Source organism: Rhododendron vialii, chromosome 5a (genome assembly GCF_030253575.1).
Source record: "Rhododendron vialii isolate Sample 1 chromosome 5a, ASM3025357v1".
Classification (NCBI taxonomy): Eukaryota; Viridiplantae; Streptophyta; class Magnoliopsida; order Ericales; family Ericaceae; genus Rhododendron; species Rhododendron vialii.
Window position 1 is genome coordinate 27,414,647 of NC_080561.1, and position 71,156 is coordinate 27,485,802.

The 71,156-nt window shown below is 37.8% G+C and overlaps 5 protein-coding genes across 14 annotated transcripts in view; 2 read left to right on the forward strand and 3 right to left on the reverse strand.

The window, feature by feature from the left end:
* The window catches only part of LOC131326625 (probable protein phosphatase 2C 5), a 5,476-nt gene extending 1,555 nt beyond the window's left edge, over positions 1-3,921 (forward strand). Inside the window, exons 2-7 of the mRNA XM_058359475.1 lie at positions 354-525; positions 620-837; positions 917-1,024; positions 1,111-1,236; positions 1,329-1,561; positions 3,340-3,921. Of these exons, the coding sequence (XP_058215458.1) occupies positions 354-525; positions 620-837; positions 917-1,024; positions 1,111-1,236; positions 1,329-1,561; positions 3,340-3,604 (1,122 nt within the window). The 3' untranslated portion in view covers positions 3,605-3,921. The remainder of the gene's footprint in view (positions 1-353; positions 526-619; positions 838-916; positions 1,025-1,110; positions 1,237-1,328; positions 1,562-3,339) is intronic.
* A 6,650-nt stretch (positions 3,922-10,571) lies between these two features.
* On the reverse strand, positions 10,572-19,653 carry LOC131326957 (single-stranded DNA-binding protein, mitochondrial-like). 4 transcript variants are annotated; one of them, XR_009200139.1, is made up of 7 exons: positions 19,422-19,653; positions 18,607-18,785; positions 17,778-17,986; positions 17,601-17,701; positions 11,154-11,213; positions 10,771-10,890; positions 10,572-10,688 (listed from the first exon to the last, which is right to left on the reverse strand). XR_009200139.1 is itself a non-coding variant. In XM_058359881.1 (7 exons), exons 1-6 carry the CDS (start codon positions 19,492-19,494, stop codon positions 10,874-10,876), a joined length of 639 nt encoding a protein of 212 aa, XP_058215864.1. In that variant the 5' UTR covers positions 19,495-19,653; the 3' UTR covers positions 10,572-10,688; positions 10,852-10,873. The 4 variants fall into 4 exon arrangements, 3 of the variants coding, with proteins under 3 accessions (XP_058215864.1, XP_058215863.1, XP_058215862.1); XM_058359881.1 differs by having other exon boundaries at positions 10,852-10,890; XM_058359880.1 differs by having other exon boundaries at positions 10,572-10,890.
* A 9,174-nt stretch (positions 19,654-28,827) lies between these two features.
* On the reverse strand, positions 28,828-29,890 carry LOC131327761 (putative B3 domain-containing protein At5g58280). The gene is made up of 3 exons (XM_058360895.1): positions 29,886-29,890; positions 29,199-29,347; positions 28,828-29,054 (listed from the first exon to the last, which is right to left on the reverse strand). The coding sequence occupies exons 1-3, from the start codon at positions 29,888-29,890 to the stop codon at positions 28,828-28,830; spliced, it is 381 nt and encodes a 126-aa protein (XP_058216878.1).
* A 96-nt stretch (positions 29,891-29,986) lies between these two features.
* On the forward strand, positions 29,987-32,686 carry LOC131326532 (bifunctional nuclease 1-like). 6 transcript variants are annotated; one of them, XM_058359352.1, is made up of 7 exons: positions 29,987-30,105; positions 30,890-30,959; positions 31,108-31,194; positions 31,275-31,331; positions 31,433-31,498; positions 31,640-31,714; positions 32,527-32,686. In XM_058359352.1, exons 4-7 carry the CDS (start codon positions 31,287-31,289, stop codon positions 32,683-32,685), a joined length of 345 nt encoding a protein of 114 aa, XP_058215335.1. In that variant the 5' UTR covers positions 29,987-30,105; positions 30,890-30,959; positions 31,108-31,194; positions 31,275-31,286; the 3' UTR covers position 32,686. The 6 variants fall into 6 exon arrangements, 5 of the variants coding, with proteins under 5 accessions (XP_058215335.1, XP_058215332.1, XP_058215331.1 ...); XM_058359349.1 differs by lacking the exon at positions 31,108-31,194; XM_058359351.1 differs by lacking the exon at positions 29,987-30,105 and having other exon boundaries at positions 30,449-30,959.
* Positions 32,687-36,904: 4,218 nt separating this feature from the next.
* On the reverse strand, positions 36,905-47,535 carry LOC131325208 (eukaryotic translation initiation factor 3 subunit A). Of its 2 annotated transcripts, none has more exons than XM_058357326.1 (14): positions 47,396-47,535; positions 47,144-47,237; positions 45,490-45,971; positions 45,093-45,308; positions 44,636-45,004; positions 44,521-44,550; positions 42,273-42,500; positions 42,012-42,173; positions 40,513-40,734; positions 40,210-40,416; positions 39,916-40,122; positions 39,648-39,728; positions 38,823-39,024; positions 36,905-37,835 (listed from the first exon to the last, which is right to left on the reverse strand). In XM_058357326.1, the coding sequence occupies exons 2-14, from the start codon at positions 47,187-47,189 to the stop codon at positions 37,420-37,422; spliced, it is 2,868 nt and encodes a 955-aa protein (XP_058213309.1). In that variant the 5' UTR covers positions 47,190-47,237; positions 47,396-47,535; the 3' UTR covers positions 36,905-37,419. The 2 variants fall into 2 exon arrangements, with proteins under 2 accessions (XP_058213309.1, XP_058213310.1); XM_058357327.1 differs by having other exon boundaries at positions 47,144-47,242; positions 47,396-47,531.
* Positions 47,536-71,156: the final 23,621 nt, after the last annotated feature.

The window sequence follows — 71,156 nt, forward strand, 5'->3', positions numbered from 1 at the left end:
AATCAAAAGGCTTACGCCTCAATGCCTCGGGGCGTACGCCTCGCCCCATGGAGGGTCAAGCATCTCGCCTTGCGCTTTCGCCTCTAAAAACTGTGCTTTTCATTATCACATTATTAGTTTGAATATGAGTTTTTGTTGTGCTTTCCAAGAGACGTTACGGTTTAGTTATTTTATCAGTTATTAGTTTGTGTTTTTGTCTTTTGTGGCCTCTGAGTAAATTCTAGCTAATACTTCAAACTTCTACTTTGGTACTTGCTTCTCAGATATTAAATTTGGAGTGAGTGAATTTTTTGGAGCATCCTGTGGAGATGCCCTTAGAAGACAGAATTCTAACTTGGGTTATCGTGTTTTAGATTTTTGATGGTCATAATGGAATATCAGCTGCTATATTTGCAAAGGAGAATCTATTGAACAACGTTCTAAGTGCAATTCCTCAAGGCATCTGTAGGGATGAGTGGCTTCAAGCCCTTCCTCGGGCATTAGTGGCAGGGTTTGTGAGAACTGACATAGAGTTTCAGCAGAAAGGCACGTACCCCCTTCCATTATATGAAATTCTATGCTCTGTTTTTAGGATTCTTATTTGTGCGTTCTTATCCTTGGTGTTTAATATTGATGATAGGGGAGACATCTGGGACTACAGTTACCTTTGTTGTGATTGATGGGTGGACTGTGACTGTTGCATCTGTCGGGGATTCACGATGCATATTGGACACCCAGGGGGGTGTGGTTTCTCTGTTGACTGTTGACCATAGGCTGGAGGAGAATGTGGAAGAGAGAGAACGTGTCACTGCAAGTGGGGGTGAAGTAGGAAGGCTCAATGTTTTTGGTGGCAATGCGGTGAAAACGACATTCTGTTTTTCACTAGTGATATTCATATCTCAAAAAGTTTGAACCCTAACTCTTCTTTTTTCCATAGGTTGGTCCACTCCGATGTTGGCCTGGAGGATTGTGCCTTTCTAGGTCAATAGGTGACACGGACGTGGGGGAGTTCATTGTTCCTATACCTCATGTTAAGCAAGTCAAGGTGTGTAAATCTGGTCCTTCTGCTGACGGCTTTTCAACTTTTATGGCAGTATAATCTGAAGTTAATAGTTTTTATTGGATGTTCAGCTTTCAAACGCTGGAGGAAGACTTATAATTGCATCAGATGGTATTTGGGATGCACTATCATCTGATATGGCAGCACAGTCTTGCCGAGGTTTACCTGCTGAACTTGCTGCAAAGCTGGTTGTTAAGGTGATTTTTATGATGAGCTTTCTTGTTGTCGACCTTTGTGCTTCCAGTTTTTTCTACCTCAGTACTATGTAAATGTCTGCTCCATTATGTAGGAGGCTCTCAGGTCAAGAGGCCTGAAGGATGATACAACTTGCCTCGTTGTTGATATAATTCCCTTTGACCATCCTATCTTGCCTCCAACTCCCAAGAAGAAACAAAATCTTTTCAGTTCTCTTATATTTGGAAAGAGGTCTCGAACTTGTTTGAGCAAATCAACGAATAAGCTTTCTACTGTCGGAGTTGTGGAGGAATTATTCGAGGAGGGTTCTGCGATGCTTACGGAAAGGTACGTCCCAATCACCATAACTTTACCTTTAAAAAAGAGAGAAGCACCAATACACTGCTATGGGACATTTTCAAGAAATTTATTTTTTTGTCTTGATTGCCTGGTGGCTTGGTGTCTTACATCACATACCTTTGTGTTAATGTTTAGGTCTGCTTGTTTGATCTGTTGGTGTTAATTCTGATGGTCAATATTAGTTTAATAGACCTAATCGGATAAAATTCTACTGCCATAATGGCTACAAGTGAAGATAATGGTTTGTCTTCTTTAAACGTGCCTTACCATTCTAGTCAATGTTCTAAAAGTCGCTAGGCGCTAGTCGGGCGGTCAACCACCTTCGTGCTATTAATCGGATTAATCAGCGATTAATCAGTGCATATTAATTAGTAATCGGCAATTAATCATTAGTCAGACCTAATCAGATAGGCCCCGCCAGCGATTAATCGGCGATTAATCACCAATTAATTCCTTGTTTTAGAACACTGATTCTAGTGTATTAAACCAAACCAAATCAGTAGCGGATTCACATCTAATTGATCTAATATTGGAAATGTAAAAAAAGGGGGATTGATTGAACTTCGCTTCACCGCATCTCTCTCTCATTCTCCATCTCCACTTGTTAAAAAATTATCGTTCTAATGTCAGAAGAGAAGGAACATGTATGTATATGTTTGGTTGTGGTTAGTTTCCTTATGGAAGTAGATTGAAATTAGGGTTTTGATTCTTTTGAATTACCTTAGGCTGATTTGGGATTGGATATACTTGCGATGCAAAAGTTTAAGCTGATGTTAAACGTGCATTCTGTGAATATATGTAAGATTTGTCCTCCATTTTTGGACTGGTTCAGGAATCTGTCGGAGTAACATGTTTTCTAAGATAGTTAAAGCTTGCTTTCTAAAGAAAAAAGAGAGAACTTTCATGGGTTTCTTGCCTTACTTCCCCACCATAGATATTCTTTCTCAGAAATCAGAACCCAATTTTTGCTGTAAACAACCTCGTAAGTCTATTGAGATCCCTACCTTTCCCCCTGGTTGTGGTGTGCTAGGATTTTTTCATCATGGCATGCGGATTATTGTCAGTCCTAGATGGAGGACTCCGTGCATGAGAAAATGATCTTATAAGGGTTAAGTGAACGATTGACCTGGCAGGATCCTATTTTATGCTATGTTGCAGGACACCCAACAAAAGCAATTTTGGAGTAGATATTATCTTTTAGGTTTTCCTCTGGTTAAGTTGTTATGGGTTGTTGGTATTCTGACTTACTGAATCCTCTTGCTCTTGGAATTCTCATACATACGCATGTGACAAACGGGCACCCACCTTCAATTGAAGTGTAGGTGACAGGATGCTCTTCTGCTTTATGCATATTGACAGTTTGGGCACCCATTGCTTTTTTGAGAAGAATACATGTTTAGCTAAACTATAGTGGCAATATCCAAGAGAAATCACTTTGTCTATCCAAGGTAATTGTGGGATAATAGTATTTAATGGCATTATTTTGCATTTGAATAGGCATTAGAAGTTCAAATGGTTGTGGTTGCATTGACCCTTCCTATATACGCTAACTCTTTAACTAGTATTTAGCTTGTATAGAACAAATATATTTTCGATTTACTTCTTGCTGTAAAATGAAAGCTGATTCTGTTGGATGTTGAAATTTTCTGGTAGCTGCAATATGCTTAACTTTGATGTCCCAATGTCGGATCTTCTAAAAGAAAGACGTTTCCGAAGTTATGTCACCTAGCTTTTCTTAGTTTATGACAACCTCTATGGAACTGCAGGTTGGGTAAGGATTTTCCTTTGAACTCGAACTCTAGGCTTCTCAGGTGTGCAGTTTGCCAAGCAGATCAAACACCGAGCGATGGTTTATCTCTTAACTCCGGGCCCTACTTCTCACCTGCATCGAAGCCATGGGAAGGCCCTTTTCTCTGCTCAAACTGTCGTAAAAAGAAAGATGCCATGGAAGGAAAGAGGCCTAGTAGACCCGAGAGCGAAACAACTTACGAGATAGAAACCCTTATCAAAGGCCTAATAGACCCACAGTAACTGCACTATCTGGCAAACCAGTAAATATTATATATATATTCTTTTTATGTGGCAATGTGAGCATTCTTGTTTCCGTTTGCGGTGGTAATTGTCATAGATGTGTGTATGAAGTGTAGCAGAGATACATAAGATTAGGTGTTTTGCAGATTGGTCAAAGTTTGTGTTGATTTTGGCTTGTGCTCTCGGCTGTTTGACTGACAGACAGATAACAAACATGCTATCTGGTGCGTGTTATTGTGGTAGTTTAATTGCTAACAGTTTGAATATGTAATTAAAGTGATTGTTCTATGATATCATCTGCGATATCAACATGTTCAGTTAAAGGTCTCTACGAGTTGCCTTCACATTTAATACCCGCTATTGTGAAATGTTAAGTTTATTGGTGACAACATTTGTCATTTTGTTTTCGAGGCAATAACATTCCCTTAATATGTTTCCATGTTTGGAGATACTGTTTCTTGTTGCGAAATGCATGGGTTGTATGCTAAGAGTTTCATTGGTAAGAAGTATTATTCATTTGCGTAGTCAAGTGTGTGGATGCTGCTATTTGATTGCTGTGTCAAGTGAATGGATCTTTAGCTAAATGATGGATTCATGTAATTCAAGGAGCCGGTATTGCACTTGTAGCTCAGGTTTAGTATGTGGATATGGCAGTGCTAAAAGGGTAGATTTTCCTAGGATTAGTGTAAATATATGGGTAGGATTTCTTGAGCCTTTCAGAAGCCGTGGAAAGGGGAAGGAGAAGGAAAATAAATAAGAGGAACATTGGGTAGAAAGTTGAACAAGTCTAGAACATATATTTTTGTTTTATTCTTTCTTTAGATTCTCTCAGACCCGGGATCTTGTAGTATAGGCACTGAAAGATCAAGAAAGATGACCGGGTCCGAGGGAAAATATCCTTTCCTTAACATTGCTTTCCGCGGGTTTCAAACACAGCCTTGTGCTCCAGCTGTATTGTGAATTTCAGATTCCCATTTTCCTGTCTCACTCACTCACTCACTCTCTCTCTCTCTCTCTCTCTCTCTGATATTGTGTTTGGTGGGGGATGTTATTAGCATATAGTAGTACTTATTTCTCAGATGGTTTGGTTAGAATTTTGACCAATTTGCTTTAATTTCTACGTTCTCTCTCAAAATGTCAAAGGGTAAATTATTGTTTACCCCCTCTAACTATGGGTTGGGGATACTTTACCCCCTCTAATTATTATTTTTAGCACTTAACCCCCTCTAAGTAATGAAAACCCTTATCAGTCTGACTTCCGTAACAAAGAGGCATTAAGTTACAAATTTGCCCTTCGTGAAAATAGGCCTCTGCAAAGTGGGGAAAATGGTGTTCAAAGGCAAAGTTCTTCTCATCGAAGAAATCAGACCCCGCGAGCCCACAATAGGATCAAATAGCCCTCAAAGAAATCAGACCTCTCGAGCCCAGAAGAATCGAATAACCCTTGATCGCTGGGCTTCAACTCCCACAGTACCCGATCTGAGAAGAAGAAGGTCAAATCCACCAAAACTGATCCGTCGTCGATCATTGACGTTAGGTTGAGTACCAAACAACAACAGCAGCAACAATCATCATCAGTAAAGAAGAAGGATTATCCTAAGGATGTGAAGAACAAAGAGTCGTTTGAGCAGACTATTAGCTAATTAAGGTCAAGCTCCTCATTCCGGTTTGAAAGTGTCATCAATTGCAGCATCGTTGCTGGGACTAAATCGCATCAAGACGAGGTCGGGGCCTCTTGCCTCAGGAGAGCTTTTTTGTGTTTAGTAAGGGCCAGGGTGGGTCTAGTAATCTTTCCAAGCCTCATGTTGCTTCTGATGCCGGTGATGCTGCCGCCACCACGTGTTCTTCTTCGTCTTTGGGTTTTGGTTCGTGGGTTAATCAAAAAAATAAGATGGTTCTGAAGAAGAGAGAGACCTCATGTTGCTTCTGCTGCCCGCAATGACGCCGCCGCCGCCACCGTGTGCTCTTTGTCTTTGCCTCTGGGTTTTGGTTCGTGGGTTAGTCAAAAAAAGATGGGTTCTGAAGAGGAGAAAGACCTCATGTTGCTTCTACTGCCAGCTATGAAACTGCCATCACCGCCGCGTGTTCTTCGTCTTCGTCTCTGGGTTCTGGTTCGGAAAAAGATAGTTTAGAAACTGTTGGGAAAGATAAGGGTAATAATGTCTATAATAGGGGCATGTGACTTGCACATGCCACTTACCATCCAATGTCTAACAGAGGTCAGACGGAATAAGAGTTTTCATTACTTATAGGGGGTTAAGTGCTAAAAAAATAGTTAGAGGGGGTAAAGTGTCCCCAACTCATAGTTAGAGCGGGTAAACAGTAATTTCCCCAATGTCAAAAAGTTGGAGAATTTCTGAGTACCTTTACGGCTGGACTGTTTGCAAGTTTGTTCCTCTGGGGTGATCCTTTCGGCAAGGTAATTTGTTTAGGCGTCCGGCTATGATGCTCCCATCAAAAACCGCTGGTTTTGGGAGCATGGTACTCCCATCAAATTTGAACCGTAGGATGTGATTCTTTTAATCCTGGCCATTCATCAAATCCCCTGAATGTAATTTTTCTCTCTCCTCTCATTCTCTCACTACCTTCTGTTCCAGTTGCATCACGACCGGGTAAAAGAAAAAAAAAAGTTGCATCACAGGTAAAAATTTTGAGCCCTAATTCACAGTCGCCGCTCTCTCCTCGCCTCCTCCTCTCGTCAATCGTCCTCCACCTCCACAGCCGGACGCCTCCACCTTCGCAGCTCTAAACGCCTCTATCTCTCTCCCCTCTGCTGCTGTCCAGGTGTTGTGCTGCTGGCTGCTATGCTCCTAAGGCTGCCTTCTGTTCTGTTATGACTGTTGTTTGCTATTGAACTGCTGCTGGCTGCTTTGTATAAGCTTTGGTTTAAGCTATGTATTCGATTATGTCTGGTACCCACGTCACTTTTGTACCAGATTGTTTTGTGTGTCATGAACAGATTGTTAAGCTCTTAAAAATCGAACTTACAAAAATCTGGGCGTGCTTATCATTTTCACTGCATTACTTACCATTTATACAGGGTGTGCTTACTAAAATCTGAAAATTCTTACCATTTCAATTTCAATAACCGTACTTACAAAAATCTAGGCGTGCTTCTCATTTTCAGAGCATTACTTACCATTTATACAGGGTGTTCTTACTAAAATCTGGAAATTCTTACCATTTCAATTTCAATTTCAATTTCAATAACCGTACTTACAAAAATCTGGGCGTGCTTCTCATTTTCAGAGCATTACTTACCATTTATACAGGGTGTGCTTACTAAAATCTAGAAATTCTTACCATTTCAACTTCAATAACCGTACTTACAAAAATATGGGCGTGCTTCTCATTTTCAGTGCATTATTTACCATTTATACAGGGTGTGCTTACTGAAATCTGGAAATTCTTACCATTTCAATTTCAATAACCGTACTTACAAAAATCTGGACGTGTTTCTCATTTTCAGAGCATTACTTACCATTTATACAGGGTTTGCTTACTAAAATCTGGAAATTCTTACCATTTCAATTTCAATAACCGTACTTACAAAAATCTGGGCGTGCTTCAAATTTTCAGGGCATTACTTACCATTTATACAGGGTGTGCTTACTAAAACCTGGAAGTTCTTACCATTTCAATTTCAATAACCGTACTTACAAAAATCTGGGCATGCTTCTCATTTTCAGGGCATTACTTATCATTTATACAGGTTGTGGTTACTAAAATCAGGAAGTTCTTACCATTTCAATTTCAATAACCGTACTTACAAAAATGTGGGCATTATTTACCATTTATACAGGGTACGCTTACTAAAATCTGTGGATTCTTACCAACTCAATAACTTACAGAAATCTGGACATTTTTCTCATTGTCAAAGCAATACTTACCATATAGGCTGGGTATGCTTGCTAAAATCTTGGCATTGTTACTATTTAAATAATCGTACTCACTGCCTTACATAACTACAGATAAGTTCTTGTCCAGATCATTGCCTTAATTTTACTAAATTAAAATATTACAATAAACTTCTTGTCCCTACTCAATGCCTTACTACAAATTAATGTTACATTTATCCTTCACAAATCTTGTCCGAAATCATCTTCCCATCCTCCAACGTTGCTGCCATGGAACTGAGCTTGCACACTCTCGGAATTTCTTGACCAGTTAGCAGTCTACAAAATTCAAGTTTGAAAATTAGTAAATGGACAAATAAATAATAGTCTATCAACTAACTAGATAATAAGAGACTTACCAAATTAATGTCATAATTGGTGGTAGGTAAACAAGGCAATTGGCAAAACGTGGTCAGTTTGTGTGGTAAAAATGGTTTAAGCATATAGTCATTTTTTCCTTATTTCGTGGTAAGTATTGCCAACCATGTAGTAAGTATTATCAATGAATATTAGTCCATCGTAAAAATTCAGTTTTTGTGGTATCTCTGGCCTTGTACTTTGGTAAGTAAGTTTTTATTCTATAGTAAGTATGGCATTAATGACGTGTAGGTATACATTTATGTACATCATCATTAATGTCATATTACCTACTACATTAAATTTTATTTGGATCTATTTTATTACTTTTATGATAAATGAAATAAAAGCATTTATATTAATAAAATTACTTTTAAAAAAGGATCAAATAAATGAGATATTTCAATTTACTGGTTCACTGGTGGTTACTCCTACATTAGATAAGTGATCAATGTTAACCTCAAAGACTATTACTCATTCATTTGCTAAGTGGTCAATGTTAACCATCAATAAGCATTTTTGAAATTTGCTAATTGTGTAACTTGAAGGATTGAAATAGATAAGTCTGTAGTTGAGCAATTAAACAAATTAGTCAGCTTACTTTAGCCAATTATATTAATTTTCACTAATCACTATTAATCAACATCATTGTTAACTACCATATCTGCCAATTATAATCTTAATCGATTCAAATCGTTTGATCAATTGGTTGAACATATAACCAGATCAATTAATTACAAATGAATCAATATTCGTTGATTGATTGCTGCCAAGTATATTAGTATCAACATTATTAGTTGTTAGATTTGCAAAATATATCATATTGATCACTATAAACTATATTAATGAAATTGAATAGCCTAATTTCATTAAATACTACCATAAATTTAATTAAGAATCCTACAAAATTATTCAATAGCTATTAAACAAAATATATTTATTGTTCAATTTTGTTGTAACAATCAACTTGTAGCATTATTTTATAATATATATTCATTAAATTTGTAAGCTATCAAATTATTAAATAAATATATTATTTTTTCCATAATATTTAAAACTAAGTTACTTAAATATATCTACAATAAATGACTATTTGAAAATTAATTAATTAAATACATTTATAATGTCCTTCGGAAATTATGAAAAATATTTTTTAATTTATTTTAGATAATTCTTCTAATTGTATTTTTATAACCAATTAAAATTTTAAACTAGATTTATAAATGAACACATATTTTTAGATAATTCTTCTAATATATAAATCCCTAAAATCTCCAAATTTTCCAGCCAAAAAAAAAAGTTACTCCTTTTTTTTTTTTTTTTAACTTCATAGGTAACTTGTTACCTGTCCAACCGGTTGTAGTAAGTATGCCTGTTTGTATGGTAAGTTTTACCTTATAGAATGGTAAGTGTTCTCTTATCAATAGTAAGTATTTCCTGTTTTTGTGGTAAGTTATCTTCCGTTTTTTTGGTCAAAACCACCTTGTTTTTACCAAAACCACTCTACTTTTAGTTTTTGGTTTTCATCCAACGGCTGTGATTTATCTATTTTCAATCTAAAGGCTATAATTCATTGGGAGTATGGTACTCCCATACCACTTGGGAGCACCACAGAAGGTTTGTTTGTTTAGGGGCCAACTTAAAGCCCGTTTCGCTAAAGAAAATAAGTATTTATTTTTTAAAAGTAAATTGATATTCATTCTCTTGTTTTGTTATTCACTCTCATTTGTCTTTTAGCAAAACAAAATACATACACTTTCAACACTAAAAAATCAAAAAGAGAGTGGATAACAAAAAAGTGTGAATATCAATTCCCTTTTTAAATAAATATTTATTTTTTGAATTAAAGGTAATGTATTGTGAGAAAACAACTCATATCTGAAGCAAAAAATAATTACTTAAAAAATAAAAACCTTAGCGGAACGGGCCGCGTCTCATGTTGTGCTTTCTTTATCAGAATTGAATTGTGATGAAGAAGGAAACCTCTCATTACCCATAATCAGCTTCTTACTTCTTCCCGGAGAAAAAAAAAAAAAAAAAACCTATGGATTGACCCTCAGCTGTGGTTTGAGATTTGTAAAGGAAAACTACTTCTTTTATTCCATTGTGTGTGTTTTTTTTTTAAATCATATTCCATTGTGTTTGAATCATGAATTCATTCAATATTTATCAAGGAAGACGACTTTTAGAGGGTTTATTTTTTTCTTATTCTTCCCTGTATCTCTACACAAACCCTGATTCAAAATCCATGAAACAAAAAGATTCAAAACATAGAAAGTCCCCCTTTTTTTAAGGTGAATTTTCTCACCTACACAGCAATCCTTTAAAAGAAATCACATCTTATTCGTGCGTTTACTTTTTCTATTTTAAGTTCTTTTGCTAATCTTGTTTTCATTCCAGTTGATGTATTGCAGAATCTGATTTCTTCAAAAACAATGAGGGAAACCAAAAGGCAAAAGGTACCCAATTTAATATTCCAAAGTACCAAAAAAACAAAAATGTACCCAATTTTGCAGGAAAACAGGTATGATATGACGGTGATGAGGATTTTCGTTTCAGAAACATGGAGAACGAAAGCAAATTCAAAAACAGCAAAGGCCCGTCTGGAGGAATCAAGAATGTAATCGTCATGCAAAACCCAGATCATATATCTATTGCCAGAGCCTTGGTCTTCCGAGAAAGATGAGAAATTTTTTTAGGGGAAAGATATGAAATATGAAAAAACAAGCAAAGTTCCTGTAATTTGTGCAAATTTTCTGACCCCAAATCAAATCAGGAAGATTCGGCTTAGAAAGTTTGATCCAATACAGGTAGGAGAAGAACCCCGATTCCTGAGGGAAAAAGAAAAAACAAAAAAATGAGACGAATTTAATGGCCTGGTTCCACATCAGAATAACTAGGCTGGCTACTTACAAATCAGAAAAACTAAACCAATAGGTCCAATACAGATATCTTATTCTTTGTCTACTCCTCCCTTGCTGATAATTAAATTACCACAACTGCTAGCAGACTTCTATTAAAGCAATCCCTCTCCTGCCAAAAAGAAATGAAGAGAGTGATCAACAAGGCATAAAGATGGGAAGACAAAAGGAAACCTCCTCAGTAGCAATTTCTGGATTCGGAAATTCTGGCATTTTATTCAGAAAATCAACATTCCGAACGCACATGCTGCCATTGAGGAAACAATGCAGTACTATTCCACCAAGCCTTTTATTCGTTCATACCATTTATTTCTTTTAAATAGTTCTAATTCAGTGGACACAAATGTAGTTGCAAATATGCAGAAGAAAACTTACGAAGCTCCTCAAAGTTAATGCTGCTGATGCTCTCTCCCGTTTTTACAAGGTGAAGCTTCCCTGTAAAACAAACACAAATATAATAACATGGCATAGAGCTCCGAGGAAAAAGGGTTTGCACAAATCAAAGTTCCATGTTACCTATGTATAGTCCATCTACACAAGGTTTCCAAAATTTCCGCATACATTTATTACCATCATGACAATTGATTCCCACTTTGTAACATTTTATGCACTAGAGACTGGCACCCGATTAGGACAATGATAGCGTCAGAACAGGTTCCATCATCTCTCCTAGACCAAGTGTTGGTAGGAGGGCTTTATTTACGCTTTTACATTAGTCGATATCACTCCCACTGACCCTTTTTTGAAGCAAGTTTAGCAGAGCACAACTGTATACCAACAACCAGAACTACCATAGTCCTAAATATTACTACATGGCTGCATCCCATATCTTTGTTACTTTCCCAAATGTATCTTGTTGTTTTAGAAGTACAGTTCAACGAGCTATCCACGCCTCTAAGTACGGGTGACTTGGGGAACGTTTCTTCCATTCTGCTATTTTTGGGGCAAAATTCTTGTTTTCTTTAGGTCATCGTCCTTCTCCTTGGTTCCGCCAACACTATTATGTTTCATTTTCAGCTTCAGATGGCTTTATTCTATCACCACTTTCTTCACTAGTGCATAATACAACACATGATATAGACTCAACTAACATGACTTTCTCATCTTTGATTTCACCTGAGCCTGCCATATGTCATTACAACACATGCTCCACTCATATAGTGAACAACTCCATGAGGTAGAAACTAGTCAATTCAAAGTTCGCCACTTTCTCTATGAGTCTCCTCCCCCAAAGGTATTGCAGTCTTTAATGATGCCCTTGCCAGGTACAAAAGAGTTTTAATTTCCTAAACCCACGGTCTCATTGATTGGCTAAATAAAAAACAACGGCTCTTTTTCAAGGTTCCAATAAACTAGGCCTTCATTATAGTGCAAATGATGAAATGGACACAATATGCTATGCAGTGTTCAATATGTCTTCCAACATGTGTATTACCAAAGGAAAATGATGTTATGGATGGTGGTATTTATGAAGGTTGGCTAGAGTGCATTTTTTTGGTAAGTGATAAATTTTATTGGAAAGGCATGAATAGAAACTACCCATGTGCAAAAGAAAGCAAGTAGAAACTAAATCCTAACAACTAAAGGACCTACACACCACTCTAAACTCCAAAACTATCTAACATGTCAAGGAATTGAGTAGGGTTGCACTCCCTCAGCTCTCAACTAAATAAAGTAGAAAGTAAAAGACTCTTAAGTAAAGTAGAAATATCTTCCATTCCTCTCTCTAGATCAACCACATCAAGCACAATGGTATCAAAATCCATTTCTTCTACCCACTCTAGCCCCATACCATTCTTGAATAAGCTTCCTCACCGTAGCAGGGAAAAACCCACAACATAACTCACGAAACAAAAACCGCATTCCAAAGCTCCTTGGCAACCAGACAATAAATAGACAAATGCCCCATCGACACATCTCTCAAGCACATGCAACAACGGTTCACAATAATCATCCTACTTCGTATAAGATTCTCTCTACTAACAGTGAGAATCTTATCCTTAGAAGCAAACCAAGCAAAAAAAAAAAAAAAATTGAAACCTTTGTTGGAGCACGAGTGCCCCAATGGCTCTCCAAGGAAATGTAGTATTTCCTTCTTCAACCAAAATTTGGTAACCGGGATCCACCTAAACAAATCCTCCTCTCTCCCCACTTCCCTCATCTCACATAGGTTCCCAAGAGTTCCCACAACTTCTCCAATTCCCAATCTTGTACCTCCCTGTGAAGCCTAATATCCCACCGCACTATCTCCCTGTCCATCCTGAGACAGCCGGCCACCACCACAACCCCATCCGCCGGCAACTCAAATGTAGAAGGGTAATCATAGGCCTCTCTCTCTCTCTAGAAAACACTCCAACCTCTCTCTAGAAACCAAAATGTCAAAGTTCTCTGGGGGTGGGGGGGAGCCTCCCTCCTCCCCCGGGCCGTCGTTTTCCTATTCTTTCCTTTTCCTTTTTGCAAGTGTTGTAGCGTTAATCCAGCAGACTTCGGTGGCTTTGGCGACGTGGGTTTCTGCGGCTGGATACTTGTTCGTTTTTGGGACCAGCGACATACGGTGAACCTAGGTTCACAGCGATCTCTTGAGTTCCGGCCTCTTTTGCTTTGCGGCAGTCTAGTCGCTAGTCTTCTCCGCTTTGGGTGCTGCGGTGGTGACCGTTTTCATCGTCGCTTTGCGGTGATGATGTGCAGCCGCCGGCTAATCTCGATCTTCTGCTAGTCGGTTTATCCGCAAACCCTTCTGGCTTCGTCTCCTTTCCATCTTGGTGGTTGGCCGCAAGCTAATCTGTTGGGATAGCCGATTTTGCTTAACAGCAAGGTTTTGATCACCAGCAAAGTCCATCCATCTCGCTGGTTTTCTCCTGGGTTTAACCGGAAATGGCCTAACGGCATTGTGGGGCGATGGCAGCGGTTGTTGTTCGGCTGCAGCTGTGGTGGTTGGTGTGGGGGGCTGCTGTTGGCAGATTGGGATTAGTTAGGGTTTGTCTTGTGCGTAAGTGTATTGGACTCTTCCAATTTTGGGCTTTTAGGTGTTTGGATCTTAATTGTTTGGGCTTGTCCCATTTATTTGGGCTTTTATGCCTATTAGGAGTTTGGGCTTGTCCCAATGAGTTTTCTTTGGTTGGCAACTTGTCAATCAAGGGATTGGGTCTCGGACTAGGACATGATTGTTCTTAGGAATATGATGTCGTTATCCTTGTTCTGTTAGTTTTTGTACCTTGTTCAAAGATTAATAAAATTATTTTTCGCTGTTCAAAAGAAAGAAAGAAATAAATAAATATATATATATATATAATTATTTTTCAGGTCCGGACGTTTTATGGACCGGACCTCCCATTTTCCGATCGAATTTTGATGATCCAAGCCACTCAATGTGATCAAAATGTGATTTTAAGGATACCCGCAAGAAATCGGCAAAAAAAAATGATCGAGAAGGGCTTGATCCGAGCAGTATTTTATTGAACCGCAGTTTTTTATTGAACGGTTCAATAAAAAACTGCTCGGATCATGCCATTTCCGATCATTTTTTTTGCTGATTTCTCGCGGGTACCCTTAAAATCACATTCCGAACACATTGAGCGGCTTTGATCATTGCAAATCGATCGGGAAATGAGAGGTGTGGACGGTAAGAGGTGTGGACTTGAACATTTGTGTGTGTATAATATATATATATAAATCCAGTGTTTTAAATGGCGAAAGGCGCAACGGTCCCCTGGGGCTTTAGCGCAAGGCGCGAGGCGCGGCACGCGCTTTATTGACGCGAAGCACAAATTTTTTTTTTCTTCGCAACGAGGCAAATTTTATTAGAATAAGTTTTCAACACAAACACTTGTAAAACTTTCAAATGTCATAAAACATAACATGTCAATGGTTAAACGAAAGTACCAAACACTAAACATAACATATCACCCATGAAAAGCTTACATAATAATGTTTAGCCCTAGTGACATAACATAAGGATTAAAGGCTATAAAATCTAGAGGCATACAGAGACGTGGAAGAGACAGAAACTTCGATTTTCTACAGTCTAACTAATTTGAAATTTTGATTTTCTGTTATGGAAGGAATAAAAAAACAAAAAAAACAGAGATGTGGGAGAAGAAGAAGAAGAGGAAGGAGAAGAAAAAAAAAACAGAGACGCGAAAAGAAGAAGAAGGAAAAAAACCAGAGACGCGAGAAGAAGAAGAAGAAGCAAAAAAAAAAAAAAAACAACAGAGACGTGATGAGAAGAAGAAGAAGAAGAAAAGAAAAAAAAAGAAGAAAAGAACAGGGACGTGAGAAGAAGAAGAAGGAGGAGGAGGTGGAGGAGGAGGAGCTTACCTGGAGTTGCTATCTCTCGATCGAACAGGAGGAGAAGAAAAGGAGCAAAAGCAGCTGTCGTTAAAGCTGCTCTGCTGGGTATGATCGATTAGGGTTGAAATCGACTTAAAAGAAAGAATTATTCAGTGCATTGCGAACATGTTATGTATGGATGAGAGCCGTCAGATCTGATTTTTGGCTCACAGACGAAAAGAGCGCGCCTCAGCGCTTTGCGCCATGGCGCGCGCTTCAGCGCCTTTTGCGCGCCTTAGGGTTCCGCGCTATAGCCCACATCTTCGAAGCGCATGCCTCGCGCTTTACGCGCTTTTTAAAACACTGTATAAATCTTCAGGTAAGGACCTTAAAATGAGGACTTTATATGCGGACCTCCCATTTCTCGCCTTTCCCGATCGGATTTCGATGATCTGAGCCGCTCAATGTGTTCAGAACGTGATTTTAAGGGTACCCGAGAGAAATCGGCAAAAACAATGACCGGGAAGGGCTTCATCCGAGCAGTTTTTGTCTGAACCGCTAGATAAAAAACAAACAAAAACTGCTCGGATGAAGCCTTTCTCGGTCATTTTTTTTGCTGATTTCTCGCGAGTACCCTTAAAATCACGTTCTGAACACATTGAGCGGCTCGGATCATCGAAATTCAATCGGGAAAGGGAGGTCCGCATTTTATTAAAATGAGGTGGTCCTTACGGGAGACAGACTGATATATATATAAGCATCTCTCAACTAGGGCTGTAAACGAGCCAAACGCTATTAAGTTCGACTAGGGTTCGTTAAGGTACTAGTTTGGCTCGGGTTTGATTCGAGCCTAAATAACTTTGCTCGAGTTCTGCTTGTTAAAAATTTTCAAAGCTCGAGCTCGGCTCGGCTCGGCTCGTAAAACTCAAATGAACCGAACCGAACCGACCCGAATCTAGGCTCAAATTGAGCTCGTCAAGGCTCGGGTTTGGTTCGGCTCGGCTCATTAAACTCAACCAAACGCAAACTCTTTCATCGGTCGTATAGAATTTGGAAGAAAAATAAGTATTAAATTATATATATAACATTGAAATTTTTTATACTTGCATATAGACCCCTAAAGAATTATTAATTATATTTAACTACAGGTTCGCGACCCTAACCAAGCCGAATACTATAAGGTTCAGGCTCGGCTCATTTGTGAAACGATCCTAACATTGAGGTTCAAGTTTGGTTCATTTAATAGATGAATCGAACTCAAACCAACCCTTACTGAGCCAAGCCTCGAACAGTTCACGAATGGCCCAATTCATTTACGGTCCTACTCTCAACCTAACGTCTCCACATCAAACATGCTCCAAAAACTTCACCCTTCTCCCCGCCCCCACCTTTTAACTAGTATGTCTAGAAAACTCACCCTACCCTCTCCTAATTCCCTTCCAAAGACCCACCCCATGCGACAATTGTGTTTCCAAGGAGAACCACACACCCCAACCTTCCCCATGCCTCACACACTGCACTTTCATGGACAACTATCATTTTCATAGGCAAATCTCCATAACCCAATTCCCCAATAAACTTCGATTGAAAATAGTGAGCCTCCTTACTCGGAAACCCCTTCTCAAATCGGAGTGCAAATTGTATCCCAATCCACAAGATGGTAAGTGTCTACTAGAATCAAATCCTCAAATTCCTTGCGCTGCAGATACCATATTACCTTGAGTGTTCCAGATTCATTGTCTACAAATTTTCTTCTCAATAGAACAAAAGAGCTGCCAGAGTACATGCTTGCTATTAGAGAGAGGGAAAAGGTGTTAATTAACCCTAACACGTGAGAGAACTTTATTTATATTATCCAATGACTTATTACATTACTCAACTAACCGATGTGGGACAAAGACTAAACTATTCTAACACTCCCCCTCAAGCACGAGAATAAATATCAATAAATCCAAACTTGTTACATAAAAGCTCTAAACGTGGTTTAAACAATGGTTTGGAAAAGATATTTGCCAATTGAGCTCTTGTAGACACGAAAGGAGTAGCCAACACACCGCCATCTATCTTCTCTCAAACAATATGACAATCTACTTCGATATGTTTGGTTCTCTCACATGAGAGAACTTTATTTATATTATCCAATGACTTATTACATAACTCAACTACCCGATGTGGGATAAAGACTAAAATATTCTAACAATGCTCATCAGGCTATTAGCACCTATTAGCACTTGAGTATTTTCTGTCATGATAGATGAAGATATTCCTCGCCATAATGAAGGCAAAATGGAACTAAAGGATCTGTAAGTTAAACCATAGCAATGGAAAAAATGACTTAAAAAAAATCACAAGAAGAAGTAATTGAGGACCTTAACCTGAACATGGAATCAAATACCTCTGGTACTTGAGCATTCGAATAAATGGTTACCACTCAATGGACCATTTGTAACTTCTAATCTCTATAATAGCCTTTGTAATACATGAACACTCCATAACATGACAATATGACATTATAATCATAGCAATAAGAAAAACAAAATGCACAAAACGTACCATCATAACGCACACATATCTCTGGAATATTTTTAGCTTCCCCATTAATACTGTCATTGTACACTCTAGTTTCAATGTCACCCTCGACATAAACTGGAGAGCTGCACAAGCACTCCATACGTTAAGCAGGAAAAAGCAAAAAAGGTGAATTCATTCCTACTAAAAAAGGAAGCATACTTTTTGACAAGTTGTTGCACTGCGTAAGCCCCAAGATGTTCATTATGCACAGCAATTCGATGCCACTGAGCAGGTCTTGGCAAGTCCCTTGCTCCCTCTATTCTTTGATCAAACATGCCCCCTGTCCCAACAGTAAATATGGTTACAGTTCGGCCATCTCGCAAGATCTTCTGCACAGGATCTTGCCCAACTTTTCCGCATAAAATAGCCTGTAAGAGTTAAGACCAACCGTTGGACAAAGTCCCTACAAGCTTTGATATCCAATCCTCCATATAGTTGCCAAAAGAACTGAGTGCACCAAGAGAAAATGAACTTTCAACCTCTCCCACAACCCTCCATGAGAGGTAATGGGTCAGCAGCCCTTAGTTTTTTTTTTTTGGTTTTTTTCTAATCAAAGCAACCGTTAGTTTAGGGTTTCAATATTCCTTTCGAAATAAAAATCTACCTGGGAAAAATAATTTGTTCCTTCTATGCAATTCCTTATGATGAAGCTGAGCAATTGGACAAGGTTTTATAGCACAAGGAAGTTCAATTAATCCTCAAAAGTTGTAAAAAAACTACTGACACCAATCCATCAGCCGCAATTAAACCACAAGAGCAAACTCCATAAGAAATTATGGGGAAGTATAAAGCCTAACATCATCTCCAGACTAAACATAATCTATTCCGTCATTAATTTCATGGCACAATTTGTAGTACCAACCCATTCTACATTCTCTATCTATCAGCCACGGATGGTTCATAAATATAAATGGAGCCACTCAAATCTGAATTGCTTTCCAATGATCTGCAAATGTTTTCTTCAGAATGAACCAATTTCAACAAGTACCTTATGGACTCCACGGAAACGCCTCCCCCTCCTGGGATCCACGCTCTGTAACTCTGGGATTTCAGCTACAAAAAAATCATCATCTTGAGCTTCATTATTGTTCTTTCCATCTTTCTCAGTTGCCTCAACATCCGACACTGTTGAGTAGCACAACTTAGAGCTTCCTTGTATGCCAACCTCTGCATTTCACCACAAACCCAATAGATATATCACATCCAATGAAAACATTGTTCAGCGACAAACCAAATGCACACACCAAGAAAAACAAGACGGTTCCGGCAAGATTGCCTACGTCATCGCTATATTATCAAAATAAGGAAGGTGAGCAAAACATCGGCCAATACGGTAACGACCACTATATATGCTAGGGTTTACACGAACAATTTACCCTATCCCTTATTTGCGTACGTCAAAACGTTTTTTATCTGTCATTCTTCAAAAAGAAGAAATTTTTTTTTTTGAGGAACAGACAAGAAACCCGAACTGATGAAATCAATAAGATTGAAGTTTGGATCTATCTTTTCTGCAGTTGAAACCTGAACTATAGGAAACAGATGGACACGACGTCAATTCATAAATTGCCTACCAACTACCCGATGAAAGTCCTCAAAGGATGTGCATTACAGATGAATACAGCTCTACAGACAGAGTAATCTTATACAGATTCTCAGCTCAAAGCCACAAAATATCGGTCGTAGAAGCACAATAATACTACGTCATATCGCGTAAATAAGCGGTATACACACGAGACAAACGCATCCCTATTATGTGTATTAACAAGAAAGTGTAAGTATCTAGAGAGAGAGAGAGAATACCAAATGAAGAGACTGGTCTGGAAATACCGGGAAATCTCCATAACTTGATGAATCTAGCAGCTACTGAACCCATTCAGCGATTTGGAGACTGTCAAATAAAGAAGAGGGTAGTAGTCCAAGGAAGAAAGGAGGAGGTTCAACAAGGGTTTTAGAAAGACTGCAACTCGGACGGGTTCTTTTTGGGTTTTTTTTTTCCCTTATGGATAACTCGGACGGGTTCTAAAACACGTCTCGCTTGTCGAGAATGTTGCTTTTCCAGGTAAAATATACTAAGAGCACGTTTGAGAACACCTTGCTTAAAAAAAAAATACTGTAAGTACTTATTTCATATTTTCAAACTAAAAATTTATATAAATGAAAAATAATTTTTTGATTTTTTTTGCACCGTATTAAAGATGAGCTCTTTTAAAAAAGATCCATATTGCATATTTTTTATATTTCAATATGTCCATCATTTTTTAGTTTGAAATTGTCTTCTTAAAAAATAAATACTTATTTCACGTTCCAGAACGGAGCCTAATATAATAAAAAAAATTCTTTTTGGCATGATCTAATTTGCTGGAAAAATGTTTTTCAGAGTTGTATAGTTGTGGATTCTACAATTTTTTTTTTTAACAAAACACACAGAAAAATACGAGAAAATGATTTTCCCTTTTTTTTTTTTGTGCAACTAAATGGGGCTTTAGGGGTTTTTCAATGGCATAACCAAAATTGGATAATCAAAATTTGTCACCTCATCTTTTGATTATCTATTTAGGGGTGTTAGATTAACAATGTAAAATTCTACAAAGGTCATTTTAAATCTAGTAATCTACATATTCGATCCACATGTATATGAGAAAGATGTGATTGGATCTGTGAAAATATGGTGTGTACCAAGTATTTCAAATTTTAATACATAATCAAAACCCATTTTTAGTAGAGGGACAGAGAGAGTTGGGAATAAATGTAAGTGATAGTGATGGATCCATTGAAGTAGGTCTGTCAATGGACCGGATCCGATCCAATAATGTTGATCCGATAATCTGAATCTAGTAATCCAAATACGGATCGAATCGGATTCAGATCGGATCGGATTAAATCTATTATCAATCCGAATCCGAACTTTTTTTTTTTAATTTTTAAATTTTTTAAAAAAAACAATAAATTTTTTATTTTGAAAAAAAATGTTTAAGAAGTTGTATTTTTATTTTAAATTTTTTAAAATTTTTTTCGGAAAATATTTTTTTTTTTGCTAAAATTTTTGAAGTAAAAAAGTTTTCAGATCGGATTCAGATTTTCGGATTCGGATTCTGATTACCACTATCGGACTCGGGTCTTATTGGATTCGGATCCGGCCCATTGACAGGCCTACATTGAAATCAATGAGAGGAGAGATGAAAGAGAGAGTATAGTCCCCTACATTGAAATCACTTTGTTTGGTTTACATTTTAGAAAATTATTTTTTATGTAATGAGTGGTAATGAGTGAAGAGAGATAGAGAGAAAAATGTATTGAAAACTGTGCAGAGAATAAAAAGTTACTCTAAAAAACGAGAACCAAGCAGAGTGATTGTCTTTTCAAATTTGGCACTTCCCAAACCTAGCCCCAGAGAGAGAGAGAGAGAGAGAGAGAGAGAGAGAGAGAGAGAGAGATTTGTGGCACAATGTAACGAAAATGGATAGGTATTGATAAGCATCAACTTATTCGAGCTATCGGCTCCGACGTTCTCAATCGGAGGTTTGATGTTTCTAATCTACCAAACCCTTCTACTATTGTTGAGAGGAAAGGTTCATAGGTTTCCCAGTTTCGAACTGTATATTGAACTCGTCAAAATATTGATAGCATTTCTCATACTCTGCACCCACTTTCGATTTTTTATACCGTGACACAACTCATTTATGTTTTGTGTGCGATTGTTCCATCAATATAACTGCATAAGAGTCCATCTTCCATACGATAAATTATTAGTTGCTCATAAAGCACTGCCAAGGTGTAGAGACTCGTATTTTTATTTTTATTTTAACATGTCACATTGATTAAAAGGCAACCAAATCAGGAGATACAATCTTTACACAAAACAAAATCAAACTCGGGCGGAATACAACCCAACTGAGCAAAAGAACAGCTATTGATACTATAAGAAGCCAACCAGTGAGCAGCCTTGTTCTTCATTCTGTCAGCCCAAATGAAGGACCAATTTTTTCCTTTTGCCCAAGTCTTGATATCTTCCACCATAGCATGGATTTCCCAGGGACAGTTAATTCTTTCTTGAACACTCTGAATCACCACTTGACTATTAGACTCGTATTTTATTCCCATAATTCTTTATGTTTTTTGAAGGCATGAGTTGTGATATAAAATGGAGAATGAGTCCGGATATCGAATGTGCTAGAATTTAGAAGTTCGATGCAAGTGTAATAATATACATGGGTGTATAAGTTCAGGTGTGTGTAGGGGATAATTTTCCCCCACCTATATTTCTTTTCTTTTCTAGGCGCCACACACACGTTTTTTTCTCTCTCTCTGCTCTCTCGGCCGACTCTCTCTCTCACCTCTCCCTCAACTTCTCTCTTCAAATTCATCACCATAGAGTACGAATTTAGACGAAGTCCAAGAATTGAAGTTGCACTATGGAGCGAGAGCTATCTATCTTCCAAGAAAAATCACGATCGGATCACGTTGGGATTTCGGTTGGCTTGGTTAAACGAACGGGTTTTGCTCAAAACTCACGAGGTAGGGATTTCTCCTCTCTCTTTATGTGTTTATGTGTTGATTTGGTGTAGTTTTTAGTATATGATCTTTCCATTTTCGAGTGAGATTGAAAACTGTCATAAACATGAAAATTTGTGATCATTCGCATAATTTTACATCATGTCCATGGATTCTGTACCTAAAACCTCTCTCACATGTTGTTGATGTTGAAGAACCGATGTGGGTGTTGTTAGGATTGGTTCAATTCATATTTTCGAATAATTTCTGCCATTCCCGCGTAGAATCTGACAACACCGACAAACTTTGGGAAAACAACCATAACTCCTAGCTCGGGACTTGAAAACGCGCACCGTTTGTTTTGTTTTGTTAGAAACTAGACACATAGAGCTTTCCATCGATGCATCCCATGCATCATGGGTATGTCCGAGCGATAACAGATTTGCATCCAAATTTGACCCAAAATCTACCTTTGCACTAGTTTCACTGTTATGTTGAGTCCGTAGCAAGGTTACTTGAACTCTGTTTTTGATGTACGACCTATCAACTCGAAGAAGAAGAAGTCTACTTTTCAATGGTTTAAATGTCGTTCTTAAATTTATGTTATTTCATTGGATATGGTCACAACTTGAAGTGTGAATGATTAATTTCGCCTATTGGATATGTGGGGATATGACAAGTTGATGTAGATGATTAATTATTGGGATATGAGAACTGGTGAGCATAAGGGTTAAATACTTATAAACGATTGGAGTAGAAAATGGATAAAATGGATTAGATGGATGATACAATCGATGATAAATTAAGTTATAGAATGTTGATGCGATGTGTAAATTATTTGATGTCTTTCCATGAGATTGAGTATTTGGGCTTGCGGGATACTTGCAGTGAGTTAAAACAGAATTTGGTGAATCGCTTGGCATGAGTGCATGGTTGTTAAGCATTGATGGGTACTACATAGATGAGGATCTATATAGGTATTTGCAAATTAGACTATTAATGGAGATGTCACAAATGGGGTCCATTAGGTGGTAAAATGAGACGTGAAATAAAGGGTCTATTTACTATGTGAAGGATATGGGCTTTTGTGCTTTCTTTATTGAAATGATGAAGATGAACGTGTAACTGAATCTAAGTATTGGTGTGAGAGGCATGTTTTGCTATGTGTGAGGATTAGAGAAACGGTGGATAAAGAGATTCTTGCTTAGTGAGAATATGTGACACTAATTGAATGATAATGAAAGTCATGGATCCACCATAAGGTGAGATGCCGAAATGAAAGCCACGGATCCATCGAAAGGTGTGATGCCGGAATGAACATGGGACGCATGGGGTCCCTAATGCCCGGAAGTGCACAAAAAAGCCACGGATCCACCGAAAGGTGGGATGCTGGAATGAACATATGACGCACGGGGTCCTTAATGCCCGGAAATGAAATCGAAACATGTGACATAGTGAAAATAGAGAATCTTGTTATTATTTAGTATCATACTTAGATTGAAATGTCAGTTTGAGTTGGTTACTTAGATTGTCTAAGAAGTCAATACTAGCTTATTTTCCTTCTCATAGACTTCCCAAATCATTGGAGCTCGTTGCCCTAATATCGGTTTGAGTAAAAGACATGCGTGTGTGGGTGTGAGTTACTCATATTGACGTGAAAAGTATGATAATAAGGGTAATGAGAAGGGATACGATAGACAATGACTTGATATTTTAAGAAGTGAAGTAGTTGTGAAAGTTCCTTGATGCCGATATTGTTGACCTATTTATATTGGACCTATTTTGATGTCATTATATAAGGTTAAGTCCTTGGATGCTTGTTTGATGCTAGTAGTGCAATAAATAGAATTTGGAAACTTGTTTAGCATAAATGTATATTTGATATTTGTGGTGTGATACACTGTGAGAGATTTATAAAGGGCATTTTCATGTTAAACTTATAAAGGATAAATCTAGTATAAACAAAATTTGGTAGATGATGACTGGAGACTAGAATGTAAGTTGTGGGTGAGAAAGTAGTTTAAATAATGGTATATCGACATTAACAAGATGATGTGATAAAAGGGATATGATGGAGGATACAATAATGGTTAACATGAGATATTAAGATAAATGTGGGTGAGGGTGCGTGTGGAGATGAGAGGAGTAGCGTGATTGAAGAAGAGGTCTATGTTTTCTAAAGTAAGGATAACATTGCAAGTTCTACCTTTAGTTAAAACATTTTTTTTTATACACAATACAATGTATTCTTTTTTCTTGGCACTTGTAATCCCATTAGCACTTAGAGTTAGTAGAGATTTTCCTACTGGGCGAGTGTGTGCTCAACCCTTCATTTTTAGGTACGAATGAGAGGCTGTAGCAAGGTGTGCTTGGTGCGTGTTCATACATTCTTTGAAAGCTAGGTTGAAGGAGTCGTTTTATCACCATTGTAAACCATATTTTTTTATGAAAGATGTACTTGTAACTTTATCATCATTTTTCGTTGACATTTGAAGAACTGTTATCGACTTTACTTTTTCACTAATCTGTTCCTTGTAGAATTCGGGGCTGAAGTCCCTGTATTGTAATATTTTGGTCTGTGTATGATTTAGTAAAAGGAGAATGGAAAACCTTTTGTGGAAGTAATGCACGATATTGCGAGGATTTTATTTATGAAAATCAATTAATAATTATGTTCAAGATCGAGGGGTCGTGACACAAGTGATGCTTAGGGCACAGAATAAAGCACTCTTTCCATAGGGAGGTTGAGCAGTAGTATTAAGTGCCTCAAAACTATATATTTCTTAGTCTTCTACTTTAGTTACTTGATAATTTTTTTGTCCTTTTTGTGTTTATAGGTTGCTCGAGCCCGTTGTCCGAGATTTTGGATAAAAATCGAAAGTTTAAAAAAGTTTGGGGTTAAAGTGCAAAGAGTTTAAAGTGAAATTGTTGATTGGTTATTACCTAAAGTTCCATGGACCTGTTAAGTGATTAAGGCATTAAATCCCTCCCTATATATAATAGACGCATTATGCCACTGATTTCGGTAGCCTTGAAAATGGAGGAATTCCAACGTTGAAAAAGACAACGGCTTCGGTCGTGCGAAGGAGGCAGCTCCTTTCAATTACCTCCTTCTCATGGGCAACTAATCCTCTTTCTTGAGGTCTAGATGAAACCCTAACCAAGTAACCTTGTTTTTATATTGATTTTGGATGTCAATCATCGAAACCACTGTTGCATAATGTTGAGACTTGTGTTTATGATTCGATCTTATTCTTTCAATCTAGTATTATGTGTTTGTTTTCTGTGATTGCGAATACATAGTTATGCAACAGTTTTCTTTGTGCTTGGAATTGAGTATTAGGATAATTTATGCCTAGGGAAGATGAGACGTGCCTAGATTAATTAGTTATAGAATTGAAGACAATTCGTGCCAACCGAAGATAAGTTATGCCCGGTTCTCAATTACATGTTGTTTTCTTGGCAATATCATTAAGGCTTGTAGCTTCTGGCGAATCATTGTCGTTCCGTAGTTGATCTCCTAAAATTAATATAATTGCTTGGTTACAAAGTTAGGGTGGATTCGAAACCCTAAGGCCTTTTCCCATATTCGAATTCAACATTTGTCTTGCTTTCAATTATTTAGATAATTTTAGCTAACCAAACTCCAATCACTCTTTCTTTCTTGAATTAAGAATTGATTTTAAAAATAAATAACTTAGCCTCTTGATTTCCGTTGTACGATACCTGGACTTAAACCACTATTCTATTTGAGTTCAGGTTTTCGCTCAGCTTTAATAATTTATTTTTAGTGTGAAAAATGACCTACCAAAGTAGCAGAGGCGAACCTATCTGCTCTTTCTTTCCTTGCTCTTTCTTTCCTTCCTATCTGGAGCTACGTCTATGTGAAACTTGGATATGGAAGTCTTCTCTTGTTTCTCGACAATGAAGTAAGACCAAGCTCATGAGCTGATTGGTTGATAGCATCATAGGCCTACTCGGATAGGACGTCAAATCTAGCTCAGTAACGACTTTATATTAACGGTTGCCTTTATAGTGTTCAGGTCATTTGCACAAATTAGCTTAGCTCTATAACTTTCATATCATTGGCACAAATTGATGCATTGCGTCGGTAACATGTCAATATTTCTTTACTTAATCAGAGAAGAGAAATTGCTGTCATATTATAAGTTCATACAGATGGGTGGAACTCATTTGTGAACAACCCCACCTGCAATAGAAGGTGCCCAAGAGGTTATATACACATGGCTAGGTATGAACTTAGCCAATGCGAGACATCAACAATTACTAGTGGTATTGGACAAGCAAAAGCTTATGAAAAGTCTGAATTGAACTTAACAATGGATCACTCTAAGTGATGTAGTGTTCTGTTTTGTATTGTTGTAAACTTGTGTAACTAAGCCTGACCTCGATAATAGTAGAAGTTAAAGTTGCCTCCTAGCCCAGTTGGTCGGGCAGGTATGGGCACTTCATTTGGTGAGGGTTCAAACTCCACCCCTACTCCCATTTCTCGTAGGATAGAATACATCAAGTCAGGTATGGGTACTTCATTTGGTGAGGGTTCAAACTCCACCCCAACTGCCGTTTCTCATAGGATAGAATAAATTTGAATTTTCTTGAATTTGTGTAGTCTCTGAAGTTCGCATTGGTTAAGCTCAGAATCATCAAGCCATTTTCTCCTATTAGTTTTATTTTATAGCAAAATAGTTTTGGAAAATTCTGCACTCAATAAACTCATCCTTTGTTTTCCAGGAATGCTTTAGACAACCATCACACATCTTATTAGAACACTCTTGCAAACAATGGCAAAGGAAAGTGTTAACAATTACGAGGAAGCTCGCAAATGAGTTGAAGCAGATAAAAAACAATTTGAGGTAATTCATTTCATCATTTAAAACAGATATTTCCTCATGTTTTTTCTTCAGTCTCCTCACATGCACGAAAAGCTAATTTTGATTCATTTAGCAAGAAGTGATTTTCTCTTTGCTCTTGTTCTTGTTAGACTAATGATAATATCATGCTGGTTTTGAAATGGAGTTTTGAGTAGTAATTTGTAGTTTTAGAACTTGGTAGTGTTTTGTTGCATGGGCTGAATCGGCTGTTGGACTATCACACTACATAAACTATAAACATTTGCTCACTTCCTTTTCTTTTCTGTACTTGTTCTATGTGTTTGAATCAATCATAAGGATTTGCGATAGTGCAATGACTTATAAGCTTTGTCTCACTTAAAAATGAAGGATTAGATAAATTAAGAATGAAGGATTAGATTAACGGAAGCTATTTTTTCTTCTGATTGTGGAAGAAACGAAAAATGAACCATTTTTGGTTGATGAAACAAGATTAATGGGTTTGAATGAACAATTGGCCCTTGACAGAGCTTAATGGAGAAAAAGAATTCATATAGCCGACCCCAATTAATTGGAACATAAGGCTCGGTTTGGTTTAGTTTAAACAAGATTAATAGTCGTTCTCCTAGTTCTTTACCTGCATTCTAGTTGATAATTATAGTTTTAACGATGTCTCTCATTGAAGGTTTGGGGATTCTAAAGATTTCAAAGACTATCTAATTTCAAAAGTTTTGAGAAAAAGCGAAGACATGATTTCTTTCCTATAGTTTTGTCCTTCTAACAAAAATTCACCCTTTTTAGTTCTGGCATGATCTCAATATGTGTTTTTCTAAACTTTGATGTAATTTTTCACAATGGTGCAGTAACGTCTTGCCAAGCGTAAATCAAAAAGTGACTACAGGATAGAACCAAGATGTTCTTTGCGTGCATGCAATCCAGTTCCTACATATTGCGATGAGGTTAGTACTAAGATTTTCCAATATGCAGATCACCAACTATAAGAATATGGATGCTAAGGTTTTTCATTTTGAATAAAATATGTTGCCTCTTGAAGTATTATTACTATTTTCTAAAGAGTATGAGTATGATATGGAATTTGAAACTATAATTGTTGTGTGACCATAGACACGTCTTGACATTTGCGATGGTCCAACCAATGCATCAGATCTTAGATACGGTCACAATATTGTTCTTTTGGAAACCAAATTTTCCTTCCCCACTCTTATGTCATTTGTCTGTGTGTTGCTGTTATTTTTATGCATAACTGACATGTTTGTCGGTTGATTTTGTTTGATTTTCATTTTAGGTTGACATAGGGCTTCCGCCTTTACAAAAGGGATCAAAGCTCAATTCGTCATGGGCAAGGTTGCATCATTATTTCTGCAATGATGTCATAATTATTTTCTCTTTTGCTTTAAGTGATAGCATATATTGAAATTTCCATTTTCCCAACTATCTGGCGAGACCATTAGATGAAGTCAAAATTGAATGTTACGAACAAGGCTCATGCTTTCAAATGTGCTGAGAAGCTCGAAAGCAATCTCACATCCGAAAACCTATCTTTTGTCAAATCCATGGTTCGATCTCATGTTTATAGTTGTTTTTGGTTGGTAAGTGTCAATAGACAAATTGTCTATATCTAGGTATATTGCACATGTTACATATTTTGTCTTCCTATATGTACTCATTGCGTTTATAATAACTCAATTCACCATGTTTGACTTCCTTCTAAATTCGGCGAGGATCATCTACCAAAATCGACAATAGATATAGTACTAAAAAATTGAGAAGGGTAGGGATTACAATGTTGTGTACATTGGCAAGAGAGTTGGGCTTAGTGGTGGATGAAAAGTGTTTGCATTGGATCAAAAATTGGATGATGGTGATGCTCTGGTCTTTGAACTAGTTGAGCATTTGCGTGTGGCTTCAACCAGTTCAAAGACTAGAGCATTACCATCATCCAACTTATGATCCAATGCAAATGCTTTCCATCCATCACTAAGCCCAACTCTCTTGCCAATGTACACAGCATCGTATTTTGCACCCTTCTCATTTTCTAGTACTATATCTTCTATCAATTTTGGAAGATGATCTTCACAAAATTTAGAAGGAAGTCCTTAACATGGCGAATTGAGTTATAAACACAATGGGTATATATAAGAAGACAAAATATGTAACTTGTGCAATATACCTAGATTATAGACAATTTGTCTATTGACATTTACCAATCAAAAACAACTGTAAACATGAGATTGAACCATGGATTTGTCAAAAGATGGGTTTCCGAATGTGAGATTGCTTTCGAGCTTCTCAGCACATTTGAAAGCATGAGCCCTTTGTTCGTAAAATGCAACTTTGACTTCATCCAATGGTCTTGCCAGATAGCTGAAAAATGGAAACTTCAGTATATGCTACCACTTAAAGCAGAAGAGAAAATAAAAAATGACATCGTTGCAGAAATAGTTATGTAACTTTGCCCATTATGAATTGAGCTTTGATCTCGTTCGTAAAGGTGGAAGCCCTATGTCAACCTGAAATGAAAATCAAATAAAATCAACCGAGAAACATGTTAATTATGCATAAAAACAATTGCAAGACACAGACAAATGACATAAGAGTGGGAAAATTTGATTTCCAAAAGAATAATATTGTGACCGTATCTAAGATCTCATGCATTGGTTAGACCATCGCAAATGTCAAGACGTGCCTATGGTCGCACAATAACTATAGTTTCAAATTCCATATTGTACTCATGCTCTTTAGAAAATAGTAATAATACTTCAAGAGGCAAAAGATTTTATTCAAAATGAGAAACTTTAGCATCCATATTCTTATAGGCAAAAGATTTTATTCAAATGAGAAACCTTAGCATCCATATTCTTTATAGTTGGTGATCTGCGTATTAGGAAATCTTAGTACTAACCTCATCACGATATGTAGGACACTACAAGAAAAAAAGGGCATACCTGGCACTTGGTTGCCGGCATTTGTGCAAAACCCCAGTAAAAGTCTTAAAATCACTGTAGCGGAGACCTCAACGCTACAATAATACTATCCCCCTTTATCTAGAATTCTAAGAATGAGCGAGCTCTCGATCTAGGGCTCCCTCCTGTCCGCCTACTTCGATCTGCGGCTCCCTCTTGGTACGTTCCCCCCCCCCCCCTCTCTCTCTCTCTCTCTCTCTCTCTCACATTGTATCTGTGGATGAGCAGGGGTCGTGGGGTCGTATGCTTCAACTATGGTTGGGTTTAGAGGGTGGGGATCGGGTTAGGGGTGGGGAAGGGGACATGGGGTCGCGTGGTCGTAGTTTTTTTCTTATGTCAAAGCCCTAGTTAGAGAGAAATGTCACTGGTGGACTATGCTTCTTCAGACGAAGAAGATGAAGTGGAAGTTAGCAAAGAAGAAGAGGTAGGAAGCTTCCAATCTCCGAAAAATGAATCGAAGTGAGATCAACCACCTTCCCTGCCTCCTCAAAGCCAATAATTCTAGTTTTGGTTAAAATATTCGACTTTCGCTTCTTCTACACGAGAAATCCAAAACTAGGTTTTCATAATTAGGTTGATGAACTATTTATTTTGCTCTGTTTCATTGCGTAGACATGCCAATTTGGCTATAGTTCAACAATTTGGCATCATTTGAAGTGATTAGCTTTCTGTAGAGGCTTCAAACACCATAAAATTGGTGATAAAGTTTCTTAGGTTTTTTCCCCCTTCTTGTTTTTTAATGGTCCAAGTGAAGCATTAGTGAGTAGTGATTTTTTGTCCATTTTTTAGATTTCCAAAGCGAAATCTAGATAAAGGATGGCCCTTTTAGGTATGGCAATGGAATTATTGTAATTTGATTGAAGTAATTTAAAATATGTATCTGTAAATGTGTTCTGCCAGATTGAAAAGGTCATCTCTACACTGACCGTTGATTCCCTTACAGTTTCGTGCATTCGGGTCCCACTTCGCATTCTCCCATAGCCAATGGATTTGATTCCCCTTACAACACTGGGGTAAGGTATTATTCTGCTGTCTTTAGGTCACTTTCTAGTGAAATGTCCTTATGAATTTTGTTTGCTGTTATTGCATCACATTCGTTTTTCTGCTCTAAGTTGTGTGCTTCAGTTATTTAAGGATAGAGAGAGCTTTGTTTTTTTGTAGAAATGTGAATTTGGGAATAGAACTCCCAATGCAATTGAAAAATAGCGAGCTATGTGAACTCTCTAGCCCCTACGCAATGTCCACATTGTAAGTGTCAATTGGGAAACTCTTTTTCCTCTTCTACATGATATGCTACAAGACATCAATTTTCTTTTTTCTCTTTTTAGGCTAGGCCCACTATGTATCAAACTGTGAAAGAGATGATTGGCAAGATGGGCTATACAGTAAGTTTGTATTTGGTTATATTAGTTCTCATAACTATTTAGTAATTTGATGTTTCTTGCATAAGACTGTAATTTTTTGTATCAGTTTACCGCTTGTGCAGTTGAAATTTGTTCAAGTCACAAAGAGAGTACATGAAGCATATTTTGCTCAATTATGCCTCACGAAGGTATATTCCCCTTAAACACTTGTAGTTTATTGAATGAATGTTTCAACCATCAATCTTGGTTTAATGGTAATATTTAACTAGCTAATCAAAACAGTGATAAAACTTAAGTAGCAAGTGAATTTTTAATTTTTTTAAACTCAGTTGGATAATGAAGCCGAGAGTATCAGCTTTGACCTTCGGCCTTCGGACGCCATTAACGTTGCAGTGAGATTCAAGGTACTTTTGCTCATGTTGATAAGTTGGGAGTCTTTTTCCCTCTTTGTTGCTGTTTATAGAATTATTCGATGTTTAGTGTGCTCGCGTGGTTGTTTATCATCATATAGGCCTCACCTATACCAGTTGTAATATCATGTCCCTCTCATAAGATAGCATGGGATAACAGTGTTGGACAACAAGAATGCTATATACGTGCACACTGAGAGCTCATCAATACTGGCTAATGATGATTGTTTATGTTTATGTTTATGGTTGATGATGCTAATAACACAACGGATAAGTCTCTATTTCTTTTTCCTAACTGTTTACTCTTTAGTAACATGGGAATGCATCCTCACTTATTCTCCTATACAAACCAGTCTCTATTTCTTTTCTCTCATACCTTTGGTACAAAGCAGAGACAGAAACTTAATCTGATATTGAAGTGTAAGTTGAAGCCAAATAACCTAACCTATCTTTCATTTTCTTGGCACCCAAACCTATGGACTAGTCAATTAAATAAGGTATCAATGTTCTGTGACGAAGATTCTGCATATCTTCATTTCTAAGAGAGACATTCTGCCTTCATTGTGGTTGCAAATCCTTAGCATCTATGAGAAGTATTCTTTATAGTGGTTTCTACTGCTTTCTTTGTTTACTCCTTGTGCTTTTCATTTACTTGTTTCAATTGTTAAGTCTGGTGACTGTTGTTCTAAGTTCACTCGTTTAAGCTTATGGTAGCTAAGTCTCTTATAATTCAAGTAAATAAAAGCTTGTAGTAGCTAGGTCACTTATAATTCAAGTGCTTATGTCCTATTTTTCTATTGGTGCAGTTGAATTGGCAACTGAGAATGCAATTGGGGGTCTTTAGGGCCTTCATGGAAAGTGATGCCCTCTCTATGACCGTTGGGCGATCTCTCGGTAGTGATCCTTATGGCGGGAGGCTCAAAAGAAATTTCTTTGTATCTTGGTTGTATATTCTTGTTATGTGAATCATAATTGATGTTATGGATTATTTATCAATTTTGAAGTTTTGGCCATTTAAAGTTGAATTTCTTTATTGTCAGTGTATAATGAAACTATCAAAGAATTTTTATTTTCAACAAATCAACTATTCCCGGCGTTTACACAAACCCCGGTAAAAGATGCCAGTTCTGGTCACCGGAAAAAACGCCGGGTCCATTCCCGGCGTTTTATAAATGCCGCAAAGTATTTCCAACACCGGCAATCGCGGCGTTTACTGCAAACGTCGGGCGAAACACCGGGAAGACTTTTACCAGTGTTTATTTCACTATTAAACGTCGGGAAAGTCATGATTTCTTGTGGTGGAAACTGGATTGTGTGCACGCAGAGAATGCCTTGGTTCTATCATGTAGTCACTTTTTGATTTACGCAAGGCAAGACGTTGCTGCACCATTGTGAAAAATGACATCGAAGTTTAGAAAAACACACACACATATTGAGATCATACCAGAACTAAAAAGGGTGAATTTTTGTTAGAAGGACAAAAGGATAGGAAAGAAATCATGTTTACCATAGGCTTTTTCTCTGAACTTTTGAGATTCGATACTCTTTAAAATCTTCAAAATCCCCAAAACCTTCAATGAGAGACATCGTAAAAACTATAATTATCAAGTAGAATGCAGTTAAAGAACTTGGAGAACGACTATTAATCTTGTTTAAACCAAACCGAGCCTTATGCCCCAATCAATTGGGGTCGATTACATAAAATTCTTTTTCTCCATTAAGCTCTGTCAAGGGCCAATTGTTCACTCAAACCCATTAATCTTGTTTCATCAACCAAAAATGGTTCATTTGTCGTTTCTTACACGATCAGAAGAAAAAATAGCTTCCGTTAATCTAATCCTTCATTCTTAATTTATCTAATCCTTCATTTTTAAGTGAGAGACAAAGCTTATAAGTCATTGCACTATCGCAAATTCTTATAACCAATTCAAATACATAGAACAAGTATAGAAAAGAAAAGAAAGAGAGCAATTGTTTATAGTTTATGTATTGTGATTGTCCAACAGCCGATTCAACCCATGCAACAGAAGACTACAAATTCTAAAACAGCGAATTACTGCTTAAAACTCCATTTCTTAGTGATGCACAACCGGCATGATATTATTACTAGTCTAATAAGAGCAAAGAGTAAATCTCTTCTTACTAAACGAATCAAAATTCGCTTTTTTATGCATGTGAGGAGACTGAAGAAAAAACATATGAGAAAATATATGCTTTTAAATGACGAAATGAATCACCTCAAATTGTTTTTATTTGCTTCAACTCGTTGTTTGTGAGCTTCCTCGTAATTGTTAACACTTTCCTTCGCTGTTGTTTGCAAAAGTCTTCTAATAAGATGTCTGTTGGTCGTCTAAAGCATCCTTGTAATACGAAGGATGAGTTTTTTTAGTGCAGGATTTTCCAAGACTGTTTTCCTGTAAATTAAAACTAACAGGTGAAACTAGCTTAATGATTCTAAGCTCAATCGATGTGAACTTCAGAGACTACACAAATTCAAGTTACTAAACTATGAGTCATCTCAAACTTCTATTTTCTTTTTTATCCAAGAAAATCCTAATGTATTTTATCCTATGAGAAACAACAATAGGGGTGGAGTTTGAACCCTCACCAAATGAAGTGCCCATACCTACCCCACCAACTGGGCTAGGAGGCAACTTCACCTTCTACCATTATCGAGTTTAGGCTTAATTACACAAGTTTACAACAATACAAAACAGAACACCACATCACTTAGAGTGATCCATTGTTAAGTTCAGTTCAAACTTTTCATAAGTTTTTGCCTGTCCAATACCACTAGTAATTGTTGTATGATTACTAATGTCTCGCATTGGCTAAGTTCATACCTAGCCATGTGTATATAACCTCTTGGGCACCTTCTATTGCAGGCAGGGGTGTTCACAAATGAGTTCCACCCATCGGTTTGAACTTATAATATGTCAGCAATTTTTCTTCTCTGATTAAGTAAAAAAATATTGACATGTTACCCACACAACGCATCAATTTGTGCTAATGATATGAAAGCTATAGAGCTAATTTGTGCTAATGACATGAACACTACAATGGCAACCATTACTATAAAGTCGTTGCTGAGCTAGATTTGACATCCTATCCGAGTAGTCCTATCATACTATCAAACAATCAGCTCATGAGCTTGGTCTTACTTCATTGTCGAGAAACAAGAGAAGACTTCCATATCCAAGTTTCACACATACGTAGTCCAGATAGGAAGGAAAGAAAGAGCAAGTAGGTTCGCCTCGGCTACTGCTCAACCTCCCTATGGAAAGAGTGCTTCTTCAGTGACCTGAGCACCACTTGGCAGTGCTTCATGAGCAACTAATAATTTATCGAATGGAAAATGGACTCTTATGCAGTAATATTGATGGAACAATCGCGCACAAAACATAAATGAGTTGTGTCACGGTATACAAAACCACAAGTGGGTGCAGAGTATGGGAAATGCTATCAATATTTTGATGAGTTCAATATGCAGTTCGAAACTGAGAAACCTATGAACCTTTCCTCTCAACAATAGTAGAAGGTTTTGGTAGATTAGAAACATCAAACCTCTGAATCTCCGATTGAGAATGCCGATGTCCCAATTGCTCGAATGAGTTGAGGCTTATCAATACCTATCCATTTTCGTTACACTGTACCACGAATCCACACACACACTCTCTCTCTCTCAATTTGAAATTTGAAAAGAGAGCGTGAGAGAGAGAGCACTTGGGATTTCGTGCATTTTTTTATCATAGAAAAAGAATATGGGAATAGGAATGTTTTCCTTTTATCAAATGGCAATGGCTTCGCTCATCTCTATTGGAAAAGATATGAATGTTTATTGAAAGTGCCTCGTCTATTGGAAAACAAAGAGTATAGTCCCCCAAACAAGGTGTAACACCCCACGCAAATCACTGGCCTAATACCTTGATTTTGATTCACAAGTCACACTACATGGCCCAAAAGCTTAAGCTCAAGCTACTAGTAGTAGCCCACAAGGTTTGTTATATATCCAAGATTATCCATGTAGACTTCCAATGTGAGACGAGGTGTTATACAAGGCATGAGGCACTTTACCAAATAAAAAAAAGTTACTATTTTTGTTTCTCCAAAGACCAGGACATAGTTACAAGTTAAGGGGTTGCTAAGTTTTATTATATCATTGTAAGTGATATTTTGAACCAACATTATTAATTTTAGAAATTTTTTAAGATTTTGTTATGGCATTCGAGACGCTTATAGTACCAAAAAACTTGATATTTAAATTTGTGAAAAGACTTTAGGTAAATCTCCAAAGACAAAAATATTTACGCACATATTTACAAAACAAGTCTGAGGCACGCTTGTCGTCACACTTGTGTACGTGTGAGTGTATAAAATAAGTGTAATTGTAGAAAGGTCCAAAGACTTTTAAAATTTTCTATCGTTTCCTAAAAAAAAAAAAATAGAATTGGTTTCCACACTCCCCTTTTAACCGCTCACACTTCTTTTTTCGTTTTTATCCACTTGAATTTACTATCTTGCCCTTTATTCAATATATTTTTTCACACATTCAAGTACAATATTGTCAATTCATGTGGATAAAAACAAAACAAGGTGTGTGGATGGCTAAAAGGGGAGAATGCAAATCATTTTCCCAAAAAAAAGAAGATTATTTTACAAATCTACATTGTTAATAGCTGATATATGAATGGTCGAAAATGCGACTGTATTCTATTATTGTTCGGGTTTCAACTGCAGAAAAGACAGTTCCAAATTTTAATCTTATTGATTTCATTAGTTCGGGGTTCTTGTTTGTTCCTCAAAAAAAAAATCTTCATTTTGAAGACTGAAAGATCATATACTTAAATCAACAAGTGTTTAAAGAATTTACGACTCATTCTAACTTCAATCAAAAAATCATTTTTATCTGCAATTCGCAAAAAAAAAAAAAAAAGTAGTTCTCTTCAAATCTCATTCATTTCCTTATCTTTCCCCAAATTTACTCACTTTTCAAGCCAACAAAGACAAATCCAAAAGTTTCCCAACATTTTTCACCATCTTGTCATTGCGAATTATTCAAAGTTTTACTTCGATCGTCACAAACATAAATTATTTGACAAAATTGAAACAAGAGACCCCGTCATCGAAATACTTTCAAACCACAAGCCATACAAACACTTCTGAGTGACGCAACACTCTGCGAAATGAAACGGATCAAGACCAATTGCATATTTCCAAACAATTCTGACAGTGATGAATCAAGTTTCCCAAAGGCAACAATATCAAAGTTCTCTCACAATCCACAAAGATGAACAGTAGAAAAGTAGTCGTAATCGAACAGCAAAACAGTAAGAATTTGCAACTCATCTTGACAAAACCAAAAAACAACCAAAAAAACAAATCGATGAGAGAGAGCCTAGATGGTTGCCCCACAAACCTTGGCCAAGAGCCAATTCTGATGTTTGTTGTCCAAAGATATTCAGCAGCTGGAAAAAAAGTAATTATCCTCGTATAGAGGAGTCCAACCTAACTGTACTGAAATTCCCTACAGAGAGAGAGAGGGAGGGAGAGAGGGAGGAAGAGAGGACTTTCAAGCTGCTAGCCCTCCAAATCAAGAACTCGAACTGGAGGTTTGTTGGGATCCCACGCTAGGCTCAAAATTTGAAAACGATTGAAATCTGAATGTTAAGAACTGATGCAATTCTTCCACACCTCTGTAGTCAACGTTCACTTGTGCGCAGCCCCCTAGTTGAAGACCATGTAGGCCTGGCACCACTGCTGCTCCCACTGCCTCCACTGCGCCAACTGTCATGTGGTGGTGGAGCCTGTACCGGTGGTGGAGCCTGTACTGCAGTCTCAGCCCCCCGCCGGAACCTAGGCACATATTTCCCAGGAGTTGGGGCCGGTGCGGCTGCAGCGGCAGCGGCAGCAGGAGCAACTGCAGCAGGCTCACTTGGGCGAGATCCACCAGGGAGGTCAGAAGACCTTGAGAGCCCGTCAGTTGACCTTCCAAGTAGAGATTCTCGCCTTATCCTCTCTTTCTCTTCCAGCTCCCTCTCTCTCTGCCTCTGCTTCTCAGCAATCTCATCCAGCTTCACCTTACGTTCAGCTTCTTCTTTCCTTCGCCTTTCAGCCTCTGTATATCCAAGAAAAAAAGGAAAACATACTAAAGAGATGCAAACAAAGGTGGCTACGATGTGTGTAGATAACGTAACAAACTGGAGTTGAAGAATATTAAGCTAGTACAAGTACACATGGTGTATACTTTGTACCATAAAAATGTCATAATTTTGGTAGTGTTAGTTCTGATTTTTTAGTGCATAAATGGATGGTTGTGTACCACAGAAAAGTTTTTTTTTTTTTTTTTAATCAGTACCACAGAAAAGTTCAGTTAAGGTTTTTTTGTGGTTACAAACATCATGGTTCATTTTTTAACCTGTTCCTGTAGTGGCATTTGGTATTATATATTTTTGTGGTTAAGACTTTTTGTGGTGATAGTTTTACATAAATTTCTGACTAGTTACAAATAAGGTGTGCATAAAAAGTGTTATAAATTAACGGGGCTAGTTACGAAAGTGTGTGGTGTTAGTTGTGAAATATTGTGACTAGTTACAAAAATATGGTTTAGAGTGTACCACAGGGCTTCCCATGTGCATAATTTGGAAACAGAATTTACAGGTTTATAAAAGCAAAATTACATATTATTTTTGGCCAGTTACAAATAGGTTTACAAGTTGTGCATAAAAAGTGAAATGAATTATTGGGGCTAGTTACCAAAGTGTGCGGTGTTCAGGTGTTGTGAATTATTGTCAATAGTTACCAAAGTTATGGGCAGTGTTTTAAAAGTCGGCCGCCTAGCCCGATTAGTCCCCGCCTAGGCACTAGGTGTCTGACTAGTCGGCGCCTAGGTGCAAGGCGCCCCTTTTCCGCCTGACTAGCGCCTAGCGATTTTTAGAACATTGATTATGGGTTATTGTGTACCATAAGGCTTCCTATGTACAAAATTTGGAAACGAAGAAAAGCAAAATAGACAAAAGGAGGAAGCATAAACAGCGCAATGTCACCAATAATGTCATCAACTTATTAAGTAACAAAATGGCAAACTGTCACACCAAGCTTGTACCTTCACGCTTACGAGCTTCCTCCTCTTCATGCAATGTTCTCAGCCTTTCCTCCTCCATCCTCACATAGAATATAATCTTCCTCTGGTATTCCCTTTCCTGCCTCCGCTGATGAAGGATTTGGTTCAACCTCTCCTCTCTATCAGCTCTCAATCTATCGTATTCTGCTCGCCGGCGGTTCATGACCATTTCCTGGAATTGTATCTGCCAACAAATAAAATGAGAGAATGGAAAACAAGTCATACAGTGTCGCTTTATAGAACAATCAAACGCATGTGTGCAGACAGAGAGCAAATGAACTTATCATAACCAGTAAGATACGTGCAATTGAACAAGAGAAACCAAATTCATAACGTTACTGAACAGTCAATTAAAGAACTACGGAAATAATAACGTAAACAAACTACAATATTTGCTCAAACTCCATGTGGCAGATTTCTTGTCAGTGACTCAGGATATAGAGAAGCTAACTGATCCGGTGAAATTCTTTAAAAAAAATAAAGGTTGCCTTTTCCAGAAAACTACTTTTGAAACACCAAAACAAGTCAGTGATGTATTTAGTGCGAGTGAAAATGGTTTTTGTGAATTACAAATACTTTCCCCAAAAAAACCTTCAACGCCGGTTTTGAAATCCTTCAACAACGAAGTAAGTGCTGTGAAAACTTTCTGGAATCTAATTCCGAGATAGCAACATACAGCTTATAATTTTGAGGTCCTATTAAACAACAAACTCATCAATGCCAAATATGCCTCTTATTTCTGACATGTCATATATAGTAATTTTCTAAACCAATTAAATGTCAACAAATTTCAACCTAGAAGCTGACCTTATGATTCAACATTCTTGAGAGTCTGTTTTTCTCTTGCAGATCGCCATCATGGCCTTGTCTGCTCAGCTCGATCTCTTGCTGGAAAGTAGCCACAAAGAACCCAGGTTAAGTAAACAAAAAAGGAGTCAATATAAAACATCATATAATAAGAGCATCAAATTGCAGCTGGATGCAGGCAACATTAAAAAGATGGGAATTTTTCAAGACAGAAATTATTATAAAGATATATGATCAGCAAAGGAGGCAAGAGCATTTCGAACGTTACCTGTTGTTCATGTTCATGAAGCATCCTTTCTTCCACTAGACGATGCTGAAATGCAGCTTCAATCAAAGGTGACGCTTCTTCTCTTTTCGCCCTTTCCAAGTAATCCATAGTCTTAGCTAGCTTTTGCAATTTCTTTTCCATTTCCTGCCTCTCACGAAGTTGCTCACTCAGTGCTAACTCCATCAAACTTTGCTTTGTCACTTTTTCCTGGATAACCATACATATGATGCAAAAATCAGTTCTAGCGATCTCAAAGCTGACAACAGACAAGGTGAAACCGAACATTTTACTCACTCCCTCAATGAGAGGCTTCTTTCCCTTCTTTTTACCACGCTTATCAGCCTCTTGAAGTAGAGCCTGTGCTTCTTCAAGTTCTCGCTCCTCTATTTCCCGAAGGATCCTTTGGTTCTTTCTTTGCTCAAACTCAGATGCTAGCCGTCTCTGTTCTGCCTCTTCAGTTATTTTCTGCAGTTTTAGCCTTTTTGCTTCCTCCTCCCGTTCCTTCAGGAATTCAGAATACACCAGAAAATTAATAAATATTTCTCATACTATAATAAACCATGAAATACACAACTGAAAAAGTTTACAAACAAATACCATCTCCAATAGCTGGCGTTCTTGCTCCTCCTTGCGTTTCTCAATTATTGACTTCCGAGCAAGAAGTCTCTTGTGTTCCTTTTCGACAACCTCTGCTAAACCAGGCAGCAATTCACCTAGTTTTGACTCTTTCTTTGAAGGCGGAAATATCATTCCCCTTGCTTTATTTAAAGATTCAGCAAATATCATCAGGTGATCGCGCATCCCATCAGACTCAAGGCCCTGAGTGGGGGAAAAGATAAAGACATCACTAACACACAAACGAAAGGAGGGTTAAGGGGATGATTATTGAAAGTTCAGAGGCCATGCAAACGGTGGAATTAGATTTTTACTCAGACAGGCAAAACAAAAAAAGGTATATCAGCTAGATGGATGGGAAACAAAGTCCCACAACACATAAGAAGAACAATACCAGCTAAGTTAATCAAAAAGCCTGAGGAAAAGGAAGTCTATACTACCCTCACAGTGCTCCTGTAAGGAAATTAACAAGCGATCTGAACACCATATATTTCGCTCCTTCAATAGAGGAAAAACAATGGAACCCAGACAACACATCGGAATGGCATATTGACCAATTTTGACAAAAGGAATGGCATATTAACCAACTTTGACTAAACTGTGAAGTTGCATTCACCAATCTAGATGCAATAGCAATTCCTAGGTCAAAACCACAAACAAAATGCATTTACAGGGCCAAAAAGAACTGTGTGTACTCATAATACCTGCAAACATTTATCAACAAAATATGGAACTTTTGAAAGCAAATTTAGTTTCCTTCTAATTTCGCATCTCAAAAGGAGAGAAGACTAACTTAAGAGGAAATGTAAGCATGGAACACACAATTTGCATTCAATTAAAACAAGTAGATAGAACAAGATGGAAGTTCCCATAGCCAATCTGATGATAATCAAATAATCGAACTAACAAAGAGAGAAAATAGGACATCACACACACAGATACCCTGATACACATAAAAGTACGACCGAGCATGCTTTTCACAGCGACTTCACACCATTACTGACTTTAACTTTTTGACAAGGACTTCCAGTATATTATAACAATGAACCCAACACAATGTTACATCACCACGCTTCGCAATTGCCATGACTAGGTGTCTGGCCTGCCAAATCTCTGACTGCTGGGATACTGGTTACAACTCTGGAGTCTAGATTGTCATCATCAAAAAGACTAAGGAATGTACATATCTGAAAGTTCATAACTTAGGAAGGTAGCATCCGTGATGATTGTAGAAAAGTATAAACAAATTATCATACCCGGCCCACTTCCTCATCCCTTCTACACACAACCATGATTTCAATATAGTCAAGGGATACCAACATTGACAGTTGAAATCATCACAGATAACTCTTTTTCGATGTACGCAAGAACTCAATTCATTGTTACAAATATATATAACCAGCAACAGCAAGTCATAGTTTTCTGCTCAGCAAGGCAATAAGTGAATAATGTGAGAGCAAAGGTTGCAAGGACTAGCTTACCGAGTTACCAAATAACACAACACCTTTCATATGGTCAACTTTCATTGCAATGAAACCATTTTTGACAGCATTCACAGATATTTTCTCCACAGTTGAAAAATCGAAAAAGGGGATCATATTGGATAAACTCTCTATTTTCATTGTCTGATACACATGAGACACCTGTAAAACAAGAGGAGAAAAGTATCGAGATGAAAATAAAAATGAGAAATGCCTAAATGGCACATTCAGTAATCAAAAGATAACCTAGCACAGGTATACCTGCTGAAGCAATCTCAGGGTTGCAAGTTTTTCCAGCGCCGGGATATATTGAGATAGATGCACTTCTGGTACAGAAGATGCTGAAGAAAGCTTACCCCCAAGTTTTGAGGTTTTGGTCAACAACGGTTGTACTTTTGACGCAAGATCTAGAGGGAGAAACTCGTGCTCCAACAGATTGTAAAGGTCTTTCACTTCTTGATTTACACAAGACATTACACCTTTAGTGGCCTAAAAACATAAAGATCAAACTGATAAGAAGAAAAGAACAAAAAATCTCCAGCAGCACTTTTTACAACATGAGTAAGTCCTAGTTCTTGACAACGAAGATAGCTTGTACAAGGGTCACTGATGTCAGAGAGTTGAACATCTAGAAATTGTCATATTGAAATCTAGGTCAAGCCAAATCAAACAATTGCTAAGGCTGCTCAAGTCCAAATCAAGTTCAAGGTCTACACGGGACCCTCCAATCTTACATAGGTTTGGTGGGACTTGGCTGATTTCATCTCCGCCCTGAGTATGCTTATATGCATATTTCAATCTATACTCTGCCTTTCCATGTCTGAATGCATTTTTATGCTGCTAATTATCACAAATGCTTACAAGCATCGTTCTAATATGCAATCCAACAGATAGAAGATCATTCACAACTTGCAAATACGAGAAACAACGGCCATGCAACCAAGACATAACAATGGCAAGCATATACCTATTACAATCATACGAATAACACAAGGTCTTGTAACTTCTGGATTGGGTCTTAGATTTCTCAAAACTCCACAAAATCGTACATTCTTCCAAAATATATAACCACACTATGTTACAGTTTAAATAGAACATGTAGAGTATTGCGTTCTAAGTCAAAATGTACACACAAACTTTTCCTGACAATTGTACGAGCATAAATTCTTATTACAAGTCAATTACAAAATACCGCCACCATCAGTCTATATTCTTACCAAGAATCACATATAAGCAAAGACAACACTCGTATTGGAATGTTGCGAAGGCCGCAACCCACCACATGTTCGAGGCTGAGTTCTTACAAGTCAACCCAAGCCAAATCCAACTCCAAATGACCAGTTCATAAGTTTGCCCATTGATTTGGTTGGCTTCAAATAGCACAAGTTGCAGTCCACTTATGTTTTCTATTCCTCACAAACTTGATCTTACTTATGTGATCAACTGATGAGACACAATATGCCATCTTGTAATGGAAAAACATTTTGGAACATAAAAGTTTGACAACAGGGGTTTGTTTCCTGTCCTTTATCTAGTTACTCCAATAATGACTTTTGACCAGACTCCCTAAATTCTTTGTAAAAATGGAGATTCAAAAAATTAATTTTGGGGGAGATGGTGGAAAAAGGGAATTTGGCATAAGATACACTTTTCAACCCTACCAACTTTGATTAAGAACAGTATCTCTCTTAATCCTTTTTTATTTTCTTCCCCACTAGATGCTTTTTGTCAGATTTGGCCCTTGAACGGTACAATTAGTTGCAGATAAAATAACCACTGATGAGAAAACATGGTGTCCAAGTAGCAAAGGAGCAATACTCTGGAAGAAAACAAAAGCTCAAAAGAGAATTTAAAAATATACTTCTACGTTTATTTTCTCTTTGAAGTCGTCCAATGGAACTGTTTTAGACAACACTCTGCACTCAAAGTAGTAACATGATGCAAAGCACTAAAGCGATAATCTCATAATGTGCTCATCTCAAATGGGGCCCCTTTAACATTTCATGTGATTGCTTTTGGACTTCATGAGTCCTACTCATGCTAGTGAATCAGTCAGGCACCGATATATTTGGGCCTTTTGGATAGTGCCAATTACATTTTAGGCCAAAAGATCCTTCCAACACTTGTTTCCTGTACATTTTCTGTGTTCTTGGTGGATGGATGTTATGGCTCAATACCACGTCTAGACTATTATCCCTTGCCAAAGTAAGTTACAGATCCCCATGAAGCCTTATTTAGGAGAAAGGGAGAAACACAGCAACATATGGATATGCATTTGATCTTTTGATATATAGCCTAAGCTGCAAGCTACCAGCCTCCCTTGAAGCCATACACGACACAATCAAACCTCTTGAAGAGCATTTATCTGTATCCTAAATTCAAAATCCAAAGATATCGGAAAACATTGTTCAGCGTTGTCATTGACAAGATTGTAATATCACTGCTATATTTTGGATAGAACTAAGCACCTTGAAGAGCCATAAATAGTACGAATATATTTAGGGCTTACCAATTCAGCAAGAAGTGATGACCGCGAAAGCTGTCAAGAAACAAGAGTGTCTGATTTAGATAAAAGTAAAAACCTATGTGATCGTACAATAAAACCACATGCAACCAAATCTTACCACTTCTCTACTCTCAAGTTTAGGGTCGATAATGAACCCTATAAGATTAGCCATCCTCAAGTTCCGCTCTTTCTCGTGTTCAAGCTCCAAATGAGATGCCCCGCGTGTGCTGTCATAGGGGGAAACAGAAAGCGCAGCCAAGACAACAGATGACGCAATTAACTGCAAATCCTTCTGATTCAAGTTCTTGTTGAAGCTTTTCTGAAGTGAGAAAAGCTTAAACCAGGCATAGGCATGATAAAGATGGCTGCCTGAAACCCAGAAAATCTCTGTTAACTTCGCGTAATAAACAACCATCAAGGAGGGCTTCGGGGTTTTCTTAACCATGCACATCAACCCATGTATATCCTCAACAGAACGAAAAGCTTCCTGCAGGAAACAATGACAACCCAACAATATTTAGACATTTTTATACGCACATCTGCTGACAATGCAAGAAGACATTAAACATACCAACCTGCCAGAGTTCAAGTTCAGTTGCAATCTTTAACTGCTCAAATCTTGTATCAAGATATAATTGCAAGCTCTCTGGAGCTGATAGATCAGGTCGATCCCTCTGATCTCTGTATTTGTTAAGGTTAGCCAAATGATTTCTGATTATTTCACATAGCCTGCGAAACTCTGTCGTCCGTTTGTATTGCTTGCAGAATTGGAAGGCGCGATGTGCTGTCATCTGCGAATAAAATTTGAGGTTCAGAACGTTCATCTGATAGAGTCATAAAAATGTTACGAACCTAAAACACCTGTTTGCCTGTGGAACTGAAAAGCTTAACCTAAATAGAACTAGCTATAATAGCAATAATAGCTGTCTTATTAGGGATGTACACACTTCAAGTGACACATGAAAATATTACCGCATAAAGTGCCTCCAACTTTGAGTTGTTCCTTAAAATTTCAAGAACAGTTCTATAGGTCTCCCACAAGAACTTAAACCACGGGGTCACAAGTTCACGATCAGATCTGTCCTTCCCCTTCTCACCACTGACATAACTAAGCATGAGATCCTCTGGCCTTTTATCGGCTTCAAGGTCATCAACATCAAGAGCTTCCTCTAAAGCCTGAGCCTGACTACGGGCCATCTCAGCTCTCTCAGTCGATAGGTGCATGAAATGCTTGATTACCTCCTCCAATGAAGTTACATTCACTTGCTGACACACAATTCGATACTGAATCAGACCATCCTTAGCGTACCTACCACGTCTCATGTCAACACAGAGCTCAATATACTTGAACATGATTCTTTCAAGTGTCTTCTGCCACGCTCTATGCCTCTTTGAGGTAATAAGATCGTGAAGCGCCTGCAGGGCATCTTGCTTTTGCCCAACATTAATCAACTCTGCACCAGACATGATAAAATTATTACAAGAAACCCCAAATCAAGCATTACGTTCTAAAACTACTCTTTCATACCGTCAACAGGCAAGATACATATGAACACAAATGAACAACCCAACACACAAAAGTTCAGATCCTTTTGATTCTAAGCTTTGACAATTAAACCATATCTCAGGCCAGGAAATCTGAACCCAAAAGCATATTAGGCTGAAAAATCTAAAATCTAAGGTATTGTTTGGTTCAATAAGTTTGAAAAGAAATAGAAAGTTTCATTCTTGATCTCTCAATGGCTTATGCCTTGTTCTCTTTCTTTTCAAAAAGAATTTTTCAAAAAATTCCCCCTAGATTCCCCTTAAATTCCCCATACTTCCAACATCTCTCTCTCTCTCTATCTCTCCCCACTTATTAGCCCTACTATTTTTCAAAAAAAATTTCAAAAACCAAACCAAACACAGCATTAATCTTTCACCTGAACTGGTATATGATGATGCTACTTATAACGTCCATTCTGTAAAATGTTCTAAAAGTCGCTAGGCACTAATTGGGCGGTCAGCCACCTTCGAGCTTTGAGGCCTAGTAATCGGCAATAAATTGGTCCATAGCAATTAGTCGGATCTAGTCGGATAGCGCCCCCCCCGCCCCCCCCCCCCCCCCCCCCCCCCCCCCAATCAATCGCTGATTCGCTGACTAATTTCGATTTTTAGAACACTAATTCCATATCTGTTACGTGGCGTGAACTTCACTTATGATATTTTGATAGAAATCAAATGGTCATTCCTTGCATCCTAATCAAGTGTCCATTCACCTAAATTGATGAATCATGATTTCCATACCATAATTTTTTAAGCGCATTCAAAATCAGAATGAGCATTCCAAGGGAATGACAATTCAGTCCCCGCTCATTTCAGTGAATCAAACACAGCCTTCTGTCACAGAATTAGAAGAATTTCCTGAGTCGTGACACTTCGCAAACCAACTGTCAAAATAAGCATTCATTCCAAGGGGATGACCATCCCACTCCAGCTCCCAGTGCACTAAACACAGCCAACCATCCACCCAGAACGCAATGAATAGTAGAAATACATCAATCACTAATGACTCATAACAAAGTCATACAATTAAACCATGACCTAAAAACGATACGGATTTTACGGAGAATTTCGTTAAAATCACCTTCGGCACGCTTCAAAGCATTCTCCGGTTTCGCAAAAGTCGCCATGATTGTCGATCAAACAGAAAAAGCACGCAAAATCACGCCGACGAAAACCTGCACTGGATCAGGATATCGCGGTCGTATTAGCCGAAGCGAAAAAAGGGAACCAAACAAGAACGAATTGATGAATATATCTATCTGTATATCTTACATACATCCATACACGAAGGTACAAATACGTGTATAAACGTAGATGAATGTATAGAGATTACCTGAAGGTCGTATTAGCCAGAGGTTTATCGAGAGAGTGAGAGCACCGGCGACGGAGAGTGATTCGAAGGCTGACAGTTCGCACTCGCCACACAGCACAAGAGAGAAGATGCAAACCCTAAGTTATGAAGTGGGGTTGGATTTTATAGTATAGACATTGTGGAGAATATGAGGGGCGGTGATGGGTGTTTAGGTAATTTAGCGTAATGAATCGGGTTGCTTAGGACGGAGCGGGCGGGGACAATCGGGTGGGGGGATAATTATTGGCTGCTCCTCGGCTCCAATTATCTTCCGTAGCGGTGCAAACGAGCAAGCCGAGCCGTGCCAAACTTTATAGTGTTTGAACTCGGCTCACTTGTAAATGAGCCAAGCTAGGATAATTTATTTGACGAGCCTCTTTAAACAAGTCGAGCCTATAAAAATGGGCCAAGCATTTGCAAGTCGAGCCGAGCTTTTGAATGTTGAGTTCTACGCGTTTTATTAACGAGCCTAAAACTCGAGCCAAATCTTAACGAACCGAGCCACGAGCTGCTCGTAAAACAGCACAGTTCATTTGCAGCCTTATGGACCACACCCACACATTTACATAGGCTTCTAATTTAATGTGTGAGCTTCTCACATGAATATGTGGTTTCGGAAGATGTAACGGTATCCTAGACTGCTAATCTCCACTAGTCAGGCTCCTTCCCTAAACCGGAAGGGGGGCTTGACACGAGTTGAAGTGAACTTCGTGACTATGGGGTATTTTCACTAATCAATGTTAAAGATCATAATTTTTTAATTTTGTTCTTATTTAAATTTTTTTATTTTTGTTAGTTTTGCATCAAACTTTTATATATTATTATTTTTTCGTCTCTACAAGAGGAATCAGAAAAATAAAATAAAAACTATGACTTTTGCACAAGTATTTTGAAAAATATCCAAGAAAAAATCCAAAAAACTTCTTTTTGAGCTTTTTCTTAGATATTTCCCAAAATAGTTACTTTCGATTCCTCTCGTCGAGACGACCCAATATTATATACGTAAAACTAACAAAAGCAAAAAAAAAATTTGAATAAGGACAAAATCAAAATATTATGGTCTACAACTTTTTTGTTAGTGAAAACACCCTATGCATGAGCTTGTGAGACTTATTACAAGTGATATTTTGACATATAAATCGTTTATTGAGTTTGCTTGCGAGACGCCCATACCTAAAGGACCAACGCAATTTGATATAGAGTTTGCAACAACTGGATCATTCAAACCAATTACGCACCAATTAGAAGGCATTTGTGAATCCTAATAATCAATTGTCCACAATAAACATAATTTTCAGCAATTAAACGCTATGCCCTAGCATATAGGATTTCCCGTTACCAGTCCTTACCTAAATTAATGAATTGTCCTCCCTGCTATTGACCAACCTCACAAACAAATCTAAATCATCCCAAAAGCTTCTTTTTTTTTTCAATAAGTATAGAGACTTGTATTTTCGGAAATTACTTCTAGGTTTTATAAATGTGAGGTATTGAGGAAAATGTCAAAAATTATTACGTTTATATGGATTGGGGTCAATGTGTTAGGCTTGTTAATTAAGGGAGTGCAAATGTGATTTGAGTATATGCTAGTATAAAAAAGTGTGTGTGTGTGTGTGTGTGAGATCAAAATCTCCCATCTCACTCTCTCTCTATCTCACGCCTCTCTCATCTCTCTCGGCTCTACATCTCTCTATCACTCTCTCACCCAAAATTCCACCCCATAACTTGACACCCACAAGGATCCATACCCTCTCCGCCATGTAATCATTTTTTAGAGCTTGAAAATCGCGTAGCTCGGCTCAGAGGAAGCGTATTTGGTGAATTTTGGCTTTGAAAGGTTTAGGACTTGTTTGGAGTGCTCGGGTTTGCTTCTAATCTTTGAGGTAGGAATTTCTTACTCATTCTATATGTTTATGAGTGATTTATGTGCCTTGATAATGCCTCAGATCGTTGTGTTTCAGCTTTGTGTTGGCCCTTGAATTTTTGCAGAATCGCTGCTCGTAATGTTGTGGTATTCGATACAACATTAAGGGTTGTATCGATACTACAAAGTTAACTTTCGAGACAAAGAATGTTGTATCGATACAACTCTAAAGTTGTATCGATACCAGGAATCTTAGGGACAGTTTTACTCCTGCTGATCTCACTTCAATTGTTTTGACTCCCTGATAAACACCTAATAATACATATTCTTGGTGTCTAAGTCCTTAGTTTTATCACTTTATGTTTAGTTAATTTAGCTTTTTATTTGATATTGCACGTAGGGTATGTTAATTTCATTTTGTAGGAAAACCGTTTAATAAGAGGGTTTTAAAGCTTAAAGCGAGCCAAAGGCATCCAAGACTCAAAATGATCAAGAAATAGAGCCACCGGGGCCGAAGAACAAAGAGGCAAAGACCCAACGAGTGGCCAAGGCTTTGGAAGCCACGTCAGAGGCCGGAAGCTAAAGAACCCAAGAATTCGAAGGCAATATCAATACGACGTTCCTCTGTATCGATACCCGGTTGAAACAGAGAAGCCAGGAAATGCCTATTGCAATTAGGTATCGATACAGCGTTTTGCTGTATTGATACCGGTTTGCTACGGCGGCCTAGTAGATCTTGTTCAAAGCTATTCGGAATCGATACAAGAAACCCTTGTATCGATACCGAGGGCCTTCGCAACGAATTTTTAGGATTTTCTCGAGATATTTCGTGCACAAATATGGGCTAGTATATAAACCCCATTATGTCACAATATCTAAGGACAACAATTTTTCAGATCTAGAATAGGATTTCATTTCTTGTTGCTTACTCTTGCTATTACTCTTCATTTTTTTAGTTAAATCTACACTTTTCTACCTTAGATAATTGTATTTAGTAGTTTCACTCTTTTTTAAAGTTGTAGCTACGCTTTTGATCTATCTAAGTCTCTAGTTTATTTTAAATTCCGTCATGTTTTCAATAATTAGTTTTGTTGATTCAATTTCTAGCATGAATGAGTAGTTAATTAGGCTTGGTTATAGGGAGATTCGCACTTCATGACTTGGGTTGATCATGTTTTTTCCTCAATAAATCTTCACGTTTAGTTGGAAAATCAAGATGGTTCAGGTTTGTCTATACTTGGCGGTGTTAACCTCTTTAATCATGTGTAGGCAAGAGCATGCCTACTTGCCACGCATCGATGCTTGGAGCTATGTCATCTCTTGCGTTTGCTAGATAAATACCAGAACTCTCTTGGTATTTCGACTCTTTTTCTAGTAAATAGGCTTAATGATAAATCCTCCGGGGTAGGAAATCGTTGACACGTATCTCAAACCGAGTAATTCGAGAGAAAAGCTAATTGATTCGAGTTATGGGTGTTGAAATCCCCTATACCTACCCGCTTAGTTTAAATCGTTTTCAAATCTTACTTTTATCGCATTTTTTCTCCGTTTCAAACTGTCCCTAAAAGTTAGCCATCCCAAGGCCGAAATTGTTACATTTACAAATCCATTCAAGCCATATTAAATATTCCCTTGGGTAAGATATCCGGACTTCCGATTTATTATGCTTCGATTGATGTTTTATCCCTACGCTTGGGGTGATCATATATTTGGATATATCGACGGATGAAACACTGTAATGATCCGAATTTTTGCCCTATTTTTTTCGAATAAACAAATTATTTTTAATAAAATAGTCTATATTAATCGATTAATTATTTAAAAGTGTAATTAGATTAAATTAGAACCTAGATTAATTTTTGGCAATTGAAATTAGTTTACCATAATTTTACCTTAACTTGTAACTATAAATGTGTGAACATATTTATCTATTGTAGACACCCCAATCTAGGCTTCCAGATTAGTTTACTTATGGTATTTGATTCTCCGATGATGAAACGATCAAGAACACCTCGGGAATGTCGAGTGTTTGACACCCTTTTGAATCTAACCAAGCCTAAGCCAATTCGAAACGCCAAAACTCCATTGACACGCACTGATTTAGAACCAGCGTGCGTGGATCAACTTGACAGGTGTTGGTCAATGGTCAAAGTTTGACCGTTGACCAACGCGTGAGTAGGTGGTACATGCGCGCGCTTCACCCAAATCCGCGCGCGCCAATCAAACGGACAGGTGGTTGTCAATAGTCAAAGCTTGACCGTTGACCCACGCGCGTGTTGGTATGACACGCGCGCGCTGGTCCAAGCCCGTCTCCATCACCTTTATGGGTTGGGAAGCTTAGCTACCAAGTAACCCTCAGCCAGCCTTCTGGATTGGCTGAGCTCCTCTCTTTGCAGCTCCATACCTACCACCTCTCTCCTATATATACCCCCCATGATTCTTCCATTAAAATGGTTCAAAAAAATACATATTCAAAAGGTTACAATATATCAAGTTCCAAAGGATACAAACCATAACCCTAATTCCAAGCAACACAAGCTACCTTGTTTTGCTTCTATCACTTATACTCCCTCAAGAACATAGCTTGTTCTTCCACCTCAATCAAACCTCAAACCTCCACCTCTTTCAAACTCAATCTAGGTATAACATACCTACTATTTTCTGTTCTGATCCCTGAGGGAGGCTGGCAGGGTCAATGCTGGTAATCAATATCATGCCCTGGTCCAAAAACTGGCAAGGTTTCAAAAATCGTCATGGTAGGAACTAGAGGGCGCAGGCCGTTTGTAACGCACGCGCCATTCTGTGGCTGCGCGCACAGGTCCGCGTGGGGATTGGTGTCCTACTATTTTATGCTTTACTTTGGATATAGGTCACTACAAGCATGCTAACAACCAGTTTACTGCTTTCTTTAGTTAAAATTGCTAGCTTGTAGTTAATTTGCATATCTGCTACTGTGGAGTACCCCTGGGATCATTTTGGATATGTTCCAGAACCCAGAAATATGTAAACCAAACACTAGTTAAATGGTTTAGACCTGCGCGTGCCCGTGGCTTACCCGCGCACGCCAGTCTATCTCTGACCAGTGAGTGGCCTTGCATGGGTAACTTGGCTTCAGGCCATTGTTTTGTCCCCACGCTGTTTATATGGTGTTTTGTTAATTTGTAGGACTTTTCAGCCTTTAAATTGCTTAGAACTGCCTATCAACTGTTATAGACTACTTGGTTTGTCTATAGACTATTTGATTTGTCCTGGGTGTGCACTGGTCATTTCCAGAGCCCAGAGGTTTGGGAATAATAGCTGTGGGTTTGAGTTCACTGGCACGCGCATGTCTTGTAGTAGCGCGCGCAGGTGTGAACAACATGCAGTGACTTGTTCAGTGCATGCTGGTTTCTTCCTGCGCACGTCACTCCAAAATAGGGGCCTCCCAGTCTGTTTAAACTCCCATGGGAGTCTGTTCTCACCGTATACTAACTGCTTTCGCATCCGTGCTATGCAATCACATCTTGCAAACATGTTACAGCTTTAATCCATATTAAACTGTTCTCCGCCCCTAAATGGCTAAAAAGAATTGATTAATCAAACAGAATCGCAAACATCTTTTGCAAATGCCTAAGTAGAGACCGATCTCCGGATTAGGTAAGAGAGGTGCCTTAAAATCCTTCCCCTCTCGTAACCTGGCTCCCGAACTCAGATATGGTTATGATGGACTGGTACCTTCACTTTTTCAAATCAAACAACGTAGAAAGCGTTTCAAGTTCAGTTCCTTGGGTGTCGAACCTTCAAACCCAAGTGGCGACTCTGAATCGAGCGTTTGTCCCGCTTAACGCTTCCTCGATCCGGCATTAACAGGAACGAAATCCTTTTAAGGGCATATTGCCCACATATATATTATACATACTAGTAACCATCCCACAATTTATGAGATTTGGTTACCCATCCCTCACCAATCTCTCCCTCTATCTTTATCTTTTCACTTATCCACTCCCCTTCAAACTCTTCCTAAACAATATATCCCTTATATCTTTATAACATCTTACTCTCCCACCCTCCTTCACTACTTCATCAGTTCTCCGCCTCCCTCCCATTTCTCGACAAAAATAAACTCACCTCATTTCTTTTCCCCATTTTATAGAGAGAAAGTGAGAGAGTTATGGGAGGAGAGAGTTGAGGCAGCCCATTATCACCACCTCCTAAATTATCCTCTACAACAACATCATCAAAATCTTTAATCCCATAAACTCCATTCTCATCCATATCACATAACTCTGTTTTTGGCCTATTCTTCCTTGTTGATGACGTTTTTAGGCTTGAGTTTCTTCACGAATGTTGTAGAGGGCGTCAAGAGCTTCGATTTCAACTCAGGAATCACCCAAAACAGTCAAGGGTTGATTGAGTTATCGCCGTCCGAAGTTCAGTGAAATTTTCGGATTTCTATTTTCAGACAGCACACAAGACTTATGAAAATCCCCACTTTTCTCCTAGTTCGAATGATTTTCGAGCTTGGACTTCTTCACAAAAGTTGTAGAGCGTTTCAAGAGTTTCGCGTTAGAGGCCCGATTGGATGCGGTATAAGTTTTGGGTGTATTAGTTATGGAGGGGGGAAAAGATAGTAAGAGATATTAGTTAAGAAGGGATGACCCACATTGATGTGACATTTTATATGTAGAGACCCGAAAAATTTTAATTATTGAAATGCTTATTAAATGCCTAATTGGGAAAATGGGATTTTATTTGGTGGTTATTTGAATTGAAGATTGAAGTGAGAGAATAGAAACTTGAAGGTGTGTGTGTGTGATTTAAAGATATAAGAGTATATATAGGAGTGTGTGTGTAGGAGATAATTATATATATCTCTCTCTCTCTCTCTCTCTCTCTCTCTCTCTCTCACGTCGTCCTTTCTTTCTCTCTCTTCCCCTCTCACTTAAAACTCTTTCAAGACCTCAAGAATCTCAGAGATTAACCCCCCTTTGACCTTCCAATCGCGTTCTTGAGCTCGAAAATCCTTGGGTCAAGCTTGGAGCGGAGCTTTGAAGTTCAAAGAGGCTAGAGCTCGTTCAAATCTCGTAGATCTTGGTTATCATCGCGAGGTAGGGATTCTTAATTTTCTATGTATGTTTATGAGTTGATTTGGTGTCCAAAACTTGCTTTGGATCGTTGTTTGGAAGCCTTGTGTTTGCCCTTGAAAGCTGTCAATTCGTGTTGAAAAACCCAGGTGCTACATGTACCTGTGTTTACCCCGGTACATGTAGCAAACCCAAATTTCTTTGATTTCGTTCATAGGGTACATGTACCAAACTCAAATTGCATCTTCTGTTCGCTGGGTACATGTAGCGCCCTTAATTGCTACATGTACCAAAACCCAGATTTTTCATTCTATTCGCTGGGTACATATAGCACCTTTAACTGCTACATGTATCAAACTGTAAAATTTCTGAAAAGTTTTCCCCTTCATGGTTTGGAACCCCGATCGTTCTAAACCCTTTCGGACACTTCCAAATCTATCTCAAGCATATTCAATTAAATTCCTACGATTGATTAATGTTATCTTTGGTCCATTGGTCTTCCATTAGTAAGAAACGAATAGGGAATTACATGGTTAAGACTTCGTTATAATGCATCCTATTAATTGTCGGTTACTTGTGAATGTTTATGGCTCGTTTGTGACATTGTTGACATGTTGTAAGATGTCCCTTGTATGAGTGTGATCGTTTGGAATTCATAGCTAGCATAGTGAATAAGAGAGTAGTCGTATGTGTCAGAAGTTGGGGTAGGGAGTCTCGTAACTCAAGGGGTGGTAATACGGAGACTCAAGTGGGTCACATAACGTAAGGGGTGGTAATACGGTGATCCAAGTTGTTAGGGTTTACGTAACGCAAAGGGTGGTAATACGATAACCTTCGTGATTGTTATACGGTGATGCAAGGGGTGGAAATTGGCGATAGAGAGCCGCTTCGAGATTGCTAGAGTTGTTAATGTCTTGTGAACTAGTTGGCATATTAAGACAAAAGCACATCTTAGAATGATCTTATTGGCACTCTTGTGAGTTCGTTGTTGACCATTGATTGAGCTGAATCTCTTGACTTCATCCCTTCTACCCGTATCATTATATTCATACATAGAATTGGAAGAGATTTTCCTACTGGGCTAGTGTAGCTCAACCTAATCTTTCTTTTCAGATTCAAACGCTGGACAATAGCTCGTATGCAATGTGTGCTTGGGAATGACAGACTTTTTGGAAGCTAACCTCATGTAGTTACTTAAACATCTTTGTAATTGACTTTCTTTTGATAGAGATGGGTCTGTAACTATTCAGTCAAGAACTTCCTTTGACAAAACCTTTTGAAACTTGTCAACTTGTTCGTACTAGTACTTAAGTTTATTTGGGGTCGGAGTGCCAAAGTTGTAAATCTTTAAACTTGGGAACTTATTTGTAAAGTTATGTGAATGAGAAATCTTTTGGGTATTATTCATGTTATGCGAAGACTTTTCAATAAAATGAGTTATTTATTTATGTATAAATCCGAGGGCGTGACATTATAGAGGGTGTATTAAAAAGTAGATGGTTTGGATAATATATTAGAAGGATGGGTGTATGATGTACAAAATTGTCAAATGACTCTTTTGCCTTTATGCAATCCTAAACTTTATTATGTATAACATTAATTATATAATTACAAAACTCAATATATTTAATTACTTTTCGACAATTTTAAGCTATAATAATTTACTTCATTAACAAATTAAATAATTTTAAAAAATTGTAAAATATAAATTTCATTTTTTTTAAAGATAGAGAACTTGTAGGGGTAATACACATGGTCACACGTGTTTTTCAAAATTGTTTGTGACCATTGGATTGCTCTCAATTATTCTGCACCATTTATTTGGGTTGATTTCAACTACATTTGATAATTTTCCCAACATTCGAATAGCGGCTGCCTTTATCCCAACTATATGTATGTATACGGGGAGAGAGTTATGAAAACACAGAGAGAGAGAGAAGAAAGACAAAATCATAGAAGGAGGAGGAGGAGGAGTCCCACTGATTTTCTCTCTTCCGATCTGTACACAACCCATCCCCAATCTGGCAATCGTCTTTCTCTCCGATCGGTGGGTTGTCTCTCTTCGATTTGTACACAACTCACCCTAAAAACAGGTACATCTCTCTTTCTCTACATATACATACATATTTTTTGTCTGTTTATTTTTGTGGTGGTGATCTGTTGTTGTTGTTCTTCTTCTTCTTATTCCTCTATAGCAAATAGAGAGAGAGAGAGCGCCGTTGGGGGAGGAGGATAAGGAGGGGTGTTTTGGTCAAAAAACCAGGTCTATACACCCGGATTAGCTATTGCTACCTGGGAGGGAAGCAATAATTTATGGTTGTTCTCGGTGTATTAGCAAATACAGGGATTAGTTAATACATGGGGAAAAATGGATGCCAAATGGTATATTAATTCCTCATCCGGGTGTATTGTGTAATACACCCACCGTATACACCATCCAATCGAGCCCTAGACTCAATAATCGCCCAAAACAGTTGAGGTTTGATTGAGATAATTCAGTCTAAAGTTGCTGATGAAAAATAGACTTTTATCGCCAATCAGTTAACCACCGGACACCACAGTCGAGCTTTTTGTTCGACAGAGCTAGAATAATAACTTCCCTACTTTCTCCTAAATATATTAAGTGCTTACGTATTGATTTGTTATGTTTCGAAATAAAATAAAAAAATTGAAGGCGTTGCATGGCCGAGACTGGTAGTTCTCGGATTTTCCTCGGCTACGAGGTGGGATTTGAAATATTTTGTTAAAATAATACTTTAGTCCTCCTGATTATTTAGTGTATGATTTCAGCCCAAATGTACTAATAACATATTACATATAGCCCCATGAGTTATAGAAGTATATATTTCGGCCCTTGGAATTTTTTATTAATGGATTATTAGATTTTCCATTTTATTAAATTGACCACTGACTTATGAAACAAGTCATTAGAAATTATTATTACTGTGAAGAATGTTCATGTGATATTATGTGTTCCTAATATATTAGTAAATTAATCTACATCAAGGATTAAGACTAAGCTCGGAATTATTAGAAACTAGAATTACTATAACATAAGAGATCAACTATTGTATTAGTTAACTAACAAGTAGATAAAGATTCATAAAACTATTAACCAACTTAAGAATTCACTAAGTTACTGTAAGTTGACATCTATATCTAGGCCTAAACCATTTAGATAAACTCTAGATTTACATAACTTATTAGACCACTTTGGAAATTGATTAAGTTATACTTGATTATTACAAAAAGTCAGTACAATTGAAACTAATTTTCTATAGTCATTAAATTACACTTAAAAGCCTCAAAAGCTCATCTAACTACACGTGGCATATTATTATTAGAGATTACTAAAACACTTTAGGGCCTACAAAACAATTAGTTGATTTTCTCAAGTTAATACTATAACTAACTACTTGTTCGATAAAGAATTTTTAACAATCCAAAAGGCATTAGCCCAATCCAAATTCCTTCCGTGTTTAATTATTTGCACCTATCAAATGTTGTACTGTTATCTCATTGAAATGTATCATGTTATGAATTGAGAGATTATTGATTGTATCATGATATACTTGATAGTCGGACATAGATTCACCGGGTGGTTTACGAATAGTGATTCACGTAGACGAAGTTAAGTAAATAGCAAATTGATAAAGTGTTATGGTGTGAGATTGTGGATTGTGATTTAAGCCATGGCTATGGCAAGGGTAACCAATGAGGCCCTGTGTTGAAAATGGTTACCTGCGGGGCCCCGTGATGAGATATATTGTGACATTAACGTATGATACATCATGGAAAGTTTCTTTTCGAGGAAGGGAATGGGTCCCATGAGACGGTTATAGTTAGTGAGACGTTAATGTTTGATACGTCATGGGAAGTTTTTCTTTGGGAAAGGGAATGGGTCCCATGAGACAATTATAGTTATTGTGAGGTAGTGGATGTTAGACCCTAATATACGATACGTCATGGGAGGACTCAATCCTCATGTTATGGTCTTAGGTGAGAACATGCTAGGTACATAACTTAGGTGCGCTCACCTAGGACCTTGGTACAGGATAAGCAAGAGGAAGGGTGGACTCATGAAACGGTTATAGTTAGTGGATGTAGGAGGAAAGGATCTTGTGGAGATGATCCTTAGATTTCATGTAAGTCGATGGATAGTAAAGAAAAGGATGATGTGCTGTTAATCTGTATCTTCTGTGTATTATGAATTATTATATTGTTAATCTGCTAATTGTAAGATAAGGGGTTAGTAGGGTTGAGATTATCTATTGAGTTTCAAAACTCATTATAGTGTCGTTGGGCTGGCGTTTCATGTTAGGTATTCAAGATACCAAAGAACAGAATCCTTCGCAAGATGATCAGTAACAGATTGAAGACCTCCTAGCCGAGGAAGGGGAGTTTGTCGAGTCTTGAATGTTTACCCTTAGAAGCTCTGTAAATTTGAAGTACCGTTATTTGAATTTCCAAAAGTGTCGTCACATTTGTCAAATTCTGTTTTATTTTTATTGAGTTGTAAGACAATTAAATAGTTTTGAATTTAGTATTTGAGATTTTCGTTGCTAAACTCGGTTTGATAAAATTTCATTTCTTAAATCAGTTTTATGAATTATTAAATCAATTGAAAAAGATTTAATTAACGTATCCGAAAAATCGGGGTGTTACAACATAATATCAGAGCTTTAGATTCAAACCCTCAATTGAAAAAGATTTAATTAACGTATCCGAAAAATTGGGGCGTTACAACATAATATCAGAGCTTTAGATTCAAACCCTCGGCCTTGGGTAGATTGGGTAGATCACTTTCCGAGAGCGTAAAGTTGGATAGTTAAACGTTTATCTTATTTATTGCTTTTGTAACTTCGCAACATCATACTTAGCTCGCTATAGTATGTAAATATTTTATTTGTTGTTGTGATTTAGACTCTGAGGAAGTATAGAATTAACACTGACTTTGATGTGAAGAAAGCGATAGAGGAACCGCTCCTATTGTATTTGGTTAGCTGATCAACCGAGACGAAAAGTTCAAAATCTAAAGACGAAGAGACAAGTACCCAGTGAAGGAGAAGGTATTGTCGAAGGAGGCTACTTTGTAAATAATGTACCTGGCCACAAAAAAAAAAAAAAAACTTTCTTTCCCTGGGTAAATTGTGATTGAAAGTAGTTGAATAGAGTAGGTCCACTGTGAGATTGTACCGTGAGAAATAATAAGCTTTACATGTTAACTAACTCTTAGGCTTTATGTGTTATGTGCCTATTGTATCTGTGCTAATAGGATTTGACTAGTTATACTATTTTTATTTTTATTTTTTTGGAAATCATTAGTTGTCATTTGATGTGAAACATAAACTTTACCGTTTCGATTTCAAAATCCTTGCATGCGATACCTTTGGAGAACCAAAGAGTTAGAAACCCCTCGCCACAAGAATTTGTGCTCAAATCAATGACAAAGACACCAACGTTGACCGTAATGCTGCCACCATTACAACACTGTTAACATCGATGTCAGAGTAAATGTACATCAGAAATTCGTAAGATTAACAACTGCTACGAGCGATCGCTACCACAGCTATTTTGACACTCCAGCCTCGAGCTCCGTACGCCCCTCGTCCTTGAGAATGGATAGACCATGGGAGAAGGAGTCTTAGGCCTATGTTAGCTCATAAAAAGAATTGACTTTGATGTCAAGGATCGGCTATTAGCCCATCGTGCTATTATCAATTGTAATCAGAGAAGCGAAAAATCATTTTTCGCAAGTGATATTTTACTCATTTAAGGGGGATAGAAGAGACTGCAAGCTGAAGATTGTATAATTCTAAATCCTCACTCAACTGACCCTATTCAAATAGATCACTATTTTCAACCTCGCTGGATTCTTTTCAAAATCACCTTCGTAGTGACCCTTCATTTCTAAAGCTACGAATCATACTAGAACATAAATTATTGAGAATTTTATATATTCCAAATACTAAATTCTTTGTGACTCATCTCTTTGGTAAGTCGAGTATCCCTCACAATTTTCATATTTCAAATTTTTTGTTGTAGATAAGATTACATGGTGACGATCTTATTGGCCCATTTGGGTACGCTAATAACATTCATAATCACTCATATGTTTGCATACTTCATAATTCTTCAATGATTTATAATACTAGCACCAATTTTGGTGATTCTTGTTTGCTCAATAAGTGTTTACATGAGAACACTCTCTTTTTTTTCCCATTCCTCTTGACTCTCTCGCAAGCCATCACCTTTAAATATCTCTTTGCCATTCAAAACCATAACTTTGTAAGCCCGAACCAATTTCATTCGTTGGAGTTTTCAATTATCAAAATACGTATATTTTGGTGATGCCCCCCCCCCGCCCCCCAGTTGAGTTGTGTGACGTCCACTCTTGATTGGCGGGATTCGACCTTTGAAATAACTATGGCTTGTACTACTTTTGAAGGGCTGGTATCCTACATAGCTCTACATTTGAAACCATTTTACAGATACCCAAAATTCGATACTTGTTTTGAAACCCTTGGCCGACGTTGTTCAATCTTACCATGTCTTCAATTTTTCATCTGCTTAACCTCATTAACCATTTGCAGAATCTTGTTGGAATAGACTCACTCCTTTAATGTGAACCTTAGCTTACAAAAGTGTCGCGTTCTTCCAAGCAAAGGTGTCACTGCCTCATTCATATATCTACCCTTGAGAAATCACTATTATGGTCATGTTACTTTCAATTCAATTGTCTTTTATTAACATAATCATAGCCACCTTTAAATTCTCGGTTTCCAACTCAATCTTGAATATACTAATTCTATTGCACTCTTCAGAAGAGAATTTTTCCACCTTGCACTAATGGACTTGCCTTCAAAAAATTTCACATCAAAGCGCTTTTAAGTTGAGGACTCTTCACTTTGTTTTAGAAATAGGGACCCAAAGTTCAAGAGATGACCGAGAAAGCGAAGGTGATACGACAATGACTTCTAACCACTCAGACTCGACCGATTAATGAGCTAGATCGACAAAAGGACCATATCGTTTAGTTTTGCCACGATATATATTTTTTAGATTAAGCCGTGACTTGATATCATTCATTTTGGAAAGAAAGGGAAGATGTCGTCGTCATACATTGGATAGTCCAAAATTTTGCAAAGAGGAAGAGAGGTGGCTCGGTGATTAAAATTACAGCCACGAATCGCATAGATGTCACGCTGAACAACAACATAATATTGAAAGGCGCCACTAGTATAGAATCCAGATTGTAGAGAGAAGAACATACAAGATAAGACTGTTTGCTTAGTTTGAGTTTTCGGCCAACCTCAGCAAAAAGGGAGTAAGCCAAAAAACTACTTGACATCATCTGCGATAATGATCAGCGATTGTTCAATACAAAAGACATGATCAAATTTCGAGGACGAAATTATTTTTAGGGGGATAGATTGTAACGGCCCGGATTTTTGCCCTATTTTTTTAGAATAAAGAATTTATTTTTAATCAAATAGTCTATAGTAATCGATTAATTATTTAAAAGTGTAATTAGATTAAACAAGAACCTAGATTAATTTTTGGCAACTAAAATTAGTTTAGCATAATTTTACCTTAACTTGTAACTATAAATGTGTGTACATATTTATCTATATTATACATACTAGTAACCATCCCACAATTTATAGGATTTGGTTACTCATCCATCACCAATCCCTCCCTCTATCTTTATCTTTTCACTTATCCACTCCCCTTCAAACTCTTCCTAAACAATCTTTCCCTCATATCTCTATAACATCTCACTCTCCCACCCTCCTTCACTACTTCATCAGTTATCCGCCTTTTTTCCATTTCTCTATAAAAATAAACTCACCCCATTTCTTTTCCCCATTCTTGGCAGGAGAGAGAGAGAGAGAGAGTTAAGGCAGCCCATTATCACCACCTCCTAAATTATCCTCTATAACAACATCATCAAATCTTTAATCCCATAAACTCCATTCTCGTCCATATCATGTACCTCTGTTCCTGGCTTGTTCTTCCTTGTTGATGATGTTTTTAGGCCTGAGTTTCTTCACAAATGTTGTAGAGGGCGTCGAGAGCTTCGATTTAAACCCAAGAATCATCCAAAACGGTCATGGATTGACAGAGTTATTGCCGTCCGAAGTTCATTGAAATTTTTGGATTTCTGTTTTCAGACAGCACATAGGACTTGTGAAAACCCCCACTTTTCTCCTAGTTCAAATGGTTTTCGGGCTTGGACTTCTTCACAAAAGTTGTAGAGCATTTCAAGAGCTTTGCGTTAGACTCAATAATCGCCCAAAATGGTTGAGGTTTGATTGGGATAATTCAGTCTAAAGTTGCTGATGAAAAATAGACTTTTACCGCCAATCGATTAACCACCGGACTCCACAGTCGAACTTTTTGTCCGACAAAGGTAGAATAATCGCTTCCCTACTTTCTCCTAAGTATATTAAGTGCTTACGTATTGATTTGTGATGTTCCAAAATAAAATAAAACAATCAGAGGCGTCGCATGGCCGGAACCGGTAGTTCTCGGATTTTCCTTGACTGTGAACAGTATACCCACGAGGTGGGATTTGAAATGTTTTGTTAAAATAATACTTTAGTCCCCATGATTATTTAGTGTACTGATTTCGGCCCAGATGAATTGATAACATATTACATATAGCCCTATGAGTTATATAAGTATATATTTCGGCCCATGGAATTTGTTATTAATGGATTTTTAGATTTTCCATTTTCTTAAATTGACCACTAACTTATGAAACAAGTTACTAGAAATTACTATTACTGTGAAGAATGTTCATGTGATATTATGTGTTCCTAATATATTAGTAAATTAATCTACATCAAGGATTAAGACTAAGCTCGGAATTATTAGAAACTATAACTACTATAACATAAGAGGTCAACTATTGTATTAGTTAACTAACAAGTAGATAAAGATTCATAAAACTATTAACCAACTTAAGAATTCACTAAGTTACTGTAAGTTGACATCTACATCTAGGCTTCCAAAAATTTATAGATAAAGTTAAAAGCTAAACCATTCAGTTAAACTCTAGATTTACACAACTTATTAGACCACTTTGGAAATCGATTAAGTTATACTTGATTAATACAAATAGTCAGTACAATTGAAACTAATTTCCTACAGTCATTAGATTACACTTGGAAGCCTCAAAAGCTCATCTAACTACACGTGGCATATTATTATTATTATTATTATTATTATTAGAGATTACTAAAACACTTTAAGGCCTACAAAACAATTAGTTGATTTTCTCAAATTAATACTATAATTAACTACTTGTTCGATAAATAATTTTTAACAATCCAAAAGGCATTGGCCCAATCCAAATTCCTTACGTATTTAACTATTTGCACCTATCAAATGTTGTACTGTTATTTCATTGAAATGTATCATGTTATGAATTGAGAGATTATTGATTGTATCATGATATACTTGCTAGTCGGACATAGATTCACGGGGTGGTTTACAAATAGTGATTCACGTAGACGAAGTTAAGTAAATAGCAAATTGATAAAGTGTTGTGGTGTGAGATTGTGGATTGTGATTTAAGTCATGGCTATGGCAAGGGTAACCAATGGGGCCCTGTGTTGAAAAGGGTTACCTGCGGGGCCCCGTGATTAGATATGTTGTGACATTAACGTATGATATGTCATGGAAAGTTTCTCTTCAAGGAAGGGAATGGGTCCCGTGAGACAGTTATAGTTAGTGAGACATTAATGTTTGATACGTCATGGGAAGTTTTTCTTTGGGAAAGGGAATGGGTCCCATGAGACTATTATAGTTATTATGAGGTAGTGGATGTCAGACCCTAATATACGATACATCATGGGAGGACTCAATCCTCATTTATGGTCTTAAGTGAGAACATGCTAGGTACATAACTTAGGTACGCTCATGTAGGACCTTGGTACAGGATAAGCAAGAGGAAGGATGGACTCATGAAACGGTTGTAGTTAGTGGATGTAGGAGGAAAGGATCTTGTGGAGATGATCCTTAAATTTCATGTAAGTCAATGGATAGTAAAGAAAAGGATGATGTGCTGTTAGTCTGTATCTTCTGTGTATTATGAATTATTATATTGTTAATCTGCTAATTGTAAGATAAAGGGTTAGTAGGGTTGAGATTATCTACTGAGTTTCAAAACTCATTATAGTGCCGTTGGGCTGGCGTTTCATGTTAGGTATTCAGGAGACCGAAGAACAGATTGAAGACCTCCTAGCTGAGGAAGGGGAGTTTGTTAAGTCTTGAATGTTTACCCTTAAAAGCTCTGTTAATTTGAAGTACCGTTATTTGAATTTCCAAAAGTGTCGTCACATTTGTCAAATTCTGTTTTATTTTTATTGAGTTGTAAGACAATTAAATAGTTTTGAATTTAGTATTTGAGATTTTTGTTGCTAAACTCTATTTGATAAAATTTCATTTCTTAAATCAGTTTTATGAATTATTAAATCAATTGAAAATGATTTAATTAACGTGTCTGAAAAATCGGGGCGTTACAAGCACTCCCGACCACTTCTAACACCTTCTAAACGTCTTCAAACACCTCCAAGTTTAATTGCTTGTATTCAAATGATTTGTTGATCATTTTCATCTCCTTGGTTCTCGTAGTAAGAAAGGAATGTGTCGATTTTAGATGAATACGGTACTCATTCGTTGTCTAGGTATCTGGGTGATTATGTGAGCATGGTGGAATGTTGTGATGAATGTTCTGAACTTGTTATATTTTGAGCTTAATGTTATTAAGTAATGTGAGATAGAAATTATAATTGAGATGATAGAACGAATACAAAGAAAGCCACAAATCCACTATAAGGTGTGATGTTGAAAATGGGACGCACGGGGTCCCTGATGCCCAAGAGTGCACAAGAAAGCCACAGATCCACCTAAGGTGTGATGCCGGAATGAATGTGGAACGCACGGGATCCCTAATGCTCGAAAATGAAATCAAAATATGCGACATAATGAAAACGGAGAACTTGAGAGATTGTTAAGCTACGTGTATATGAACGGTGTTGTTTTTTTGGTGAAACGGCCAAAAGGGTGAGATGACCGGAAATAAAAATGAACGGGTATCACCATTTAGTGAGATGACCGAAAACGCGTGAAACTCAGCGAACCAATGAATGACAGTGTAAGGATTGATGTATGATACAAAAAAAGAGACAAATGATTGATTCTGTCTAGGTTTCGAAATTAAAGGAAATGATTTTGATTTTGAAAAAAATATTTTTTATTAAAAATCCTCCGGTATTCATAGGCGAATCAATGGTCCCCGGTATTTGGGCACAAATCAACGGAGCTTGACTTGTACTAGTTTTGTGTTCCACCACACTATTTTGCAATCCAAATGAAAGTTTTATGTGATAAGGGTTTTGATAACCGACAATGTGAAATTGAGACAGATTGGAGTATTCGTACAAGAAGCAAGTGGAGAATTTGTTAATGGTTTATTTAGAACGAGTTGAGTTTATTATTGCCTCTAGTTTGACGAGTGAATGACTATGAATACTTTCGAGAAGTCTTAATCCCTTTGGCTACAGTATGATTGCTCATTGTGATAAACTCATGTTCTTTGTGATATCTTGTTGCATTCAAATCTCTTTGGATATATTGATCATCACATTTACATATAGATCGAGTATAGATTTCTCTACTGAGTTAGTATAACTCTAAACTCACCTTATCATTTTCAGGTACAATACAAATGAGTTGACATAGCGTACTTGATGTGCATGTATGATCATATTCTTAAAAGGCGTCCAAGAGGAGTTACATTGCATCTGATTCGAAAAAAGTATTTGAAAAAATGATTATTGTAAATTGTAATATTACTTTTCTTCAAATACTGGTATTATGTTAACTTTGGGCCTTCGAGTTAGGAATGTAATATTTGAATTTAATTTAAGAGCAAGGAAAAAAAAGGTTATTTGGGTATTACCTGTATTATAGCAAGGACTTCAAGTGATTATTAATTATTTATGTTGAAAATCAATGGCGTGACAATAAGCTTTACCCTTATGACATCCATGACCTATGCGCGACATGCCAACCAAACCAAAACACTAATGGCTGCAAATATTCTTAATATTTTTTTCCTACCAAAGAAACCATGATCACAACTAAATCTAGTTAATACAATGATCTCAAGTTTACAATCAATACTCACCTATAGGGGTTCTATGAGAACCTTTATGTCTATGGAATTCCTATTTACTTATTGATTTTTTAGAGAGATATTTGGATTCTTCTAAAAAATGGTCGCCCAGAAATTAACCATTGGATTCAATAAACCACTGAGCTTAGTTATTATATAGATCTTTTAATTTTAAACTTACAAAACTTCCCACGGCACTTTTATTTTGGACAGAAATTTGTAGTTAAATTAATTTTATCAAAAGTTTCCATTTTTTGGTTAGTCTCCATAAGGATTTGAAAAATGGAAACGTATAAAGCACAAAATCTCACTATGGTCAAAATTAAGAAATTTTCCCCCAAATATTAATGTCCAATTTTATGAATTTCTAATTGTTCTATTCCATATCAATAGAGTAAAAAAAGTTGAACATTAGAAAATCTATATCTATCTATACTTCTATGAGAATAAATTTTTTACACCGTAGGTATAAACATTTGTTTCCTCCAAATCAATTGCATTGCGACACATGTCAAAACAGTGGTCCCAATTAATAAAACATGGTGACGTGGCACAATGCAATTGATTTGGAGGAAACATATATTTACACCGGCGGAGTAAAGAATTTATTCTCTACTTCTATATCATATTATCATTTTATATACTATAATAAGAATGTAGCTACCTAAAATAAAATAAAACTCTCTCCTTAACTCTCTCAGTCTCTCTCCTACGTGAAATTTTCTCATTTTTTTCATCTTTTTATTCATTATTCAATACTTTTTATATAATATAAAGTATATACTTTATTTTGCTTGAAAAGAAAATTAAGTTCAATCAATAATATTGAAAATACTCTTTGAAACCTATCTCTTTTTCTTCATTTCTTTGTTTTCATTGTTGTGGAATTTCTTTAACTATTTTGCAAGAAAATTTAGTAAATTCCAGGAGCCATACGCGTTGTTCCACTGATGTATAGGAAAAAAGTTATCATTGTTTTTTTTTTTCCGTCCCCATGCATCGAACGTGCAAGACGCTAGTTTATTAATTACTACAAAAAAAGTCAACTAAATGAAAAACCTAAAACCTAGAACTATTGTGAAAAAAGGAGTTCCATAAAATAAGGAAATCAATTAACACCAAAAACAAAAAACCTAAAACCTAGAAGCTAGTTGTAAAGACCCGGTATTTTTTAATAAATAATAATAATTTCCAAAACAAAAATATTATTTTGCTCGTTAGTTTATTTAATTTGAAAAATTATTTATGTCGTCACACCAATTTTATTTTCGTAATTGATTATGCGTGCGTATCCGACGAGTAATTTTCCTAGTGTGTGCATGTGTGGCACCAGATCATTTTTCCAACCCAATCCCATATCTTCTCCCTTTTTCCAGTTCATACTTTCGGCTGAAACAAATAGAAAAGAAAAGAAAAATTCATCATCTTCCTCCAATCAAAATTTGACAGCACATAATATTTTACCCATTGGTTACAACACTTCTTCAATTCAACTCCAGGTAAACTTCCTTCTTACTATTTCCTTCTTTTTCTTCTTTTGTTCCCAGCACACACACACTCGGCAGAGAGGGAGAGAAGAAGAGAGAGAGAGAGGGACCGGAGCACCCATTGCCGCCATCTCTCGCCATCGCCGTCGAGCTCTCCACCATAACCACCAAGCTCCACCAACGGCCACCACCTCCAACCGGAGCCACCATCATTACCACCGTAGCTCACCAATTTCGCCACCAAAATCAGCTCCGAAGCAATCCGATCCCACCTCAAATTGCCTCCAAAACAGCCCGAAAAAATCAACCTCGACTCGAGTTCCATTCCAGCTCCGAAACCACTCGAAATCAGCTGCATTTCAGCTCCAAAGACTGTCCAGAAATCAATTCTTAATCAGTCACCGTTCCAGCCTTAAAATCAGTCCATACCCTCGCCGCCGAGCCCCGCCGCCGTCTCTTTCCGAAACCTGTTTTGCCAGACAAAATGTGGGGGTGGATTTCTTTGTGATCCTTCCTGTGTAGTTGTCTCCGTGTATTGGGCCGTGAGAGATGATGCCGTTCTTGATGTACCTACACAGCCGGAGGGGGTTGTTCCTCTGGGAAGAAGCTTCGACAAACTAGTCAGTAGATGGAGAAGAAGAAGAAGTTTGGCAAGAGATAAGCTAAAAGAGGAGAGAATTCAGTTTAGAAAAGGTTTTTCGGATCCCCTCTCTTCATAGTCATACCCTTCTATTTATAGGTGAAGGAGTAGAGTGCTGAGCAAGTTGGCTCTACTTTCCACGTGTCGCGTAATGCTCGGATGGCGTCCTACAGCAGGGCTATTTAATGAACACCACTTCCCAGATCTTACAGAGTCGCATGGGTCGATGTCAGAGAGGTCACCTCACTCAGAGATGTCACTTCGAATATCAGATCGGACAGCTTACTCATCAAAAGATATTATTGGAAGGTTCCATAAATGACCATACTCGGTGGAGCCCACTTCTGACACACGGAGAGCATCCGAGCGTTTGATGTTCTTTCCGAAGAACAATTAGGCCGAACGAGAGAAAGTCCCTCACCGAGCGCTTGATAAGATCACCGAGCGAACTCAAATACATGTACGTTCGGATAAGGCATATGATGTTCGGCGAAGTACTCGTTGTTCTGTCTACCCTTCGGATAACTAATGGCACATCAGTTCGAAGCCCAGACTTATTTACAGATGAACTGAGACAGCTAGACGACGGGTCAAACAGCGTGTGAACCTTTATTCCCCCTTGTGGACCTTGTGAACCCTGTGATCCTTCGGATATTTCGGCCCCTTACAATAGCCCCTCAACTCCTGCTTTACTTGCTCGAAAAGGATGGAGGAGTTGAATAATAATGGCCGAACGTCGATATAGATCCGAAGAACGAATGACTGGACGAACTGTTGAAGTTGAACGGACAAAAATGTTTGGAACTTTTGAAATGTGCTTGCAGCTTTCATTAAATGCTTCTGTAACCGCCGATTTGAAACGTTGCCAGGTGTCACGATTACATTGGGTGGTGGTACGACACGTTTCATTACTTGCCACGTGTCCTTCATCGAGCAACACATCAATCTCCCGCTCAAATCCCACGGTCAGGGTTCGATGCCGATTCGAATTTTGCACTCAGTATAAAAGGGTGGAGGGTGGAGAGAGAAAAATCACTTTTTTCCCATTCTCAATCTTTTTCCGTGTTCAAGCGCCGTTCGAAACCAGAAATCGCCAGAAATCTGCAGATTTGAAGGATTTGATCACAGCTTTCTCTCGATTTTTCAAGTATTTCTCGAGTTCTTTCATTTGTTGATGCATTTTGTGTATTTTCGAATGACTTTACCCCTTTAAAGTTGGTTTTTTCCTTTTTCGCTTCGACTGAAATAGTCGCCTGATTCCCCAAGTGTTCATGTGTTCTTCCGAACACATGTTCATCTTCAAATCGTGTTCTTCCGAACACGAGGGTACCTTTAAGTATGGGTTTTGCCCAAAGGAACACTCATTAAGAAGCTTGGTGATGCGCATGAAGCTTCTTATTCACTGTTTCCCCATGGGAGACACGTAGGGTTCCCAATCATTACCTTGAGCGGTAAGAATCCTGTCTTCGAAATTTCTTCCGAAGGGTTATCGTTCGGGGCATAACCGAGTAGACTTGAGACCTCTCCGAGTAACATAGAACACCGAACAAAGGCACTTGGACTCCTGGCCATGCAAATCGCTAACGGTCTTATCCCATGCACTTATTTATTTCTAGGTATGGAGTCCTCGAAGTCAACTTCTTCGGGAGAATCTTATCGGTCGGTGGATACGGGAGCTTCGGATTTCGGTAGAGTTGATCCAGGGTTAGCCGAAGTAATAAGAGACTTTGCCCGGAGCTACCGAACGGGGTCAAGCGGCAGGGTCCCCGAGGGAATAGAAGGAATCGACTATCCCGCCAGGGTGAATCCATTCCGAACAATGGGGCCAGACCCTAACATTATAGACATAGATGAATCATCGTCCGATAGGGAGCCTCCTCACGACGAAGTAAAAGAGGGAGAGGATGCCGAGGGAGCCGACGAAGCTGAGTCGGAAAAAGAAACTCCAGTTGCTTCGTCAAGCCGAACGAACGAGGGAGCAGGTGTCGTAGGAGAGTCTTCGTCGCAACCTCCGAAGGCGAAGAGAAAAATCATTCAATTGGACCCCGACGTAATTCCCGACCGAACGGGAAGGGACCCCTGCCCTTACTTGGAGTGCTTCCAAGACAAGAAGAGCTTGAACCTCTTCCGAGCCGTATACGACGTTCCCGATGATGTCATTATCACGCCGGTCCAAGGCCCCCGAATAAGGTACAGTGACGAACACGTCACCGTTCCCTTGATGGCAATCACGAAAGGGGGCCTTCGGTTCCCGATGCACAGAGTTTTGAGAGAGATCCTCCACCGTTTCAATCTTACTCCGTGCCAGCTGAGCGTGAACTCTTACCGTATTATCCACTCGGTAATCATACTCGCTGAGGTAAAGATGTTCCGACTCGAGGCCTACCATTTTTTTGAAAATTACATGATGTCGAGAAACGTTCGGTATTCTCAGTACTACCTTTGCTCCCGAAGAAAGATGCAAAAAATCATCCCCAAAGGCATGTACGACTCCGAGAAATG

What these genes read in the sequence shown, in the direction of transcription:
- LOC131326957 (XM_058359879.1), bottom strand. Translation starts at nt 19,494, where the DNA reads ATGGGTTCAGTAGCTGCTAGATTCATCAAGTTATGGAGATTTCCCGGT. An exon ending in CAGACCAGTCTCTTCATTTG is followed by an intron (nt 18,786 to 19,421) that starts GTATTCTCTCTC and finishes GGTGAAATGCAG; the next exon opens with AGGTTGGCATACAAGGAAGC. An exon ending in GTTTCCGTGGAGTCCATAAG is followed by an intron (nt 17,987 to 18,606) that starts GTACTTGTTGAA and finishes TAACTCTTACAG; the next exon opens with GCTATTTTATGCGGAAAAGT.
- LOC131327761 (XM_058360895.1), bottom strand. An exon ending in TCAATCTCATGTTTACAGTT is followed by an intron (nt 29,055 to 29,198) that starts GTTTTTGATTGG and finishes AATTTTGTGAAG; the next exon opens with ATCATCTTCCAAAATTGATA.
- LOC131326532 (XM_058359352.1), top strand. Translation starts at nt 31,287, where the DNA reads ATGTATCAAACTGTGAAAGAGATGATTGGCAAGATGGGCTATACA. An exon ending in TTGGCAAGATGGGCTATACA is followed by an intron (nt 31,332 to 31,432) that starts GTAAGTTTGTAT and finishes CCGCTTGTGCAG; the next exon opens with TTGAAATTTGTTCAAGTCAC. An exon ending in CTCAATTATGCCTCACGAAG is followed by an intron (nt 31,499 to 31,639) that starts GTATATTCCCCT and finishes TTTTAAACTCAG; the next exon opens with TTGGATAATGAAGCCGAGAG.
- LOC131325208 (XM_058357326.1), bottom strand. Translation starts at nt 47,189, where the DNA reads ATGGCGACTTTTGCGAAACCGGAGAATGCTTTGAAGCGTGCCGAAG. An exon ending in CCCTGAGATTGCTTCAGCAG is followed by an intron (nt 42,174 to 42,272) that starts GTATACCTGTGC and finishes CTTGTTTTACAG; the next exon opens with GTGTCTCATGTGTATCAGAC. An exon ending in GGAAGCTCGTAAGCGTGAAG is followed by an intron (nt 37,836 to 38,822) that starts GTACAAGCTTGG and finishes TTGGATATACAG; the next exon opens with AGGCTGAAAGGCGAAGGAAA.